Below are 72,089 nucleotides of genomic sequence, written 5' to 3' on the forward strand. Positions count from 1 at the left end.
AATGGTCACAACATAGTCACTTCAGCATTCACTAGTCGCTACTTGCTGGTGCTCTAACTTTGACTTATTATTTTTAAGGGGCATTGCTTTCTAATTTCACCCCTACAAGGTCATCACAGATTCTAATGATGCAAATGACGTGAATGTAAAACCACAATATGCCCACCTATTGGGAATGGTTATCCCAGATTCCTAAGATGAAAATGACTTAGAGATGCAATCTGCAAATCTAATGAGAAAGATCATTCCAAATTATGATGATGCAAATGACATGAATGTAAAACCAGAATATGTGGACATATTGGGAATGGTTATCGTAGATTTTGAAGATGAAAATGACTTAAAGATGCAATCTGCAAATCTAATGAGAAAGGTCATCCCGGATTCTGCTGATGCAAATGACATGATTGTAGATCCACAATATGCTCATTTGTTGAACATGGTCATCCCAGATTCCGAGGATGAAAATGAAATGATAGTTAAGGCTCAGAGTGTCAGACTACAGAGCTACTGTCAAAGGTCAGCTTATATTCTCAAGATGAAAATAAACCAATAGCAAAGGTGCAATCTGTAGAAGTGCTCCCGAAGATCATCTTAGTTTCTGAGTATCAAAATGAAGCAACGGGATTGCTACCAGAGCTACTGTCAATCATCATACTGGATTCTGAGGATGCAAATGATATGATGGTAGAGGTGCAGTTTGCAAGGCTAGTGTCAAAGTTCAACCTGAATTCTGCATGTCAAAATAAAGAGATGGTAGATGCACAATCTAGAGAACTACTGTCATATGTCATCATAGATTCTGAGGTTGAGAATTGAATGGTGCCTGAGGTAGAGCGTGCAGAACTTTTGGCGATGTTCATCCCAGATTCTGATGATGATGATGGAATAAAGTTAAGGCACATCCTAGAAATACATTAACAAAGGTCATCCAAGACTCCGACAATGTCAATGAAAAGATGTCAGAGGTGTAGCTTGCAGAAGAACTGTTAGATGTCATCCCAGATTTTGGATACTATAAAGGCCCATCGTCAGTTACATTGCAGTTTGATACTTCAGATATTTTAAAAGATTTGTTAGATATTTACATTCCAAGTTTCAGGAAGAATGAAATCATGCCACAGGTGTATTTTATCTTTTGCATAATACTAGTTGAAGGATAAAGGGGAGGGCACATTGTTTGGGAGGGTTGAATTCTTTATTAAGACTCATAAACACCCTAATCCTGAGACTACTCAAGTAGTTGTAAGTGCTATTAATCTTTAGTGCATATTTATACTTAATGATGTCTCACATGCTATACATATTGACAACCTTTGTTCTAACTATAGGTTCAAATGGAAGAATGATTAGCTCAGCAAGCTGAAGGTTTCCAAGGTGTTAGGCCCTAATGACATCTACTCACGTCATTGGAAAGGACAAGAATGGGCATGTGCATATGCTTGGATTAGGCCAGACCCCTACTCAATTATGGAGCTCTCAACCAAACCAAAGTGAGGCTTTACAATTGGCTGCTGAAGCTAACCAAAGGGCTGTGAATGCTGAAGAAAAGTATGATGCTTTACAAAAGAGATTCAATGAAATAGAAATAATGATTTGAAGCAACAAGTGCATGTCCTACTGGAAGCACTTAAGGAACAAGAAGGAAGGCCTTCCTCTTAGGTAACATTTTAAGCACATTGTGTTATGTTGTCATCCTACCTATATTTTTAATGAACTATTATTAATTTTTTTGCATGTTATATTTTTAGGTTACGATCATGGTGCAGAATGCAAAGATTGGCCACTAAACAACTATTATGGAAGCTATTTTTGAATATAGTTTGGTGGAAATGATTATTTTGTCACAATAGTCTCGTATTTGCATACATTTGTATAGGACTATTCATTTTGTCCATATGTTTTGTCATAGAAGTCCCATATTTGGATACAACTGTATAGGACTATTTATTTTTTCCATATGTTTTGTTGTAGAAGTCTTATATTTGGATACGCTTGTTTAGGATTATCCATTTTGTCCATGTGTTTTGTCACAACAGTCCCATGTTTGGATAAATTTGTATAGTACTATTCATTTTGTCCATATGTTTTGTAGCTTAATTTTGTTCATATGGTTTGTCACAATAGTCTCTTAAGATACATTTATGTAGAGCTTTTTGTTTGGTGCATATTTCTTATTTTTTGTTATGTTATTTTATTTGTTGTTCTTTATGGTTTTTGTATCATCAGCTTGATGGATTGTTATTTGCCTAGAGAGGTATTTGGTTGGTTATGATGAAGATACTTGCTAGTTGAAGATGGTTGTATGATGCTTGGGGCCTTTTTTTGATGATTTATTTGTTTATGTTTTTTTCATCATGTGGTGATGGAGGTGGTGGTGTCCTGTGTGGTGATGGTGGTAAAGAAGACGGTAACGAATGAGGTGTGATGGCGATGAAGGTGGTGGTGGTGGTGATCATGGTGTTTGGTCAAAATAATTCAGTTCCAAGGTTTTATTACATGCATGCATTTCTTGCCTTATGTTGTTTCTTGTCTGCAGTGCGGTAATGCTCGAAAAATTTGATAGTTGAGCCAAGGCCGTCTAGAATAAGACAGACAATGATGAGCAAGTATTGTCAGTGGTAGCTTTTGAGAGATCTTGTCAAGGTTAGAATCTATTGATTCCTGAACTGCAGTTAACCTACCTTACCTGAAAGTGGTTGCAACAGATGTGCTCTTCAGTGAGGTAATTAAGATGTTTAGAACTGTTATTCTTTGGTTAGGTAACTAATTATTTCTTCTTCCTTTTCTCTACTCACCTCATGCTCAGCATTGTTATTCTAATGGTTGCAAGGATTTCATGAACAGAAAATCAAGATGTTTACTGACACGACCATCATTAATATGTTGGCTGTTAATAATGTAGCTGTGGTTTGAGTCCTAAGAGTGGGCATTTCATGCAAAAGGAAGAATAGGATTGTCGATGACCATGCTTTGCGCCCTAGAATACAACGGCAGCACTAGGTATGGCCCTTGAGTCCTATAGCTATTTTTTTTTTTTTATTATGTTTTTATTTTCAGCTAATATAATTTCATGTTAGTGTTAATGCTAGCACTATGTCAATGCTTTTCTGCTTCATTAGAATCTAAGTAAACATTAGAATCATATGACCTGGCTTAATTGCTTATACAAGCCACAAGCGACTCTGAATTTTCCAGCTCATCTCAAATAGTGGGAATGGCTCCATAACACTGTTGCTCTTAGAGGTGATATGTGCAAGTTGAATCTAACAGAGTGAAAGTTTGTTTTTTATTATGAATATGGAATATAATATGCAATTCTTTTTGGCTGGTCATAGACATTTGCAATTAAAGATTGAGGTTTTAGTGATGAAAATTGGCCTATGTTCTTAACTATTAATTTGCCCCTTCACATGCTTGGTTTTCTACTGATATGATTTGAAGCCAAATGCATGTCATCGTTTTGGTATAATTGTTTGAATGACTTCATTGCAACGCAAAAAACTGAACTTACAGGATAATGTTGATTCTTCTGTGATTGGATCTGAAGATTTTATAGTTATGCCATATGGAATGAAAAAACAAATTTTTACTGGTAGCAACTTTGGATCACATCACTTGCAGATCAGCTCATTTAATCAGTGATGATTTTGAATCATACACTTCTGAAGCTGCTGATACTCCATGTTCTTTAAGGCCCTGGGGTGCTATCTCAACAGGAAGCTAAACCTGAGCATAATCAAAGGTATGGAAGCTGTCCCCTATGTCTTCTTTCCCCTTCTCTCCAAGATGGCCTACTGTTAACGAATCCTTTTACCTTTCTTACATACCATATGTGTGTGCACATGCATATCCTTGATTATGGAGTGGTAATTTCTAGCTGTAGGTAAATTGTCTCAGCTGCACGCATATAAGAATTTCCTTCTTGATAGATCAAATGTATTAAGGGTGATAATAAAAATTAAAAGTGGTAATATCTTTTATTAAGTTTGCTTATTAATACTGACCGTTTATTGCAGGAGCTTCAATGTCTGTTGAATTTGAAGTGGCTAGCTGGAATAGTTATGAGAACACAACTGAACGTCATTCTTCAATGGGCATGCAGTTCCTGGACTGCAAAACTGTGTTTTTTTCTTTCTTTCTCTCTCTCTCTCTCTCTCTCTCTCTATATATATATATATATATATATATATATATATATATATATATATATATATATATATATATATATGCAGGGTGTCATGATACCACATGTAAAAACAATTAAAACAAATACCAAGCTATAGTGGTGTTTTAGAATGCCGCTATTATTATATAGTGGCATTTATCAACTGCCACTCCGTTGGGGCTAACCGTCTGTAATATAGTGGCATTTGACTATTGCCACCCCAAACAGGCAGTGGCAAACAACAAAATCAACTATTGATGCTTAGGGATCAAGTATGGAGGGGGATTTAGTGGCATTAAAAAAATGCCACTAAACACATATAGTGGCAATTACTATTGCCGCTATAGACTTGCAAAAGTGCTGCTATAGATCTATAGAGACACGATCGATAGTTGCTTATAGGGATGCACAACGAATCGAGCTGGCCTGGGATCTGCTCGGAGCTCTTAAGTGCCTTCAAATGAGCTGAGCTTGTACATGTCCCTGAGGCTTGGATGAGCAAACGAGCCGAGCTTGGTCGGCTTACTGAGCTCGATAAGCTCGAGTAGGCTCGATAAGACTCAGTTGTTGAACCCAAGGTTGTAAGTATCGTATCGTTACCTGTATCGCTTGGGCCCAAAATAAGATACGTATCATATCATATCGTATAGTAAAAAATCATAATTTTTATTTTTTTTAAAAATCATTAAAAATTAAAAAAACTAGCAAAAATTTTAAAAAAATCATAACACATGAAACAATGATGAATTGCACAAAATACAACCAGAAAATCACATATGAAACATTTATGTCTCTATGTGCTTATGTAGTCAAAAGCGTTGACTAGACGCCTAGTCCGACTAGTTGAAACAAAAACTAGAAATCGGTATGATACCTAGTTTACTCCATTTTGGGGTACCGATTTGCCGACTAGGAGCCTAGTTGGTGCTTCATGCCCTCGCCTAGGCGTAAGAGCAGTTACATTTTTTTTTCATGTTATGCTAACGAGGGGGGGAGGTTATAACCCCCCTCCTCTCTCGCAGGCTCGCCTGTCGTCCCTCCCGCCCTCGCCCCCTCCCTCCGCCGTCTCCCTTGCCGGTTGCCGTTTCCAGGTATGCCTTCTTCTCTCCCCCTTCCTCCACCACCTCTCTTTCTTCTTATTCTTCTTCTTCTTCTCTTTCTCTATCTCTCTTTCTCTCTGCCTCTTCTTCTCACCCCCTTCCTCTACCTCTTCTTCTTCCTCCTCTCTCTCTTTGCCTCCTCTCTCCGTGACTCTCTCTCTCTCCCTCCCTTCCCCCACCTCTTCTTCTTCTTCTTCTCTCTCTATCTCTCTCCACCTTCCTCAACTTCTTCTTCTTCTTCTCGCCCTTCCTCTGCCTCTTCTTCTTCTCTCTGTCTCTCTGTCTCACTTTCTCACTTCTCCTTCCTTTGCCTCTTCTTCTTCTCTCTCCCTTCCTCCGCCTCTTCTTCTCTTTCCGTGACTCTATCTCTCTCTCCCTCCCTTCCCCCACCTCTTCTTCTTCTCTCTCTGTTTCTCTTTCTCTCTCCACCTTCCTCAACTTCTTCTTCTTCTTCTCTCCCCTTACTCCACATCTTCTTCTTCTCGCCCTTCCTCTGCCTCTTCTTCTTCTCTCTCCCTTCCTCTGCCTCTTCTTCTCTGTCTTTGTCTCTCTTTCTCTCTCCCCCTTCTCCTGCTTCTTCTTCTTCTCTCCCTGTTCCTCTGCCTCTTCTTCTTCTTTTTGAACTGTTAGTCTGTTATTATTTATTAATAGTATCCATGTATATGTTTCTCTGATTTTTTCCCTCTAAATTATTAGTAGTATGTTATTACTATGCCTGACGAAAGAAATTATCTTATGCTTCATGCATTTTTTTTGTTGATTAATTTTATGTTAGATACATGTTTGCTATTAGTTTAACACTTTATTTTAAGAATTTAGATTACTTTGAAATTATTTGGCATTTGTTGATAGTTGTTTGCTTTGCTTATCCAATTGTTTTTAATATTTAGGAAGGTTTTGTATTGTTCAATGTTTTTTTGGTCTATTGCTTATTGTTGATTGATTTTATGTTGCATACATGTTTGTTACTAATTTTAGCAGTTTATTTGCATATTTTTATATATTTTTTAATTTTTTAATTAAGCTATCGACTAGTCCCGCCTAGTCTCCGATTAGTCTTTTTACGAGTCCATCGACTAGCCCCCGCCTAATGCTTTTGACTACATCGCTATGAGCTTTATAAGACATTATCAAACATCAACTAACTCACAAGAACACTAAAAAATATTAAATATCTTGCAATTAAGAACATGCCACATGACTCATACTTTTATATTACATAAACAAAAATATTATGGAAATAGTTGCACTCGATTTTCAATTGGTTTCCACTCATTACTTGAGTGCCCTATTCTCATGCCGGATCTGCTGCATCCTTTGTTGGAGTGTGGAGCCTGGTAATAGAGATTTTTTACCTTAACTCACTTCCCTGAGTGAAAAAATGGTGAAAATGCACTCTTGAGCAAACTGCAAAAGTTCTCTTTCCTGCGCACTGATCGACCTCCAAATCGCTCTCACGACTGCTAGGGTGCATGGATATCCCTCTAATAGCCTCTACACAAATGAGAAAGTTGACCCTTAAGAGGTATTTGAAACTCAAAAAATAAAAAAACAAGTTTCGACCCTTTTTAAAGTGTGCCGAAGGTGTATCGTACGATACGACATGATACATGGTTGTATCGTACGATACATACGATACAAATATGATATATACTCGTTTCGCGATATGAGTATGTATCGTATCACTTTTGCCTATAGTAACGATACTTATCGTACGATATAATACGATACTTACAACATTTGTTTATCCATGGTCATTTCTGACTCGCACCGCTCCGTCCCGCCTCACTCCTTTACTCCTCGAGTAGGATTTAAATAAATTAGGGTTCCTTTTTCGTCGGACCTCCCCCTTGCCTTGCCCTGACGGCTGACACCCCTTCGCCCACCTATCACCACAGTCCTGACATCGTCGCCCTATTGAGGTCCAGTCCCTCCTCCCAGCGCTGTCTCCCAACACCATAGCCCCGGCGCACCAGTCCCGATGGTCTCCCGGCTATCTCCTGAGCCTCCCGTCTGTCCCACCACCACCACCTGTGCCTCTTGGCGGTCACCCACCACCACAGAGCTTATCCTTCTACCTGTGCCTCCCGGTGCACCACAACCCCGGCAGTTGCCCACCACCAGTCTCGGCAGTCTCCCGGCGCACCACAAAGCTTGCAGGGTTAGGTTTTTTTCTTTTTTTTTGGTTTTATGTCCTTTTCTCCATTGACTTTATGTAGTCCCGACTCCCATGGTGATTTCCAAACTATACATGAATGGTTTTTAGATTTGTTTACCTCCTGTGGCCTATGCGAGGCACCTCTGGAATTTATTGTGGAAAATCTTGATGTTTGTGCTGTGGATTGAATGGTTGTGTTCTAGAATGCTGTATAGTAGTAAACTGGAATTCGTATTTAGAGCCTTCATTAGCATGTGGCAGATATAGGCTCATGCACAGACTGACATGCTTGAATCTATGGTTTAAAATGTTCTTTTGTTACAGAAAACTAGCATAGTGATTTTGAAATGATGTGCTTGCAGGCAACAAACATGGCATTGGATTAGTCTGCCTTAGATCCATTTGTTTTTTAAGAAACTCTAGAACAAAATTTATTATATTTAGTTTTAGATTTCCTTTATCTGTTTTTCCTTACTGATATGAAACAAATATTTTCCGAGTTTTTCCCTTTCCATCTAGAATCAAAACCATCTCAATGAATTACTTTTGCAGTTATTATTTTATTCATATTTAGTACAAAAAATCAATAGTAACTCATAATATAATTAAAGAAGTTTATAAGAAACACTAGTCTTTTTATGCATTGCATTATTTTAGATTTTAATTACAAAGTTATTCCTTTGGAATATGGATAGTGGTGTTCGGATGTCTAGTTTTTCAAGCGGAGTGTCCAACATTTCCTTCTGTGTCAACAAGGACACCTGTATCAATGTCCAGGTTGTACATGTTGAAGGTTTTGCATGCTTAAACATATTTGATCACATTTTGTTTTCCGAAAGGTAAATGGGCCTGTAGGCCTTGTATTGTTGAAGAAACGTGCCTCTGTTTTAATGCCCTAGGTGGTCTCCCAGGACCATACATTTAAGTGATGCATGTTGTGCTTTTGTGGGTGACATTGTTTCCTGCCTCTTAGTTTCAAATCAATTTCCAGAAATCTTCTTGTCGTTCTCAATATTTTGTGCTTGAACTTTTTAAGTTCTCATAGTATCATTATTTCTTTATCTCAATTTTTCCCATTCGGTAATTGTTCTGATTGGCATGTTTAATCTGGGATTATTATATGAACAGTTTATACTTAGAAATGTTACAGTATATGTGGATTCTGTATATCATATCAGGTATCTTATTATTTCATGGTGCTTATCAGGCAATTGGGCCAGTTTATTCTTAAAATGTTACAGTATATGTGGATTATGTATATCATATCAGGTATCTTATTATCTGTTCCAGTTTATACTTAAAATGTTACAGTATATGTAGATTCAGTTTATTTTTCTTTTAGAATGATCCACGGGCCAGCATTAGGCGAAATGATTATAAAATAGATCGAGCCCGGGTCAGCTCGGTCCGTTGCGCTCAGAACGAGCTTAACGAACCAAGCCAAGCCTGAACACCAGTGGTTCAGGCTTGGGCCAAGCTCAAACCGAGCGTGTACATGGAATTGGTTGGGTGAGCTGAGCTTGTACATGCCAAGCTCGGCTCGAGCCCGGCTCATGTGCATCCCTAGCGGCTTATGAGAAATCTCCACTCCTGAATTAGTGGCAATTTTCCTGGGCTTTAGCGGCATTTGCGAATGCCTCTAAAGACTGTTTTTCTTGTGTCTAAGTCCCAGTCCAAAATGTAATGATATTGTTGCATGTTACGAAAAAACCTTCTTGGTGCTTAATATCATTGACATGTTAGACACGCAGGGTCTGCTCATGTGTCAGCAGGCAAAGGCGGAAGATGGTCATTCCAAGAACAAACCACGCCGTGTACTCTCGTGCACAACCGGAAGCTACGTGTACCTGCTGCTCAGGGAGAACCTCGAAGGTTTCATCGGTGTTCCCACATGGATTCACAACCAGGTTCTCTTTGCTCAGCTAAAAAAAAGAATTATTAAGAAAAACCACAATCGGAATGCAGCAAACCACAAGATAAAGAGATGGAATAAGATCAGACATGAAATTTTCGAGGTTTGGCACTGAGGCCTACATCCATGGGTAGAGTATAAAATCCACTAATAAGATGTGAGTCAATAATACAATGGCAAGATACAAAGCTTTCAAATCCCATATCCCCAATACACCCAAAAACTCTCGTACTCAACTTCAAAAGAAGGTAGCAACATTATATATATATATATATATATATATATATATATGAAGAAGGGCATAAAACCCTAACTGGTATAAAAGAAAAAATTACAAAACTAAATAGGTCCATACCACAGGGGCTCCACCACCGACCCCTAGAAGTGGTTTGTAGTGGGTCTCCGAGCATAGGCCTATCCGCCCAAGCCATCCGTGACCACCACAAGTTTCATTAAAAAATTATATTGTATGAACTCCCAAGTATTTTTTGACCGGGTCATGGATGGATACAGAATTCAAGACACCCATACAACAAGAATTATTGATATGTTAATATAAAAAGCCATTGAACATCGTGAACAAATTCATCATGCATGGTGGCTGGAGGCGCGTGTAATTATATTTGAATATTCGAAAGATCAACTCAAGACTAAGGTGACGACCAAACAATGACTACATCAAAGCTCATTCGTCTATGATAACTAGTCCGCTGGAACTCATCTAAATCAGTCGAGTTTTGTCCATTTAGTCAGTCTTTAATCATTCACGGAGTCCCAGGTACGTTGTGCCGTAGTTAATCATGGTGCTCCAAAATTAGCCAAGTAACCTGCTTAAGGCTTAATATTAAAACCCCATCAAGTTTGTCTAAAATACTTATGATCTTTGGCGACACAACACTAGATGGGGGTGAATAGTATTTTAGAATAGAAAATGCAGAATTTAAAATGCACAGCATACAAACCATAGTGACAAAAGTTTATCTGCAAAATCTTATTTTTCAAAAACTCGCAAGAAATTGAAACATTTTCATAAATCTTGCAGTTTTTTTGGCAAAATCTCGGCAATAAAAAAATAAATTCAAAAATATACAAATTATTTTTTATAAGAAAATATTAATAAGAATTATTAAAAAAATAAAATATATAATTTTTTCATGATAAATAGACGTTTAAAACGTAAATAATACGTTTAAATCACGGTATTTATGTTTTTTTCATATATCTTATGAGAAATTACCGTTTTAAACTTTCAGGCAATTTCTATTATGACGAGATTTTCATAAGTCTCGCGATATTTGTTACTATGATACAAATCACAAGAGAACTAATTTTATACGGTCTTCCTGACTTACGTCCATTCTCCAATCCCAACTCTGTTTGAGATTCCACAATCTTAAAACCAAGATCAAATCTCATACAAACTCCTATTTGCATCAACCTTGAGAGAACAACCTCTGCCACTCAAAGATCTCTTCTCTCACAGCCTAATAGAGCCTTACAGAAGTTCAGAAAAAAAAAAAACATGTGCAGTAGACTTATAAGCCTCTTGAATCAGATCAGTGAATGAAAGGCCTGTATTGATTCTATAAAAACAGGATTTCTTTGAGTTACAAATTTTTTTTTCACTGCAGTAGTGTACGTTTTTCAAAAAAAAGAAGAAGCAATAGATAAATAACAAGCTTTAGCAAAGGACGTCAAAACAGGTCTTTTGCTAAGATATAAAATTAATTTTTATGTGTTTTTTAGAAACAATGGGTATAAAACGTTTTTCACAAAAAGACGTGTAGGTATCTCTTCAAAACAAGTCAAACACTTTTTTTTGGTGTAGGTTTTCAAAAACTAGATTTTATCTCACTAAAAACTGTTTCAACGTCTCTCTTTCTCAAAATCTTTTTTCTCTCAAAAGTCGTTTCTCTCAAATACCCCTCTTTTAAAAAACTATTTTTCAACGTCTCTCTCACTTTCTCAAAAACAAAATTTTCAACGTCTCTCTAAAAACTCCTCCCTCTAAAAGAAGTCTTTCTTAAAAGTTTCCTGTTTTAAAAATGACTTTCATACAAATTTGTCTTTTTCAAAATGTCTTTCTTAAAAATGTCTTTTTCAAAAAGTCTTGCTTAAAATTAGTTTCTTTTAAAAAATCATATAAACAAAGACTTTCATAAAAAATGACTTTCTTTTAAAAATAATGTGAATAAAGAGTTCTTAAACTGATTTTATAAAACATGTACGGGAATATAATTTTGTAATAAAACAATTTGTCAAAAAAATATTTCATTTATGATTGACGCAGTGTTTTACTATATATATATTCTTTACCTAAACACTAAGTGATGTGCGTGATGTGTCTTGTTCAAGGGCTTTTGAAATTTTGTCTAGGAAAATAAAAATATAATTTTACAAATGTTTAGACAGGACATTACAATTCTTCAAGTCTTCATCTTCTCATCGATTTGGAACATGTGTGCATCTTTTTCATTATCATGAGGATGGTTAACCTTCAACTCTTACATCCAGCAAGACTAGTTAGTCTATCATAATGGTTGTTAGCATCAAAACATTTACAGATATAAAATTCATAGCAAAATCCATGATCCAACAGTTTTTGGCAGTGTTGTGAGAGGCGTTCGCCTCAGTACCTGAAGCGTTCGCCTCAGAGGCGAGGCACACGCTCAAGGTACTGAGGCATGCTGTGATGCACAAATTGCCCCTCATCAACCTCCAGAACCCCCTCCTTCATCCCCAAGTCTTCCTCCTCCGCCCGATTCGTCGGCTGTGCTAACCCCAAGTGCCGGTGGATCCACAGCCACGTGCCGGCCAGCTGCTCCACCGTCGCTCCCTGCCTCCCCTTCCACCGCTTCACTTTCATACCAGTTGTGAGAGGCGTACGCCAGAGGCGAAGCGCAGGCTCAATGCCTCGCTTCGCCTCATCGCATTTAACAACCTTGGTTTTTGGCTTTCATCGACAGCCTAAACGCTAGCTTTCCTCTTCATCAAAGTAATTTCAGATAAAATTCATTGTTTGGGAACAAAGCACAAATATATGCAAACTAAAAATGGTTACATTGTTTTTAGGGGTGTCAACGGGCATGGTTTACCTGGACTCAACCCTAACCAAACCCTATGGGGTTTGGATATGATGATAAATAAAAATACCCGATTAAGACCTGGGTCTGGACTTGAAGGTCCCATAAATACATGGATTTGATTATAGTTTGTGAATTTTTATAACAGACCCGGACCCGAGCTGAGTTTGGATTAAGACCCGCAGTTTTTCAATGTAAAATTGATAAAAAAATATGGTTTTACTGGCTTTGGTTCATTTTGTTCTTATCGGGTCTGGGTATCGTTTCCTCTTCATCAAATTAATTACAGATAAAATTCATTGTTTGGGAACAAAGCACGAATACATGCAAATTAAAAATGGTTACAGTATTTTTAATGGGCTTGGTTTACCCGGACCAGACGCTAACCAAACCCTATAGGGTCTGGGTATGGTGATAAATAAGAACACCCGATTAAGACCTGGGTTTAGACCTGAAGGTCCGATTGATACATGGACTTGGGTATAGCTTGTGAAAATTTATACCCGGACCTGACCCGAGTTCCGATTAAAACCCACAAATTTTCAATGTAAAAATGCTAAAAAATATGGTTTTACTGGGTTTGCTTCATGTAATTCTTATCCTGTCCGGGTATGGTTTCTCTTATAGTGGACTCGATTAGACTTGAGTCTGGACTCGATATCATACTCGAAAATCAGGTCCAAGTCTGGTTCCACCTGGGTCCATTGACACCTTGACTATTTTACCTCACTTATGTTCTTTGCTGGAAATGGAAACTAAATCCTTGTGACATTTAAATTGATGCAATATGATAGGAGGCAGAGATACCTGCCTTTGCCAGGTTTTAAGTAAATAGATCTTGTTTAACACATAAGGTCCATTTACCATATAAAAAATGAACTTTTGTTTGTTATCCACCATCGATGCTGAAGACAGCAAGCACACTAGAGGCACGAGTGCGACCATGGTAAGAAATGGATGTCTATTTCAACACCTGAAAGTTAGTGCAAGTGACAATTTTATCATGTACTAAAATAACAAAGTAATAATTCATAACAAGATTCCATACTTTAAGGTGCCATGGCTACAAGAAGCTGCTGATATTGAATCAACATGTTTCTATCAAGTTACCCAGGTTTTGGTAAGCGTAGGCTTTTCAATGTGTAGATCATGTAAAAGATCTGCCCACAAGGGCTCCGCTTATCCAGTATGGGCAACTGGTGAATGTCACCAAGCTGAAGGGATATCACCAGTTTGAAACCCATGGATGTACATCTCTTACGCAAGGCGTGCGTGAAAAACCTCGTTTTTTTATACCAATGAGCTTATAAGTATGAGGTGATTTTCAATCGTTATTTAAAAAAAAGATCTTAAAACTCCAAAAAATGCTTTTGTTTTGTGGCACCCAAGAGGTGGTGTGTGTTAATGAAGAAGGATCCAGATCTCATCAGGACGTCTCAAGGCAAGGGACTTATAGTCTTAAGAGTTCTCTAAAGCAGTGTTGTGAGAGGCGTACGCCTCAGTACCTGAAGCGTACGCCTCAGAGGCGAGGCGCACGCTCAAGGTACTGAGGCGTGCTGTGATGCGCAAATTGCCCCTCATCAACCTCCAGAACCCCCTCCTTCATCCCCAAGTCTTCCTCCTCCGCCCGATTCGTCGGCTGTGCTAACCCCAAGTGCCCGTGGATCCAACGCCATGTGCCGGTCAACTGCTCCTCCGCCGCTCCCTGCCTCCCCTCCCACCGCTTCACTTCCATACCAGTTGTGAGAGGCGTACGCCTCAGTACCTGAGGCGTACGCCTCAGAGGCGAAGCACAGGCTCAACGCCTCGCTTCGCCTCATCGCATTTAACAACCTTGCTTTTAAAGAATTGGCTGTTAAAGAGTACAGAAGAATTGACTGTTAAGGTGGATAATAGAGTTCTTCATAATGTAAAACTGGACCCTAGGACTCTTGGTGAACATAAGGCATTATATAAGGAAACCTCTATGAAGATGAAAAAACGAGAGAGAGAGAGAGAGAGAGAGAGAGAGAGAGAGAGAGAGAGAGAGAGAGAGAGAGAGAGAGATTACATAAAAGAGAAACTCAACAAAGCGTTGAGTCCCACAAGCACAAACACAACAGCAAAACATGAAAACACCATTTACACAAAAAACAGAAAAAACCCGAACACAAAACAAAAAACTCATCAAGGACCACAGACATCTAGATGAGGATCGGTTGGAGGCAGAGGCAGGTCTTTGAGATATATGCGTAAGATAGCATACACATCAGCCAAGACCCTATGAGTCAAATGGTTAAGGTTGAACGGGACATCCCGAAAAATAGCATCATTTCTGGCCATCCATATGAACCACCACACTGTAAATAACCAAACTCTCCAAATAGTCCTCCACTTCTTTTCGCGTCTAATTATAGCAGGGCCGAAGATAAGATCTAATGCAAAGCAGCCCTCCGGCACAACAACTGATGGAGCCCTCCAAGTTTTAGAAAACCTTTTCCACATTAGGTTCAATGTGAACCAAACCACGAAAACCGAGTGTTATTGTGTGTGGAGTGAATCGTTTTTCTGAGCTGTACATTTCATCAAAGTTGAACCCTGTTTTCTGCTGTGTTGTTGCCGTTTGGTTATCATGCTGGTACGTGGGTGCAACTGCTGCTCGTTCTCCTTCAATTACGACCTCCAATACGTCAGGTGCACTTGTTCTTAATCCTGCTATTCAATTGAGTATTTTTTCTTACGAACAAATGTTGAAAAAGACGCCTAGTTTGGAACATCTCATGGTTTTTGGTTGCATGTGTACCCATTGTTGACACTTTATAACAAAGCATACGTTATTGCAAGTCCAAGCCTTGTCTGCTCATTGGATACATGTCACAACATAAAGGGTTTCTCTATTATGATAACTAATGTTAACAAAGTTTTAATCTCCCAACATGTTGAATACATCGATCCAGAACAAGCTGACTCAGTTAGTCCTATTCAAGATAGTGAATTAATTCAAGTTGTCATCTATGTCGTCAGGAATAAACCTCACTGTTGACATAACCCTTGAACCAGAAGTAACCCAACCTACTAGATCTCATCCTATGATAACTCGGTCACATGATGAGACCTTAAAACCTAAGACTTATCTTAGTACTAAACAGGTCTTTAGTAAAGCCCTTCTTATATAATTGACCAAAGATCAAGAACCTAATACCTATTTTGAAGCCAATAAAAACCAAAATTGATGACAAGCCATGCCAGAGGAGTGCTGTGCTCTTTTGAAAAATCATACTTGGAGACTTTCTTTAGGGGCAGTTGGCAATGTGGTAGGGTATAAATGAATTTGCAAAATCAAGAGAAAAGCGAATGGTATTGTGGTCTGTTATAAGACAAAATTAGTTGCAAAGAGGTACAATCAACAAGAGGGTGATTACTTTGGTTTATCCCAATTGTTAAACCTACTACGATTCGATCATTGTTATCTATAGTTGTTAGTAGAAGGTGGCTCATGCACCAACTAGATGCAAACAATGTATTTTTTCATGGTTACCTGAAAGAAGAAGTTTACATGATGAAACCTCCTGGGTTGGAAGATAAAAAATATCCTAATTATGTATGTAAGCTTGATCGGGCGTTATATGGGCTTAATCAAGCACCCAGAGCTTGGTTTGAGTGCCTTCATATGCACCATGTTGCTATTGGATTTATGGAGTCAAAAGTCGATTCTTCATTGTTCATTAGACTTGTGAATGATAATGTTATATTTGTATTAATTTATGTTATGATATAATCATTACTAGAAATTTTATAACCAAAGTTCAGGGAGTTATTCAAGATTTTTTCAACAAATACCTAGGAACTTTAAACTATTTTCGTGGCAGTGAAGCTATTCCCACTTCTGATGGTTTAATATTGTCACAAAAAAATATGTATATATGATGGGATGGTAAGAGAAAATATGACATGTACCAAGCCTATTCCACCCCAGCTGTAGTATTTTCGGAACAATGTAGTGTCACCTTCACGTGTGTTAATGGTACTTATGTTGTAAATAAAGCCTATCAATTTATGCGAGCCAACACATAACGCTAGACTCATGTGAAAAGGATTATGTTATTTAAAGCAAACTATCACCTTTGGACTAAAAATCAAAAGGCCCAAGTCCCTACAACTTCATGGTTATGCAGATGCATATTGGGCTGGATGCTTAGATGATCGTAGTTCCACAATGGTTATCTAACTTATCTTGGGCCAAATTTACTATCTTGGAATTCTTCTAAACGGAAAACAGTTGCCCAGTCAAGCACAGAGGCATAATACAAGAGCCTTGCAGGTACTAGATCCAAGTTGATTTGGTTAACTCATTTATTGAAGGAGTTGGTTGTTTCTCAAAACATTACACTGGTTTTTTGGTGTGATAATTTGGGTGCAACTTATTTGGCAGCCAAACATGTATTTCATGCATGAACAAAACAGATTGAAATAGATTCTCGCGAGAAGGTGAAGAATCATGAATTAATGGTTAATTTTGTTTTTTTTCTAAGGATCAGCTGACAAATATCCTGACCAAGCCACTTTCAGGATCATAGTTTGTCTATTTGAGGTCCAAGCTAAATCTTACCGATAGTAAGATCAGCTTGAGGGGGGGCGAAGAAACATGAATTACTGGTTAATTTTGTTTTTTTCTAAGGATCAGCTGACAAATATCCTGACCAAGTGATGGTTAATTGTGTTTTTTTCTAAGGATCAGCTGACAAATACTGACCAAGCCACTTTCAGGATCATAGTTTGTCTATTTGAGGTCCAAGCTAAATCTTACCGATAGTAAGATCAGCTTGAGGGGGGGTGTTAATAAATAAGGATCCAGATCTCATCAAGAAATATCAAGCCAAGGGACTTCTAGTCTAAAGAGTTGTCTAGAGGAATCAGTTGCTAAGAGTTCACCAAAAGAATTGGTTGTTAATTAAGGTGGATTATAGGGTTCTACATAATGTAAAACAGGCCTCTAAGAGAGTTCGTCATAATGTAAAACAGGCCTCTAAGAGAGTTCGTCATAATGTAAAACGCTACTCTTAAGATTCCAGGTGAAAGTGAAGCAATGTATCTAAACAAATTGATTTACCTAGCTGAAATATATATAAAGGAACCTCTCTCAACATGAAAAGTGTGTGTGTGAGAAAGAGAGACAGCATCTTGATTCCGTGTACGTAGGTTAAATCTCAACTGAACCACGTAAACCATGTGTATTGTGTGATGTGAATCGTTTTTCTAAGCTTTACATGTCATCAGAGTACATCACTGGGCTGAACCATATTTTTTTGTTGAGCTCTTGCCATTTGGGTTATCAGACTCGGTTGTTTTTCCTGCTGGTACGTGGGTGCAGATGCTGATCGTTCTCTTTCAGTCATGACCTCCAATACATCAAGTGCTCCTGTTCCTAATCATGCTATTCAATGGGCTACCTTTTCCAATTTGGTGTCAGTTAAATTGGATAGAAATAACTATTTGCTTTGGCATTCACAAATGGAGTCAATGATGTTTAGTTAAAACCTTATTAAGTTTGTTGATGGGTCAGCTTTGCTTCCCCCCCAACCCCACAATTTGTTCTAAGTAGAAATGAAAGGGAACCAAATGTGGCGAATCTTGATTTTCATATCTGTAAAAGGTATGATCAGCTCGCATTGAGTTGGATCAAGGCCATACTTAGTCAGATTATTCATATCTCGTCTGCTATGGAGGCTTAGGTTGCTTTGGAGATGTGTTATGCTTCTCACTCATTCCTCAGAATTTTACAGATGAAAAAGACCTACAAGACGTTAAAAAAGAAGATAAAACCATCGTTGAGTATCTTAATCACGTGAAGTTAATTGTCGCTCCTTGAGTGAAATAGGAATGTAACACCCTGATCTAGGACCTCAAGAGTCCGAGTTCGGTTGGTATTACTTCCCAGAGGGAAGAGTGCAAAGCTTACACAGAGAAAACGTGGCTAAAAAAAACCTTTTTATTTTATTTTCATAATCAACTTTTTCTTACAATATTCATCATTCATAACAGAATAAAAGCAATTACCATTTATTCAATGACAAGGAAAAAAAATTATACCAAATACTCTGCTGAAACTGCTCACTCTGATACTACTGCCTGAAACCTACAGTTGTAATTAAACAAGAATGGGGGTGAGTCTACAACCCAGTAAAGAATAATCATAAGTAAATAACAACAATTTACAACTGTAGTGGGCTCTAAGCTCCTAGTCTTATTTTAATTCTCGATACACCATACATGTTTGTATATTTTAATTTCCCCCATTATCATTCTCAAATACTCTCTTTCACACAACTATCGCTAGGCTGGCTATACCGGTAATAACTATCTATGGGCGTAGCAACCCTATAGAACACCCCAATTCTACATGTTGGCCAAACAATGAACCATACACTCCCAGTGGTCCCCAGACCACTAGGCACTGCAGTGTACCACCACGGGGAACCTACCGGTAGCTAGCCGGAAGGTCAAGCTCTCAATCTCGGCATGATTTATGCTACATCTTAAACATGATGATTATCAACCATCCATGATCCTCTAGAGTCCCAAACCAGTGTAAGTGAAATCCTAAGTCATAACTAAGTTCACACATTGAACAATATTCTTAAAGTCAAAGTTCATTCGTTCTCTCACGAGTGGTGTCATGACTAATCACAACAATCTCATTCTTAATCTCATGATGACATTAAGACTCACACCGCTCTTCACTTAGCATGCAATTATGTAGTGTCTCTACATCATTTAAATCACCGGCGGCCCACTCTTCATGGTGACTGCACTCTGGCCGCGAACCAGGTAGCCCTTGCCACAGGTCGCCACTTCAGGGATTTAAGGGGTACTGCATGCTGAACTCTAAATATCCATTCATATAACATGAATGGATAAAATGACACTCTAATCTATACTTAATCTCATCACAATGGATGATATTAATGATCAATTAGACATGCAATCATAAACAAAAATCTCTTTCTATCATGCACGACATATTAAAACTAACATGCTTATCACAATAAACCTGTATTTAAATTAACTCACAATGTCAAGCATGAAATTTATGCATGTCATGGTCTCACTCAAATTTATCATGTCAATCACATAACATCTATAGCACTACGATAACAAATAACGTGAAAAAGGTTTATTCACATCTAAAGTTACTTACAATATCCCTTACCTCAAGTGCGAACAACGTACTCTCTCCGAAATCAAGCCTCACGATACTCTAACAATAGGATATGGTCATTAAAGCAATATACTTGAATCAGTTCACAAACCTCTTACCAAATTACCAAAATACCCTTCCCGAATCTTATTCAAGAAACCACGGTTTCTTTATTTCTAGTTTGAATTAATTTTATAAACTATTAGATTCCCCTCTTTAATACAAATCCAACGCATCAAACCTCACTCGATTCCGAGTTCGGAGTGCAAAGATATGTCCATTTTACTGAAATGGATCTCAAGGATCCAAATGGATCTCTTGGTACATTTCGGATGTCGGGCAATCTGAGACTATCTTATGATCCAAATCTTATCTGGATCCAAACCCTGTCTGTTTGGATTCAGATCCATTTCATAACTGGATCCAAAACTGCTTGACTGGATCCAGAAAGTCTGATTGGGTCCGAACCGGATCCATTCTATTCTGACTGGATTCAGACTAGTCTGACTGGATCCAGGACAAATTGACTGGATCTGGACCTGCTTGACTGGATCCTAGACAGTCTAACTGGGTCCAAACTTGCCTGACTGGGTCCAGATCCAGAACTGATCTAGTCAGATGTGGATCCGGTTAATCTGGATATAAGACATGTCCAGATTGAACTGGGTCTGGAATGAAAACCCAGATCCAGATCCGAATGGTTTGGTTTGGACATTGGTTCAACCGGATCGGTTCAGAACCGATCCGGTCTGAACCGGTTCTACCTGATCCCACAAATAACCGATTCGGTTTGGCTTGAACCGGTTCGACCCGAACCGGTTAGGCTTGAACCAGTTCGATCCGAACCGGTTCACCCACATCACGTGACCCAGTTCGGTCTGGGTGCGACCCGGACCGACCCGGTTTGGTCTGGGTCGCACCCAGGCCGAACCAGACTTTTTTTTTAAAGCACTCAGTCTTGGCGCGACCCAGACCGGTGGGCTCGGTCTGGGTCGCACCCAGACCAACCCGGTTCGGTTCGGGTGCCCGGACCGAACCGGTCCCCCTTAAAAACCCGAAAAAGGCAAGGCCCCTTTCGATTACAGGGAGGGGTGACCACCGACCGACCCTCCCCCCTGAATCCATGGGGCATCGACCGGCGGCCGGTGCCGGTCTCCCCCTGCCGACAGGGAGATCGGCCACCGACGTCGGCCGATCCCCTCTCTTCTCTCTCTCGCTCTCTCTCTTTCCCCCATTCTCTGTTTTTTTTTTCCATTAACTGCAACTTGTCGGCAGCCATGGTTGCCGGCCCTCTGAGCTCCTAACAGGAAAGAAGAACGAAAAGAAGACGGAGGGGTGGCTTACCTCTCTGCCGTCGCCGGTAAGTCTTCCTCTCTCTCTCGCTCCCCTTCACTCTCTGTCTCTCCCTCTGCCGCTCGATGCAATGCGGTGGAGGGAGGCTGCGTGAGGGTTTTTATAACCCTCACGTAGGGTGAGGATAACCCTCACCCCCGCGGATTTTGGGGGGTGAGGCTTATCCTCACCCCCTCCCGTTACGCGGTTTCCCCTTTGGGGAAACCGCAGTTTCTTTTTTTTTTTTTAATTTTAATGCTTATCCCCTCTGGCGACTCTGCCGGAGGGTTTTTTTACAATTCTACCCCCCTTAAAAGAAGATTCGTCCCGAATCTTACCTGAAAACAAATATGGAAATTGCTCGCGGATATCAGATTCACGCTCCCAAGTAGCCTCCTTATTGCTGTGATAGCTCCATCTAACCAATACGAGAGAAAACTCCTTGTTTCTCAGCTTTTGCACTTTCGTGTCCAGGATTTTGATGGGCTTTTCTCTCATACTCAAATCATCTTGCAAATCTAATACAGTCTCAATTGTATCCAATATATGGGAGGGATCTGGCACGTACTTCCGCAACATGGAAACATGGAACACGTTGTGAATTCGAGATAAGGAATGTGGTAGAGCTAACCGGTATGCTGCCTGACCAACCCTCGCAAGTATCTCAAATGGTCCAATATATCTGGGGTTCAACTTTCCTCTTCGACCAAAATGCATTACTCCCTTAAAAGAAGATATCTTTAAACACACGTGATCACCTTGCTCAAATTCCAACTCACGATGTCTTTTATCCACATAATTCTTCTGTCGACTTTGAGCTGTGAGAAGACGCTTTCGAATGAATCTCACTTGGTCTGTCATTCGCTGAACCATCTCTGGTCCTAACAAACTCCTTTCTCCAACTTCATCCCAACACAAGGGAGTTCGACATCGTCGACCATACAATGCCTCAAATGGAGCCATGCCTATACTTGCTTGAAAGCTGTTATTGTAGGCAAACTCCATTAATGGCAAAATATCATTCCACGAGTCGCTATACTCCAAACTACATGCACGGAGCATGTCCTCTAGGGTTTGAATGGTTCGCTCTGACTGACCATCTGACTGAGGGTGAAAAGTTGTACTCATTTTTAATTGTATCCCCATTGCTTCTTGAAAACTTTGCCAAAATCGTGATGTGAACTTTGAGTCTCTATCTGAAACAATTGAATCTGGTACTCCATGAAGTCTCACAATTTCTCTAATAAACAATTGAGCCAATTGGTCACATGAGTGAGTTGTCTTACAAACTAAAAAGTAGGCTGACTTAGTTAGCCTGTCGACAATCACCCATACTGAATTCATCTCATTCTTCATCTTAGGAAACCCCGAAACGAAGTCCATTGATATATCCGCCCACTTCCACTCGGGTATGGAAAGTGGTTGCAAAAGGCCACCTGATCTTTGGTGCTCAATCTTCACCTGCTGACATACTAGACATTTGCTAACAAACTCAGCAATGTCCCTCTTCATGCCACTCTACCAAAACGTATCTTTCAGATCTCTTTACATTTTGGTGGTACCAGGATGGATGGCATATCTAGAATGATGTGCCTCTTCCATCAACAGATTTCTAAGTTGATCATCCTTGGGAATGCACACTCTCTGACGAAATCTAATAAGTCCTTGATCATCAATTTTGAATTCTGTTTCTACACTTTCTGAAATCTTCTTTCTTACTTGCATAAATTCTGGGTCTAAGGGTTGCTTTTCCTTAATTTGATCCCACAATTCTGACTTCAATGTGGTTTGAACGAATAATAATCGACCTGGTAAGCATTGAGCTTCTGCCTTCTGATGAGCCACCGAGGAAAATAACTCCCAGTCTGCAAGTCTAGCTAGAGCTCCTGTCTTTCTGCTAAGTGCATCAACGACTACATTCGCCTTACCCGGATGATATTTTAGCTCGAAATCATAATCTTTCAGAAATTCCAACCATCTCATTTGCCTCAAGTTTAAATCTTTCTGAGAAAATAAATACATAAGGCTTTGATGGTCGGTAAAGACCTCAAATTGCTCGCCATAGAGGTAGTGCCTCCATATCTTAAGGGCAAAAACCACCGCTGCTAGCTTCAGATCATGTGTTGGATAGTTGACTTCATGAGTTTTGAGCTGACGAGATGCATAAGCTATCAGTTTTCCGTGTTGCATCAGAACACAACCCAATCCTTTGTGAGAGGCATCACTATAAATAGTGAAAACTCCAGATCCAAAAGGTAAGACCAACACTGGAGCCGTGGTCAAACACTTCTTTATCTCCTAAAAACTTTGCTCACATTTATCGTTCCACTCGAACTTTACATCTTTCTTTGTGAGCCTTGTCATAGGAGCCGCCAACAACGAAAATCCTTCAACGAATCTCTGATAGTACCCAACTAATCCCAAAAAGCTGCGAATCTCTTTAGGATTCTTGGGTCTTGACCAATTGGTGACTGCTTCAATCTTTGCAGGGTCTACCATAATCCCATCTTTAGAAACAACGTGTCCAAGAAAAGACACTTGTTGTAACCAAAAAGCATACTTAGAGAATTTGGCATAGAGCTCATGTTCTCTAAGTGTCTGTAGAACTATCCTCAGATGCTCTTCATGTTGCTCCTTCGAGGTAGAGTATATGAGGATGTCATCGACAAATACCACGATGAACTTGTACAAATAGGGTCTAAAGACTCTATTCATCATATCCATGAAGGCAATTGGTGCGTTAGTCAGACCAAAAGGCATGACCATAAATTCATAATGGCCATATCTTGATCTGAAAGTTGTCTTGGCCATATATTTCTTCTTAATTCTCAGCTGATGATATCCTGATCTCAAATCAAACTTTGAGAAGCATGCCGCTCCTTGCAGTTGATCGAATAAATCATCAATTCTAGGCAATGGGGATTTATTCTTTATGGTTACTGCATTCAATTGACGATAGTCAATACACATACGCAGTGATCCGTCATTCTTCTTCACGAACAAAATTAGAGCACCCCAAGGAGATACTGAAGGTCGAATAAATCCTTTCTCCAATAACTCCTGTATTTTCTCCTTGAGTTCCTTGAGTTCCGCAGGTCCCATTTGATAGGGAGCCTTTGAAATGGGTGTTGTCCTCGGAACTACATCAATTTGAAATTCAGTCTCCCGCTCAGGAGGGAGACCTGGTAGATCTTGTAGAAAAACATCCTCATATTCACAGACTATGTCTACATCTGATAGGGTGAGGTCTACTTTCTCTTTGGTTTTCATGTACGCCAGGAATCCCATGCATCCCTTTTCAATATATATATTGGCATTTAGGCACGATATGATAGTTGACTTATGTAACTTTCTAACACCCTGCTATGTGAAAGTTGGAGTATGGGGTATTTGAATGCTGACACACTTTCTTCTACAATCGATAGTGGCATGATGGTCTGACAACCAGTCCATGCCTAGAACAACATATAGATCTTTGAAGTCAAGTTGCAACAAGTTCACAAGCAACTCGCGATCTTCAATTTTTACAATACAATTAGGATACACAGTATCCATAATGGTGGTTGCTCCTATAGGTGTCTCTATTAAGTAAGAAACACTCAATCGAGAAGGTACCACTGGCAACCGCTTTCCAAAAGTTGAAGAAGAGAAACTATGTGTGGCTTCTGAGTCGAATAACACACGAGCAAGAACACCAGAAATAAGAAGTGTACCTTTAACCACATCAGGGTTGGCAAGAGCTTCTTGAAGAGTAGTCGCATAGGTGCGACTTGGTATTGCAGGCTTCGGCTTTGGCGGAGCGTTGTTTCTTCGATCAGGTTATGGGCAATCATTGGCATAATGACCTATCGGCTGGCAGTTGAAGCATTTCACGTTCCTCAATTCGCATTTACCCTCGTGCCTCTGAAGACCACAAGTCTTACAAGCATTATCCGACTGAGACAGCTTCTGGAACCTTTGTCGCTTGGCTTGTTGATTGCCTGCATACTTGACTTGCTTACCCTGGTTCTGACCAGAGTTTTGCCCTCCAAAATGCCTCTTGTTGCCTCGCTGAAATCGTTCTTTAAAATGAAACTTCTTTCGAGAGGATTCTGCCATATTGCCACCACTATGCTGGGTCTTCTCTTCCGTCTTGACTTTTTCCTTCGCTTGTTGTTTCCCAGCTGTCCGCATCTCCCAAAACTCGTACCTGGAGGCATAGTCCACAAGTCGGCTGTATTTCTTTATTTGTTGTGGCCCGACCAACCTTAAAATATCGGGCCTCAAACCCCGCTCGAACCTTCTGCACTTCTCTTTCTCGTTTTCCACCAAGAACTTGGCAAAATGGAAGAGAGAGTTAAAACGTGCGGTATATTGGGCGACTGTCATGTCACCCTGCTTCAACTTCCTGAACTCTTCTTCTTTTTCCACCCTTTGACACATTGTAAAGAACTGCTTGTAAAATCTTCTCACGAAAGTGGATCAAGGCAAGTAAGTGTTCGGCTCCAAGGTGTCCCTGATGGATCTCCACCAGTGCTCCGTGTCGCTGGTCAGATTGGATACAACTATCCAAACTCTCTGATCATTTGGACATTGGATGACATCCAATGCCTTCTTGACTTGTATAAGCCAATTCTATGTCGCAACACCATCAGGAGTGCCATCGAAGAGTGGATGCTGCATATTCTTGAACCTCTCCGCCCATGAGGTGATACCAGAAATCACCGTCTGTGGCTGACTTTGTTGTGCTCAAGTCGTTTGCAGTAGCTTATACAATATGCGGTTGGTGGTATACTCTGGTGGTATCCTCGTACTCTGACTAATTGGGGATCCATGGGAGATCTCCATACTTTTTTCTCTACCTTCACGCTGGGTATATCTCTCCGGCGTGTGGGTTGCCACATGGCTCCCCTGAACTCTTGCCCCTTCCGTAGTAGGAGATGAAGAAGGTGCCCTTCGCGATGGTCCACCAAGGATTTCCCTTTCTCGTATAGCTGCTACCGTGTCCTTGGAAAGATAAGAAGTTTCTCTGCGAGTGGCCATTTGTACTGCAGTAAAATTTATCACTTAATATCACATGTTTCATTGGTTACTCACAAGACTTTTTCACATCTCATGCAAAATAATTCATTTTATTTCATTGAAAAAGATCTCATACACGTACTAGAATCATATTTAGCAAATAAAAGAAAGAACAATGCAATTAAAAGAATGCTACTCTACTAAGCAAACTAGCTAATCTTAATCATTCTTCGATCCATCCGAAGCAGGGCCTGTTCCTTGTACTCCCTTGAGTCTGAGTCTCGAAAGGATCGTTCAAGTCGTACTGAGGCGAAGCAGGAGTGTACGATGGTGAGGAAGATGTATGAGTAGGTGTGGCAGAAGTGTAAGTAGGTGAGGCAGGATCATCACTCGGATCTTCATCCTCGCCTCCCTCTTCTGAATTTCCTGAAATTTCTCGCCCCTGCCTAATCCCTGGGTCACCTTGGTTGGCTCCCGCTGCCTGCCGAGCTGCTTCGGCTGCTTGAATTGCAGCTCTCCGAGCTTCTTCAGCCAGAAGCTCGTGGAATGGAAGTGGAACCCTCTGGTTTCCCCCAATTATGGCCGCCACATAACTAGCTTGGGAAATGTGTCGTCCCCGTGCTCTGGCCATACAAGACCCTCCCCGAGGCACAAAGTTTATGTTCAGAGCTGCTCTTCTCCCGATTCCTCCTTGAGCCGCCATCCGATTTCCCCCCATCCTCCCACGTGTCGACCTTGCTCAATAACAGTTGCATTGACGATTCCTCCTTCCGTAAGGTAGAAGATGTGGCCCCTGGGTAGTATAGGGGTAGTTCTGATGATAAACGTCTCGGTCTCCGAGAATGATGTAGATCGAAGGAGGCTGTGGCGTTAACTCTCTAACCACTTGAGTCATGCTCATAATGACTCCAGTAACCATCGCCATTGCGGCGAAGAATTCCTCTCTTCCTACCACGGGAGGCTCAGCTGGGTCTTGAGCTCGTCGGATTTCGTGGTTTCCTTGTTCGTTAGTCATTTATAATTACGCAATAATTTAATCACTAACATGTATTAATCATGCATACACTTACATCTTGTCATTGAGTCTTATAATGAATGATGAACATCTTTTCTGTGTAAACTTGACTCTGATACCACTTTGTAACACCCCGATCTGGGACCTCAGGAGTCCGAGTTCGGTTGGTATTACTTCCCAAAGGGAAGAGTGCAAAGCTAACACAGAGAAAACGTGGCTAAAAAAAACTTTTTATTTTATTTCCATAATCAACTTTTTCTTACAATGTTCATCATTCATAACAGAATAAAAGCAATTACCATTTATTCAATGACAATGAAAATAAATTATACCAAATACTCTGCTGAAACTGCTCACTCTGCTACTACTGCCTGAAACCGACAGTTGTAATTAAACAAGAATGGGGGTGAGTCTACAACCCAGTAAAGAATAATCATAAGTAAATAACAACAATTTACAACTGTAGTGGGCTCTAAGTTCCTAGTCTTATTTTAATTCTCGATACACCACACATGTTTGTATATTTTAATTTCCTCCATTATCATTCTCAAATACTCTCTTTCACATAACTAACTCTAGGCTGGCTATACCGGTAATAGCCATTTATGGGGGTAGCAACCCTGTAGAACACCCCAATTCTACATGTTGGCCAAACAATGAACCATACACTCCCAGTGGTCCCCAGACCACTAGGCACTGCAGTGTACCACCACAGGGACCCCGCCGGTAGCTAGCCGGAAGGTCAAGCTCTCAATCTCGGCATGGTTCATGTTACATCCTAAACATGATGGTTATCAACCATCGATGGTCCTCTAGAGTCCCAAACCAGTGTAAGTGAAATCCTAAGTCATAACTAAGTTCACACATTGAACAATATTCTTAAAGTCAAAGTTCACTCATTCTCTCACAAGTGGTGTCTTGACTAATCACAACAATCTTATTCTTAATCTCATGATGACATTAGGACTCACACTGCTCTTCACTTAGCATGCAATGATGTAGTGTCTCTACATCATTTAAATCACCGGTGGCCCACGCTCCATGGTGGCTGCACTCTGGCAGCGAACCAGGTAGCCCTTGCCATAGGTCGCCACTTCCGGGATTTAAGGGGTATTGCATGCTGAACTCTAAATATCTATTCGTACAACATGAATGGATAAAATGAGACTCTAATCTATACTTAATCTCATCACAATGCATGATATTAATGATCAATTAGACATGCAATCATAAACAAGAATCTCTTTCTATCATGCACGACATATTAAAACTAACATGCTTATCACAATAAACATGTATTTAAATTAACTCACAATGTCAAGCATGAAAATTATGCATGTCATGGTCTCACTCAAATTTATCATGTTAATCACATAACATCTATAGCACTACGATAACAAATAACGTGAAAAAGGTTTATTCACATCTAAAGTTACTTACAATATCCCTTACCTCAAGTGCGAACAACGTACTCTCTCCGAAATCGAGCCTCACGAAACTCTAACAATAGGATCTGGTCATTAAAGCAATATACTTGAATCAGTTCACAAACCTCTTACCAAATTACCAAAATACCCTTCCCGAATCTTATTCAAGAAACCACGGTTTTTGTATTTCTAGTTTGACTGAATTTCATAAACTATTGGATACCCCTCTTCAATACAAATCCAACGCATCAAACCTCACTCGATTCCGAGTTTGGAGTGCGAAGATATGTCCATTTTACTGAAATGGATCTCAAGGATCCAAATGGATCTCAAGGATCCAAATGGATCTCTTGGTACATTTCGGATGTCGGGCAATCCGAGACTATCTTATGATCCAAATCTTATCTAGATCCAAACCCTGTCTGTTTGGATTCAGATCTGTTTCATAACTGGATCCAAAACTGCTTGACTGGATCCAGAAAGTCTGATTGGGTCCGAACCAGATCCATTCTATTCTGACTGGATTCAGACTAGTCTGATTGGATCCAGGACAGATTGACTGGATCTGGACCTGCTTGACTGGATCCTGGACAGTCTAATTGGGTCCAGACTTGCCTGACTGGGTCTAGATCCGGAACTGATCTAGTCAGATCTGGACCCGGTTAATCTGGATATAAGACAGGTCCAGATTGAACTGGGTCTGGACTGAAAACCCAGATCCAGACCCGAATGGTTCGGTTTGGACATTGGTTCAACCGGATCGGTTCAGACCCGATCCTGTCTGAACCGGTTCTACCAGAACCCACAAATAACCGATTCGGTTTGGCTTGAACCGGATCGACCCGAACTGGTTCGACCCGAACCGGTTCGACCCGAACCGCTTTGGCTTGAACCGGTTCGACCCGAACCGGTTTGGCTTGAACCGGTTCGACCCGAACCGGTTTGGCTTGAACCGGTTAGGCTTGAACCGGTTCGATCCGAACCGGTTCACCCACATCACGTGACCCGGTTCGGTCTGGGTGCGACCCGGATCGACCCAGTTCGGTCTGGGTCGCACCCAGGTCAAACCAATTTTTTTTTTTAAAGCACTCAGTCTGGGCGCGACCGAGACCGGTGGGCTCAGTCTGGGTCGCACCCAGACCGACCCGGTTCGGTCCGGGTGCCCGGACCAAACCGGTCCCCCTTAAAAACCCGAAAGGGGCAAGGCCCCTTTCGATTACAGAGAGGGGTGGCCACCGGCCGACCCTCCCCCCTGAATCCATGGGGCATCGGCCGGCGGCCGATGCCGGTCTCCCCCTGTCGACAGGGAGATCGGCCATCGGCGTCGGCCGATCCCCTCTCTTCTCTCTCTCTCTCTCTCTCTCTCTTTCCCCCATTCTCTGTTTTTTTTTCCATTAACTGCAACTCGCCGGCAACCATGGCTACCGGCCCTCTGAGCTCCTATCAGGAAAGAAGAACGAAGAAGAAGAAAGAGGGGTGGCTTACCTCTCTGCCGTCGCCGCCGCCGCCGCCGTCGCCGTCGCCGGTAAGTCTTCCTCTCTCTCTCTCTCGCTCCCCTTCACTCTCTGTCTCTCCCTCTGTCGCTCGATGCAATGCGGTGGAGGGAGGCTGCGTGAGGGTTTTTATAACCCTCACCCCTGCGGATTTTGGGGGGTGAGGCTTATCCTCACCCCCTCCCGTTACGCAGTTTCCCTTTTGGGGAAACCGTTGTTTTAAAAAAAAAAAATTAATGCTTATCCCCTCCGGCGACTCTACTCGAGGGTTTTTTTACAATTCTACCCCCCTTAAAAAAAGATTCGTCCCAAATCTTACCTGAAAACAAATGTGGAAATTGCTCGCGGATATCAGATTCACGCTCCCAAGTAGCCTCCTTATTACTGTGATGTCTCCATCTAACCAATACGAGAGATAACTCCTTGTTTCTCTGCTTTTGCACTTTCGTGTCCAGGATTTTGATGGACTTTTTTCTCATACTCAAATCATCTAGCAAATCTAATACAATCTCAACTGTATCCAATATATGGGAGGGATCTGGCACATACTTCCGCAACATGGAAACATGGAACACGTTGTGAATTCGAGATAAGGAAGGTGGTAGAGCTAACCGGTATGCTGCCTGACCAACCCTCGCAAGTATCTCAAATGGTCCAATATATCTGGGGTTCAACTTTCCTCTTCGACCAAAATGCATTACTCCCTTAAAAGAAGATATCTTTAAAAACACGTGATCACCTTGCTCAAATTCCAACTCACGACGTCTTTTATCCACATAATTCTTCTGTCGACTTTGAGCTGTGAGAAGACGCTTTCGAATGAATCTCACTTGGTCTGTCATTCGCTGAACCATCTCTGGTCCTAACAAACTCCTTTCTCCAACTTCATCCCAACACAAAGGAGTTCAACATCGTCGACCATACAATGCCTCAAATGGAGCCATGCCTATACTTGCTTGAAAGCTGTTGTTGTAGGCAAACTCCATTAATGGCAAAATATCATTCCACGAGTCGCTATACTCCAAACTACATGCACGGAGCATGTCCTCTAGGGTCTGAATGGTTCGCTCTGACTGACCATCTGACTGAGGGTAAAAAGCTGTACTCATTTTTAATTGTATCCCCATTGCTTCTTGAAAACTTTGCCAAAATCGTGATGTGAACTTCGAGTCTCTATCTGAAACAATTGAATCTGGTACTCCATGAAGTCTCACAATTTCTCTAATAAACAATTGAGCCAATTGGTCACACGAGTGAGTTGTCTTAAAAACTAAAAAGTGGGCTGACTTAGTTAGCCTGTCGACAATCACCCATACTGAATCCATCCCATTCTTCGTCTTAGAAAACCCCGAAACGAAGTCCATTGATATATCCGCCCACTTCCACTCGGGTATGGAAAGTGGTTGCAAAAGGCCACCTGGTCTTTGGTGCTCAATCTTCACCTGCTGACATACTAGACATTTGCTAACAAACTCAGCAATGTCCATCTTCATGCCACTCTACCAAAAGGTATCTTTCAGATCTCTTTACATTTTGGTGGTACCAGGATGGATGGCATATCTAGAATGATGTGCCTCTTCCATCAACAGATTTCTAAGTTGATCATCCTTGGGAATGCACACTCTCTGACGAAATCTAATAAGTCCTTGATCATCAATTTTGAATTCTGTTTCTACACTTTCTGAAATCTTCTTTCTTACTTGCATAAATTCTGGGTCTAAGGGTTGCTTTTCCTTAATTTGATCCCACAATTCTGACTTCAATGTGGTTTGAACGAATAATAATCGACCTGGTAAGCATTGAGCTTCTGCCTTCTGATGAGCCACCGAGGAAAATAACTCCCAGTCTGCAAGTCTAGCTAGAGCTCCTGTCTTTCTGCTAAGTGCATCAACGACTACATTCGCCTTACCCGGATGATATTTTAGCTCGAAATCATAATCTTTCAGAAATTCCAACCATCTCATTTGCCTCAAGTTTAAATCTTTCTGAGAAAATAAATACATAAGGCTTTGATGGTCGGTAAAGACCTCAAATTGCTCGCCATAGAGGTAGTGCCTCCATATCTTAAGGGCAAAAACCACCGCTGCTAGCTTCAGATCATGCGTTGGATAGTTGACTTCATGAGTTTTGAGCTGACGAGATGCATAAGCTATCAGTTTTCCGTGTTGCATCAGAACACAACCCAATCCTTTGTGAGAGGCATCACTATAAATAGTGAAACCTCCAGATCCAAAAGGTAAGACCAACACTGGAGCCGTGGTCAAACACTTCTTTATCTCCTAAAAACTTTGCTCACATTTATCGTTCCACTCGAACTTTACATCTTTCTTTGTGAGCCTTGTCATAGGAGCCGCCAACAACGAAAATCCTTCAACGAATCTCTGATAGTACCCAGCTAATCCCAAAAAGCTGCGAATCTCTTTAGGATTCTTGGGTCTTGACCAATTGGTGACTGCTTCAATCTTTGCAGGGTCTACCATAATCCCATCTTTAGAAACAACGTGTCCAAGAAAAGACACTTGTTCTAACAAAAAAGCATACTTAGAGAATTTGGAATAGAGCTCATGTTCTCTAAGTGTCTGTAGAACTATCCTCAGATGCTCTTCATGTTGCTCCTTCGAGGTAGAGTATATGAGGATGTCATCGACAAATACCACGATGAACTTGTCCAAATAGGGTCTAAAGACTCTATTCATCATATCCATGAAGGCAGTTGGTGCGTTAGTCAGACCAAAAGGCATGACCATAAATTCATAATGGCCATATCTTGATCTGAAAGCTGTCTTGGCCATATCTTTCTTCTTAATTCTCAGCTGATGATATCCTGATCTCAAATCAAACTTTGAGAAGCATGCCGCTCCTTGCAGTTGATCGAATAAATCATCAATTCTAGGCAATGGGGATTTATTCTTTATGGTTACTGCATTCAATTGACGATAGTCAATACACATACGCAGTGATCCGTCATTCTTCTTCACGAACAAAATTAGAGCACCCCAAGGAGATACTGAAGGTCGAATAAATCCTTTCTCCAATAACTCCTGTATTTTCTCCTTGAGTTCCGCAGATCCCATTTGATAGGGAGCCTTTGAAATGGGTGTTGTCCTCGGAACTACATCGATTTGAAATTCAGTCTCCCGCTCAGGAGGGAGACCTAGTAGATCTTCTAGAAAAACATCCTCATATTCACGGACTATGTCTACATCTGATAGGGTGAGGTCTACTTTCTCTTTGGTTTTCATGTACGCCAGGAATCCCATGCATCCCTTTTCAATATATATATTGGCATTTAGGCACGATATGATAGTTGACTTATGTAACTTTCTAACACCCTGCTATGTGAAAGTTGGAGTATGGGGTATTTGAATGCTGACACACTTTCTTCTACAATCGATAGTGGCATGATGGTCTGACAACCAGTCCATGCCTAGAACAACATATAGATCTTTGAAGTCAAGTTGCAACAAGTTCACAAGCAACTCGCGATCTTCAATTTTTACAATACAATTAGGATACACAGTATCCATAATGGTGGTTGCTCCTATAGGTGTCTCTATTAAGTAAGAAACACTCAATCGAGAAGGTACCACTGGCAACCACTTTCCAAAAGTTGAAGAAGAGAAACTATGTGTGGCTTCTGAGTCAAATAACACACGAGCAAGAACACCAGAAATAAGTGTACCTTTAACCACATCAGGGTTGGCAAGAGCTTCTTGAAGAGCAGTCGCATAGGCGCGACTTGGTATTGCAGGCTTTGGCTTTGGCGGAGCGTTGTTTCTTCGATCAGGTTATGGGCAATCATTGGCATAATGACCTATCTGCTGACAGTTGAAGCATTTCACGTTCCTCAATTCGCATTTACCCTCGTGCCTCTGAAGACCACAAGTCTTACAAGCATTATCCGACTGAGCCGGCTTCTGGAACCTTTGTCGCTTGGCTTGTTGATTGCCTGCATACTTGACTTGCTTACCCTGGTTCTGACCAGGGTTTTGCCCTCCAAAATGCCTCTTGTTGCCTCGCTGAAATCGTTCTTTAAAATGAAACTTCTTTCGAGAGGATTCTACCATATTGCCACCACTATGCTGGGTCTTCTCTTCCGTCTTGACTTTTTCCTTCGCTTGCTATTTCTCAGCTGTCCGCATCTCCCAAAACTTGTACCTAGAGGCATAGTCCACAAGTCGACTGTATTTCTTTATTTGTTGTGGCCCGACCAACCTCAAAATATCGAGCCTCAAACCCCTCTCGAACCTTTTGCACTTCTCTTTCACGTTTGCCACCAAGGACTTGGCAAAACGGGAGAGAGAGTTAAAACGTGCGGTATATTGGGTGACTGTCATGTCACCCTGCTTCAACTTCTTGAATTCTTCTTCTTTTTCCACCCTTTGACACTTTGGAAAGAACGGCTTATAAAATCTTCTCACGAAAGTGGATCAAGGCAAGTACGTGTCCGGCTCCAAGGTGTCCCTGATGGATCTCCACCAGTGCTCTGCATCGCTGGTCAGATTAGATATAGCTATCCATACTCTCTGATCATCTGGACATTGGATGGCATCCAATGCCTTCTCGACTTATATCAGCCAATTCTCTGCCGCGACACCATTAGAAGTGCCATCGAAGAGTGAAGGCTGCATATTCTTGAACCTCTCCGCCCATGAGGTGATACCAGAAATCACCGTTTGTGGCTGACTTTGTTGTGCTCGAGTCGTTTGTAGCAGCTTATACAATATGCGGTTGGTGGTATACTCTGGTGGTATCCTCGTACTCTGACTAATTAGGGATCCAGGGGAGATCTCCATACTTTCTTCTCTACCTTCACGCTGGGTATATCTCTCCGGTGTGTGGGTTGCCACGTGGCTCCCCTGAACTCTTGCCCCTTCCGTAGTAGGAGATGAAGAGGGTGCCCTTCGCGACGGTCCACCAAGGATTTCCCTTTCTCGTATAGCTGCTACCGTGTCCTTGGAAAGATAAAAAGTTTCTTTGCGAGTGGCCATTTGTACTGCAGTAAAATTTATCACTTAATATCACATGTTTCATTGGTTACTCACAAGACTTTTTCACATCTCATGCAAAACAATTTATTTTATTTCATTGAAAAAGATCTCATACACGTACTAGAACCATAATTAGCAAATAAAAGAAAAAACAATGCAATTAAAAGAATGCTACTCTACTAAGCAAACTAGCTAATCTTATTCATTCTTCGATCCATCCGAAGCAGGGCTTGTTCCTTGTAGTCCCTTGAGTCTGAGTCTCGAAAGGAGCGTTCAAGTCGTACTGAGGCAAAGCAGGAGTGTACGATCGTGAGGAAGATGTATGAGTAGGTGTGGCAGAAGTGTAAGTAGGTGAGGCAGGATCATCACTTGGGTCTTCATCCTCGCCTCCCTCTTCTGAATTTCCTGAAATTTCTCGCCTCTGCCTAATCCCTGGGTCACCTTGGTTGGCTCCCGCTGCCTGCCGAGCTGCTTCGGCTGCTTGAATTGCAGTTCTCCGAGCTTCTTCAGCCAGAAGCTCGTGGAATGGAAGTGGAACCCTCTGGTTTCCCCCAATTATGGCCGCCACATAACTAGCTCGGGACATGTGTCGTCCCCGTGCTCTGGCCATACGAGACCCTCCCTGAGGCACAAAGTTTATGTTCAGAGCTGCTCTTCTCCCGATTCCTCCTTGAGCCGCCATCCGATTTCCCCCCATCCTCCCACGTGTCGACCTTGCTCAATAACAGTTGCATTGATGATTCCTCCTTTCGTAAGGTAGAAGATGTGGCCCCTGGGTAGTATAGGGGTAGTTCTGATGATAAACATCTCGGTCTCCGAGAATGATGTAGGTCGGAGGAGGCTGTGGCGTTAACTCTCTAACCACTTGAGTCATGCTCGTAATGACTCCAGTAACCATCGCCATTGCGGCGAAGAATTCCTCTCTTCCTACCACGGGAGGCTCAGCTGGGTCTTGAGCTCATGGGATTTCATGGTTTCCTTGTTCGTTAGCCATTCCTAATTACGCAATAATTTAATCACTAACATGTATTAATCATGCAGAGACTTACATCTTGTCATTGAGTCTTATTATGAATGATAAACATCTTTTCTGTGTAAACTTGGCTCTGATACCACTTTGTAACACCCCAATCTGGGACCTCAGGAGTCCGAGTTCGGTTGGTATTACTTCCCAAAGGGAAGAGTGCAAAGCTTACACAGAGAAAACGTGGCTAAAAAAAACTTTTTATTTTATTTCCATAATCAACTTTTTCTTACAATGTTCATCATTCATAATAGAATAAAAGCAATTACCATTTATTCAATGACAAGGAAAAAAAATTATACCAAATACTCTGCTGAAACTGCTCACTGTGATACTACTGCCTGAAACCTACAGTTGTAAGTAAACAAGAATGGGGGTGAGTCTACAACCCAGTAAAGAATAATCATAAGTAAATAACAACAATTTACAACTGTAGTGGGCTCTAAGTACCTAGTCTTATTTTCATTCTCGATACACCACACATGTTTGTATATTTTAATTTCCTCCATTATCATTCTCAAATACTCTCTTTCACACAACTAGCGCTAGGCTGTCTATACCGGTAATAGCCATCTATGGGCGTAACAACCCTGTAGAACACCCCAATTCTACATGTTGGCCAAACAATGAACCATACACTCACAGTGGTCCCCAGACCACTAGGCACTGCAGTGTACCACCACGGGGACCCCACCGGTAGCTAGCCGGGAGGTCAAGCTCTCAATCTTGGCATGGTTCATGCTACATCCTAAACATGATGGTTATCAACCATCCATGATCTTCTAGAGTCCCAAACCAGTGTAAGTGAAATCCTAAGTAATAACTAAGTTCACACATTGAATAATATTGTTAAAGTCAAAGTTCACTCGTTCTCTCACGAGTGGTGTCATGACTAATCACCACAATCTCATTCTTAATCTCATGATGACATTAGGACTAACACCGCTCTTCACTTAGCATGCAATGATGTAGTGTCTCTACCTCATTTAAATCACCGGCGGCCCACTCTCCATGGTGGCTGCACTCTGGCCGCGAAACAGGTAGCCCTTGCCACAGGTCGCCACTTTCGGAATTTAAGGGGTACTGCATGCTGAACTCTAAATATCCATTCATACAACATGAATGAATAAAATGAGACTCTAATCTATACTTAATCTCATCACAATGCATGATATTAATGATCAATTAGACATGCAATCATAAACAAAAATCTCTTCTTCACGAAGCTCTAACAATAGGATCTGGTCATTAAAGCAATATACTTGAATCAGTTCACAAACCTCTTACCAAATTATCAAAATACCCTTCCCGAATCTTATTCAAGAAACCACGGTTTCTGTATTTCTAGTTTGACTGAATTTCATAGACTATTGGATTTGCCTCTTCAATACGAATCCAACACATCAAACCTCACTCGATTTCGAGTTCAGAGTGCGAAGATATGTCCATTTTACTGAAATGGATCTCAAGGATCCAAATGGATCTCTTGGTACATTTGAAATGTCGGGCAATCCGAGACTATCTTATGATCCAATTCTTATCTGGATCCAAACCCTGTCTGTTTGGATTCAGATCCATTTCATAACTGGATCCAAAACTGCTTGACTGGATCGAGAAAGTCTGATTGGGTCCATACCGGATCCATTCTATTCTGACTGGATCCAGACTACTCTGACTGGATCCAGGACAGATTGACTGGATCTGGACCTGCTTGACTGGATCCTGGACAGTCTAACTGGGTCCAGACTTGCCTGACTGGGTCCAGATCCGGAATTGATCTAGTCAGATGTGGACCCGGTTAATTTGGATATAAGACATGTCCAGATTGAACTGGGTCTGGACTGAAAACCCAGATCCAGACCCGAATGGTTCGGTTTGGACATTGGTTCAACCGTATCGGTTCAGACCCGATCCGGTTCTACCTAAACCCACAAATAACCGATTCGGTTTGGCTTGAACCGGTTCGACCCGAACCGGTTTGGCTTGAACCGGTTCGATCCGAACCGGTTCACCCACATCACGTGACCCGGTTCGGTCTGGGTGCAACCCGGACCGACCCGGTTTGGTCTGGGTCGCACCCAGGCCGAACCAGACTTTTTTTTAAAGTACTCAGTCTGGGCGCGACCCAGACTGGTGGGCTCGGTCTGGGTCGCACGCAGACCGACCCGGTTCGGTCCGGGTGCTCGGACCGAACCGGTCCCCCTTAAAAACTCGAAAGGGGCAAGGCCCCTTTCGATTACAGGGAGGGGTGGCCACCGGCCGACCCTCCTCCCTGAATCCATGGGGCATCGGCCGGCGGCCGGTGCCGGTCTCCCCCTGCCGATAGGGAGATCGGCCACCGGCGTCGGCCGATCCCCTCTCTTCTCTCTCTCGCTCTCTCTCTTTCCCCCATTCTCTGTTTTTTTTTTCCATTAACTGCAACTCGCCGGCAGCCATGGCTGCCGACCCTCTGAGCTCCTAACAGGAAAGAAGAACGAAGAAGAAGACGAAGGGGTGGCTTACCTCTCTACCGTCGCCGCCGTCGCCGTCGTTGCCGGTAAGTCTTCCTCTCTCTCGCTTCCCTTCACTCTCTGTCTCTCCCTCTGCCACTCGATGCAATGCGGTGGAGGGAGGCTGCGTGAGGGTTTTTATAACCCTCACGCAGGGTGAGGATAACCCTCACCCCCACAGATTTTGGGGGGTGAGGCTTATCCTCACCCCATCCCGTTACGCGGTTTCCCCTTTGAGGAAACCACAATTTCTTTTTTTTTTTTTTAAATTTAATGCTTATCCCCTCCGACGACTCTGCCGGAGGGGGTTTTTACAAGGAAAGTCTGTTGAAGAGAGAGATCAGAAATCATATAGAAAGGTAGTGCTATGATATCCATATGAATTCTCCATCTACAGGAGACAGTTGGTACCCCGATATTGGAGCGACACATCATATGACCACTAATGACAGAGCTTTAGTCAATGTGACTGAATATCATGGTTCTGATTCAGTCATGGTAGGAAACGATTTGAACTTCCCGATCACAAGCATGAGTAATATTATTCTTCCTCAAAAAATTTATTTGATTTAAAGCAAAGTGCTTCTTGTTCTAGAAATTAAAAAGAAATTATTGTTTGTTGCCAAGTTCACAAAAGATAATAGTTGTGTTTTTGAATTTAATGGTGATGGTATTTGTATTAAGGATTGGAAGAACGAGTGTCCACACAAAGAAGTTTGAAGGTGGTCTCTACTCATGGAGTAGTCAAGGTGGCCAAGATCAAGTCTCATGCTAATATTGCCCAAGTCATCTCTAAGGAAAATTTGCATTGTCGTTTGGGTCAACCCAATCATAAAAGCTTAAGAATAAACTTCTTGCTTTTAATTGTGATAAAAGTTCAGTAGATTTTGATTAAAGTTGTGTTATTGGTAAGATGCATAGGTTGCCTTTTGAGTCCTAAATTTTCAGCTACTATGCCATTGGAATTGATACATGTGGATCTATGGGGATCATCCCCTATTAACTCTAGAGAAGACTATCGTTATTATATGCTAATTATTGATGATTATTCTTGCTTTTTATGACTATTCCCTTTAGTAAAGAAATCAGATGCTTTCAAATGCTTTGAGGTCTTCAAAACTATAGTTGGAGTTGGGTTTGAAAATAAAAAAATTCAGTGATTGTGGTGGTGAGTTTGTGAATTCATGTTTTACCAATTTTCTGCACTCAGAGGGTATTATCAGGTGGTTGTCATATATGCATACTCCTTAAAAAAATTGAATTGTTGAGAGGAAACACAAACATGTCATTGAAGTTGGTATGAGACTTTTATGCTCAGGTTCTGGGTTGATGCCTTTAGAATGGTTGTCTATATTATTAAGGGTTTATTGTCACTGTTCATCCCCGCATTTTTTTCATAATAAATGGTTTGAATCATTAGGTTAAGTTATAATAAATCTCCAAAAGGTAAGGGTTTATTGTCACTCCCCGCATCTTTTTTCATAATAAATGGTTTGAATCATTAGGTTAAGTTATAATAGATCTCCAAAAGGTAAGGGTTTTGTAAAACCCATAATTTTTAAGGATTATTAATAAATAAAGAACTCATTTTTTTATCTCTAAATTAGAAATGTGTTTCTAGCTTTTGAATTTTATTTATTGATATATTACATGTTCATTTGTTTATTCAAGCTAATCAGGGCATAATTTGTATTTATAAAACTATTTTGGACTATAAATCACTATATACATTATATTTAAATATATTTTTGATAGAGTTTATAAATTATTAGAGTATATTTGTGTGTTATGTGGCTCTTGGTAATGGTTTATAGGGTAATTTGCTATTTTTGGCTAATCTTGTTATAATTAGCATTTTTTTAAAGTTTTTAGCATTTATGATCGCACACGAAGGGTTCGTTGTATTGCTTGGGTAACAGTCTTTGCGGACTTCAAAACCCCTCGGTCTTTTGGGTATCAATTAACACCACAACAAAGCAGTGGATTAGCGACGATCACATTCCGTCGCTAATCCATCGCTAACAGGCTTAGCGACGACTAGGCGACGGTATGCTTACGTCGCGAATTTTTCGACGCTAACTGGCGATGGAATAACTTCGTCGCCAGGTCCGTCGCTAATTGCGACGGAATAACGAGCGATATATTCCGTCGCCAATCCGTTGGTACTAAACGGCGACCTCAGTTTGGCGACGGATTTACGTCCGTCGCTAGATTTATATGCATACCGACGGATGTTTTCATCGCTAATTCGTCGCAAACACGAAAAAAAAAAATAAAAAAATTTATTTGAAAATTAAATACCGAGAACGCTACAATTTATATTTCCTGTACAATTTATATTTCCTGTAAATAAAAAACAAACTACACAAAAAATTCCATATAAAAGGAATCTACAACAATTAATCGTTCCACCTTAAAATTAACAAGTTTAATTATTTAAAATTCAACAATTACAATTAGGAAACAAAAAAAAATAGAACTTCTTCAACACAGTTCTCTAATTATCGCCAAGATTTTGTGCGTCTTCTTGTTCATTGCTTTTATCTGTCCCTTCAGCTCCGCTACGTTGATTATCGCTAGCAGCCTACACAAGAAAAGAACAGTCAGTATTGATAAACAAAATATAATCAAATAAATTACACACTATATGTGATTCTATCATGTGCTCATATGTGTTCTAAGGCAATAAAAAACTTTATATGTGATTCTATCATGCTCATATGTGCTCTAAGGCAGACAAAAAACTCTATATGTCATGAATTATATGTGTTTTAAGGCATTAAATGTTTTTTATATGCGATTATATCATGCTCAGATGAGTTCTAAGGCAGCTAGAAAAACTCTGTATGTGATTCTACCATGCTCATATGTGCTTTAAGGCAAGAAAAAAGCTATATATGTGATTTGATCATGCTCGTATGTGTGCTAAGGCAGTCAAAAAATTGAATATGTGATTATAGCATGCTCATATGTGTTCTAAGGCAGACAAAAAAACTCTATATGTGATTCTATCATGCTCATATGTACTTTACGGCAGGCAAAGCAAAAAACTTTATATGTGATTCTATCATGAATGATATATGTTCTAAGGCAATAAAAAAACTCTATATGTGATTTTGGCATGCTCATATGTGTTTTAAGGTAGTCAAAAAACTGAATATGTGATTATAACATGCTCATATGTGTTCTCAGGCAGTCAAAAAACTGAATATGTGATTATAGCATGCTCATATGTGTTCTAAGGCAGTCAAAAAAACTTTATATGTGATTCTATCATGCTCATATGTGCTCTAAGGCAGGCAAAAAACTTTATATGTGATTATAGCATGCTCATATGTGCTCTAAGGTAGGCAACAAACTGTATATGTGATTCTATCATGCTCATATGTGCTCTAAGGCAGGCAAAAAATTATATATGTGATTCGATTATGCTCATATGTGTTCTAAGGCAGACAAAAAATTGAATATGTGATTATACATGAGAGAGACCTGCAATCAAAGATCCCCTGTTCAGCACAAGATTGTTGATCTTATCTCAGAGAAAGGGGACGATAGTGTTATGGAAGTAGTCATTCATTGTGTCCTTAATGATCTGGCGTACATCATCACCGGAAAGAATAGGCTGCTGCTTGAAGCTTATGTCGGCGAAAGAAGTTTGTGAGCCGCAACTGGAAGAAGCAATAACTGGTGAAGTGTTCATATTACTCCCAAACCCGAACACGCAACCTTTTTTGGGTTCACCTGCTGCAGTCACCCATGCTGTAGGATCAAATGATGGATGCTGAGTAGAGTCATTGCCATATCGCTCTACCATCTGTTGCTCATATGCCTCCTACAAAATAATGTTTAAAGTATGCATTAATAATTAATGATAACATTATGATAACTTGCATATTGCAATGATTATTAATAGAATAAATACATACCGTTGTCGTTCTAGCCTTCTCTGATACGAAGACTCTTGTGGTCTTCCGTTTATGTGTTTCAACAAACACATCCTTATATGGTACAATGCCTCCTTTTTCTGCTTCCTACGAAGTTAAAGGACAAAAGATTTAGTACACAAGTTTGCAACAATACTTATAAAATTAATATTATATATTAATGAGTTACCATTTTCTTCAGGTGGCTCCCAAATGCCCTAGATCCACCTGTGTGTAGATGGGCTTCGGGTATCTTCGATCGATTTTGTGCAGCCTTCGCAGAGCGATTTCGAAATGCATCTCCCGCCCACTTATCGCACATTTCATCCCAGTAATCTCTCCTGATAGTAATAGGACCATGGCCCTTCCACAGTAATGGATCATCTACTACGCCAGATTCTTTTTTTGCTGCAGTCTTCATAGTGTGCAGCATGTCTGCAAATCGATTGGCAGCCACCTTCTGCCACACCTTCCTTGCATCATTTTCTTCCACCGTAGTTGCGAAGCGATTCGAAGCCTACAAATATTTTCAGAAAGTTAGTAGACATTGCTTAAATAAATTAAATATGAAACACATTAACTATGAGGAACAACTGTATACCATGAATGAGGACCACAATCTGTCTAACACCTCCTTTGGGTACTCTTTCCATTGAGCAACTGATCCTGGTAGATGTTGAAGAAGTGAATTCCTAATCTCCCGTACTACTTCTTGTGGCTCAAACCTCGTGCTGCACATGAATTGCTACACAGTAAATATCAATATAAAATATTTATAAGATATGCAATAATTGAAAACGAAATACTTACGGTCGATTATCGATATACATTATTCGAATGAGTCTTCTTGTGCCAAACTGAGAAGACCCTGCTTCCTGTGTTGGCTCATGACTTGTGTGATCAACTGGTGTAGGTGGGTCGTGTACAGGCGAAACATCATTTATAAAAAAATACGTTAGAAATTCTCAAAATGCGCATTTGAACTAATCAAGCATCCAATTAGTTAAATGATATACCTATCACAGGAGCCCATGAAGATGAAGGTTGGGCCTGGCTACTACTGGATGAGCGACCACTGTAACCTCCATGAACCATATTCTAACAAATAACATGTCATACAATATATTCAAATAATTCACATCAAGTATTACAATACATTCAAGTCATTCGCATCAAGTATTACAATAATTCAAATCATTCACATCAAGTATTGCAATACATTCAAATGATTCACAACAAGTATTACAATACATTCAAATTATTCATATCAGGTACTGCAATGCATTCAAGTCATTCACATCAAGCATTGCAATGCATTCAAATCATTCGCATCAAGTATTACAATGCATTCAAATAATTAAAATCATTTGAAAGTGCACTAGGATCGAGGCAACGAGCACTAGAGGGGGGGTGAATAGTGCTTTTAAAATTTTCTGCGGAATATAGAATGATTTTGTAAATCTCAAAGCAAACACACAAAGAACACAAGATTTTATCCTGGTTCGGTCTAACCCGACCTACATCCAGTCCCCAAGTAAAACCCGCTTGAGATTATCCACTATCAACCTTGTAAACTACAAGATCACACAGACCATAACTGGTCCCACTTTCAGTAACAACCCTATTGAAAGCAAACAACTCCTTTAAACCAAGGAGTCCTTCTTTTTACAGAAAAGAAATAACAACTTACAATACAACCTATGAGCCTTCCTTTTGAATGCAAATGAGATGCAATTGGCTTTTGAGGTTGTTGAAACACTCTACTCACGAATTCACTATCTCTCAAAGTGATTTGAGTGAAAAACTGAAGTGAAAATATCACGTGAGTGAGAAAACAAATACTTGAATGAATAGGAGTGAAAAGCAATAAGTAAATGATTCAAATCGATTGAATTCTTGTTGTTTTTGAGTGTACAATGCACTCATATTTATAGTTAAAGTTTTCCATACATTGAGGGTATGAAAGGGTGTCAAAACTGTCCATTTCGAACGATCAAAACGTTTGAAAAATGAAAAGACACGCCTTTTTGAAGTTTCAGGAAAACGGCAAAATTAGTCGACTGAAACATCAGTTAGTCGACTAATAGTTAGTTATTAGTAGACTGACCGTTATCGTCGGTCGACTGATCTGTTAATCGAGTCGTTTGAAAATCTGAACTTTTGAAACTTAGTCGACTTGAGAAAAGTTAGTCGACTGATAATATCATCAGTAGACTGAAAAATCTTTTAGTCGACTGCTGCTAAAATCTTCTGAAAAACAAACATTCTGTTCGGTCGACTGATAAAAAGCATTAGTCGATTGCTGCTAAATTTTTTTCAGAAAACACATGTTCTGTTCAGTCGACTAAAAAAACCATTAGTCGACTGCTGCTAATTTTCCAGAAAACATACATTCTGTCCAGTGGACTGATAAAACCTTCGGTCGACTAATTTGACAAAAATGACTTTTTAGAAAATATGACGCGAAAGGATTAGTCGACTGGTAAGTCTATTGGTCGACTAATAAACATGAAAATTTAAGAAAAGAGTTTTCTAAAAAGATTTTCATGAGGGTTCTTTTTAGAAAAGTTTTTCTAAAGACTTTTAAGGTGAAATGCAACCTAAATATGCACTCTAAGTAAGGCTCTTACAAGAATCTAAGACTTTTAATGAATTAAACATTTTCACACTAGTCTTCAAAGATTCTTCACTGAATTCTTCAATTTCTTCATAGCCTTAGCTGAAATGCAGTTGATCCACTTGCTCATCATCAAAACCTTGTACTTGAAGTATCATGTATGGCTTCATTGTCGTAACAGTCTCCCCCTTTTTGATGATGACAAACTTAATCAAAGATGAAGCATTTAGATGCATAGATGGAGATTTTACTCCCCCTATCAATATGCTGCAAAACATTAAAAGTTAGCACATTTAAAGCACATATATCACATATTGATTGGTTTGCATTTCCATTCATCATTTCTTCATGCATTTAGAAATACATTCATTCAAAGCTTTCTTTTTCTCTTAATTTTGCATTTCTCATGCAAGATCTCCTGTAATGTAATTGCTATCATCTTTTTCTCCCCCTTTGTCAGAATAAAAAAGAGTAAGGGCAGAAATAGCATAAGCAAAATAGAGATACAAGTTTAAAATATTACAACCCATAAAGCATGGTTAAAAAAAATAGAGTTACCAAAAACAATGACGACTTCCAAATGATTTCTGGCAGAAGTAGAACGTTGTCCGACGATGTGAAACAGAACCAGAGGAGGATACAATGGCTGACGGTGAGTGAGAAGTCGGCCACAAGGGGATTCCGGCAATGCACTGTCACACAAGAGGGTTCTGGCGTGTTTTGAGGATGCGCCAGTTACTGCAGGAGGATTCTGGCGTTTCAAGATCACGGCCAGAAGATTCCGGCGTCTCCTTGTCACGACAAGAAAATCCCGGTGAAGATGGAATCGAACGACACTCCGAGGGTTTTTCGGAAGAGAGAGAGGCAAAAGAGAAAGAGGGGTTTTCGGTTTAAGGGTTTCATTTTTTTTTTTTAAGAAAAAAAAACAAAAAGGTACGAAGTGAAACGATACCTAAAAACGGTTTTTAAAACAAATCCAAGGGGTGTCGGGTCCCTTCATTTAAATTTAAAAAAAAAAAAAAAATTTAGTCGACTAAAACTTTATCGGTCGACTAAAAAGTGTGACTTATCGGTCGACTAATATAGTGCGATTTTGAGATTTTGTTCAAAAATCAGCATTTTTTATAAATCCAAAAATGAGCAAATACCTAGTTCTCTCTTAATTCTCATAAAATCTTCATTTTTAAGAGGTTTAGTGAAGATATCGACATGTTGTTCTTTAGTGGAAATAAAATTTAACGAAATATCTCCTTTTAACACATGATCTCTTAAAAAATGATGTCTAACTTCAATATGCTTAGTTCTTGAGTGCTGAATAGGATTTTTCGAAAGATTAATAGCACTAGTGTTATCACAATAAATAGTTGTTGTGTAGTAATTCAAACCAAAATCTTTTAAGGTCTGTTTCATCCAAAGTACTTGTGAACATGCTAAACTAGCCGCTATATATTCTGCTTCAGTTGTTGAGAGTGATACTGAATTTTGCTTTTTACTAAACCAAGAGACTAAGGAATTTCCTAAGAAATGACAAGTTCCACTAGTACTCTTGCGATCAGATTTACTTCCTGCAAAATCTGCATCACTATATGAAACTAAATCAAAGGAAGATGATTTTGGGTAAAACAAACCGAAATCTGAAGTATCTTTCAAATAACGAAGAATTTGTTTTACTGCAGTTAAATGAGATTCCTTTGGATTAGCTTGAAATCTTGCACACATACAAACACTAAACATAATATCAGGTCGACTAGCAGTTAAGTATAATAGAGATCCGATCATACCTCTGTAGAGCTTAGTATCTACACTTTTACCATTTTCATCTTTATCAAGAGAAGTAGTTGTACTCATAGGATTCCTTCTTGATTTCGATGAGTCCATCCCAAATCTCTTGAGAAGTTATTTTGTATACTTAGCCTGATTGATGAAGATTCCTTCTTCAGTTTTCTTTATTTGAAGTCCAAGGAAGTAGTTTAATTCACCCATCAAGCTCATTTCAAACTCTTCCTGCATAGCTTTAGCAAATTCTTTACAGAGAGAATCATTAGTAGAACCAAATATTATGTCATCAACATAAATTTGCACAATAAGAATATCTGAATTAAGATTTTTAATAAATAAAGTGGAGTCTACCCGACCAATGGAAAAACCAGATTGTTCTAGAAAATTTCGCAGTCTTTCATACCACGCTCTTGGTGCTTGTTTGAGTCCATACAAAGCTCTTTTCAATTTGTAGACTTTTTCTGGATATTTCTCATTTTCAAAGCCTGGAGGTTGCTCTACATAAGCTTCTTCATTGATGTGTCCATTTAAGAATGCACTCTTAACATCTATTTGATATAACTTGAAGTTCATGTAACTAGCAAATGCAAGCATCATTCGAATTGACTCTAATCGAGCCACTGGTGCATAGGTTTCATCAAAATCTATGCCTTCTTCTTGATTATAGCCTTGTGCCACTAGCCTTGCTTTGTTACGAATGACTTCACCATTTTCATCCAGCTTATTTCGGAAGACCCATCTTGTTCCAATTACCGGATGATCTTTTGGTCTATCAACTAGATCCCAAACATCATTCCTAGTAAATTGGTTAAGTTCTTCAGACATGGCCAAAAGCCAAAATTCATCAACACAAGCCTCATTGATATTCTTTGGTTCTAATTTAGATATGAAAGCAACATTTGCAATATATTTTTCTAATTGCCTTCTAGTTTGGACACCACTCTTTATTTCACCAATAACTTGTTCATGTGGATGATTAGGAACTTCTTTCCAAACCGGTTGAAGAGGAATATTTTCTTGAAAAGTATTCTCTATCAAGGGTTCTTCTTGAAGTATTACTTCCTCTTCTTCGCTTAGAGGTATAACCTGCTCACAATTCTCATCAAATGCAACATGTAAAGATTCTTCAATACAAGATGTTCTTTTATTGAAAATACGATATGCTTTACTTCTAGAAGAATATCCAAGAAATATTGATTCATCTGATTTTGAATCAAACTTATAAAGATTATCTTTGGTATTTAACAAGAAACATTTACTACCAAAATTTTTGAAATACGAGATCTTTGGTATATGATCATAATACAATTCAAAACATGTTTTATGTAAAATTGGTCGAATAAGAACACGGTTTAGAACATAACATGCTGTATTAATTGCTTCAGCCCAAAAGTATTTTGGTAAATTTTTATCTTGAAGCATGGTTCTAGCACATTCTTGCAAAGTTCTATTCTTTCTTTCAACAACTCCATTTTGTGGAGCCGCTCTAGGAAAAGCAAAGTTGTGAGATATGCCATGTAAATCACAAAACTTTAGAAAAGATTCATTTTCAAATTCACCACCATGATCACTACGAATTTTAATAATAGATGTAGATTTTTCATTTGTAATTCTTCTACAAAGTTTAGAAAATTCTGAAAAAGCATCATTTTTGCTTTTTAGAAAAATCACCCATGTAAACCGAGAATAACCATCTACTATAACAAAAGCATACTTGCTACCATTCAAACTTTGAATTCTAGATGGTCCAAATAGATCTAAATGCAAAAGTTCAAGAGGACGTTTTGTTGAAACTATATCTTTAGCTTTAAAAGAACTCTTGATTTGTTTACCTCTTTGACAAGCATCACATAAGTGATCCTTTTTATATGGTATTCTAGGTAGGCCTCTTACAAGATCATTCTTGGATAATTTTGAAATAATTTTAAAGTTAACATGTCCAAGTCTCTTGTGCCATAACCATTGAATTTCATTTGAAACAATAAGACATTTTTCATTAAAAGAGGGTAATTCATCTAGATATAGTTCATACACATTGTTTCTTCTTTTACCTTTAAAAATGATCTTTTTAGATTGAAAATCAGAAATTAAGCATAAATCATTTTTAAAAGAAACATGAAAACCTTTATCACATAATTGACTGATAGATATTAAATTATGCATTAAACCATCTACTAAAAGAACATTTTCTATCAAGGGAAATTTTGGATTACCAATACCTATCACTTTTCCCTTGTTATTGTCACCAAAGGTGACGGTTCCTCCATCCTTATTTTGGAGGGTGGAAAATAACTCCGGCCTTCTAGTCATATGTTTGGAACAGCCGCTGTCCAATATCCATTTGCTCTTTATGTTGTGTACCTACAACAAAATCAGAAAACAGAGCATTTGACCCCTTTCTATTTTCGGGTCCTTGAGAGTTAGTCTTAGGAATCCATATCCATTTGGATTTTGGTTTCCTTTGATAATAAATATTCTTTCTATAAAAGGATTTAGAATAAACATGTCTAGAATAATCATATCTAGATGCATTTCTAGAAAGTTTAGTTTTATGAACAAAAGGTTGAGAATAATGTCTTTGATTTTTCATTACATAGATTGGTCTATTTTGAGTATCAAAGAAGCTATATCCCAATCCGGTTTTATTAACCGAGCATCTTTGAGAACCAAGAAGTTTTTCTAGATTCTTTTGACCATTTGTGAATTTGGTCACTATAGAAAGAAGATCATTTGACTTTTCTTTAAGACTAGATATTTCTTTTTGTAAGAGATTGGTTCTAACTCCAATTTCTTTTATCTCAAGTGCTTGGCAAGAATTTTCCTTCTTGAGATCTTCTATTTCTTGAAGTAACACTTTATTTTGAGAGTCAAGAGTTAAATTTTCAGTTTTTAACTCTTTATTTTTAGAACTAAGACTCTGAAATTTAGCATATAAATCATTAAATGCTTCAAATAACTCATCATAGTCAAATTGACTTACCGAATCTTCTTGTGCTACAAAACACATGTTGGCGACTTCTTCATTAGATTCTTCTACCTTTGACGTACCTTCGTGTGTCACGAGAAGAGTATGCCAGATTTCATTTGCTGTAGAGCATTGAGAGATGCGATTGAACTCTACCTTATCAACGCCACAGTACAATGCATTCATGGCTTTGGCATTCAATGAAGCAGTCTTTTTTTCATCATCGGTCCATCGGCTAAAATCAGTTGATGGAGTTTGGTACTTTTCTGAAACAACTCTCCAGATATCGAGATCCATGGATTGCAAGAATATTGTCAGTCTTACTTTCCAGTATCCATAGTTTGTTCCGTCGAAGAGAGGAGGACGAACAGAGGAGCTTCCTTCTTTGTGCTGAGATGTTGTAGTTGCCATGCTAGATGATGGTCAAATCAAAGTAATAGCAAACCTGTGCTCTGATACCAAATGAAAGTGCACTAGGATCGAGGCAACGAGCACTAGAGGGGGGGTGAATAGTGCTTTTAAAATTTTCTGCGGAATATAGAATGATTTTGTAAATCTCAAAGCAAACACACAAAGAACACAAGATTTTATCCTGGTTCGGTCTAACCCGACCTACATCCAGTCCCCAAGTAAAACCCGCTTGAGATTATCCACTATCAACCTTGTAAACTACAAGATCACACAGACCATAACTGGTCCCACTTTCAGTAACAACCCTACTGAAAGCAAACAACTCCTTTAAACCAAGGAGTCCTTCTTTTTACAGAAAAGAAATAACAACTTACAATACAACCTATGAGCCTTCCTTTTGAATGCAAATGAGATGCAATTGGCTTTTGAGGTTGTTGAAACACTCTACTCACGAATTCACTATCTCTCAAAGTGATTTGAGTGAAAAACTGAAGTGAAAATATCACGTGAGTGAGAAAACAAATACTTGAATGAATAGGAGTGAAAAGCAATAAGTAAATGATTCAAATCGATTGAATTCTTGTTGTTTTTGAGTGTACAATGCACTCATATTTATAGTTAAAGTTTCCATACGTTGAGGGTATGAAAGGGTGTCAAAACTGTCCATTTCGAACGATCAAAACGTTTGAAAAATGAAAAGACACGCCTTTTTAAAGTTTCAGGAAAATGGCAAAATTAGTCGACTGAAACATCAGTTAGTCGACTAATAGTTAGTTATTAGTAGACTGACCGTTATCGTCGGTCGACTGATCTGTTAATCGAGTCGTTTGAAAATCTGAACTTTTGAAACTTAGTCGACTTGAGAAAAGTTAGTTGACTGATAATATCATAAGTAGACTGAAAAATCTTTTAGTCGACTGCGGCTAAAATCTTCTGAAAAACAAACATTCTGTTCGGTCGACTGATAAAAAGCATTAGTCGTCTGCTGTTAAATTTTTTCAGAAAACACATGTTCTGTTCAGTCGACAGAAAAAACCATTAGTCGACTGCTGCTAATTTTTCAGAAAACATACATTCTGTCCAGTCGACTGATAAAACCTTCAGTCGACTAATTTGAAATATATGACTTTTTAGAAAATATGACGCGAAAGGATTAGTCGACTGATAAGTCTATTGGTCGACTAATAAACATGAAAATTTAAGAAAAGAGTTTTCTAAAAAGATTTTCATGAGGGTTCTTTTTAGAAAAGTTTTTCTAAAGACTTTTAAGGTGAAATGCAACCTAAATATGCACTCTAAGTAAGGCTCTTACAAGAATCTTAGACTTTTAATGAATTAAACATTTTCACACTAGTCTTCAAAGATTCTTCACTGAATTCTTTAATTTCTTCATAGCCTTAGCTGAAATGCAGTTGATTCCACTTGCTCATCATCAAAACCTTGTACTTGAAGTATCATGTATGGCTTCATTGTCGTAACATCATTCACATCAAGTATTACAATAATTCAAATCATTCGTTGCATAAATTACAATACATTCAAATAATTCAAATCATTCACATCAAGTATTGCAATGCATTTGAATCATTCGTATCAAGTATTACAATACATTCAAATAATTCAAATCATTCACATCAAGTATTACAATGCATTCAAATAATTCAAATCATTCACATCAAGTATTACAATGCATTCAAATAATTCGTATCAAGTATTACAATACATTCAAATAAAATTTTTAATCATTCACATCAAGTATTGCAATATAACTCATTCATTCACATCAAGTATTACAATACATTCAAATAATTCAAATTATTCACATCAAGTATTGCAATGCATTTAAATAGAGGTTTGTATTACAAGATTTTGCTCACTAGCTTGAGAATTCTCCCTCATCACTTGTTTGACTTTCTTCTGAAATTCCACTAGAGGGGGGGTGAATAGTGAAATATGATAATGATAGATAAAATAAAATAATTAAGCAATAAGGCACAACACATAAAACACAGAAGTTATACTGGTTCGGTCAATATCCAGACCTACATCCAGCCCCCAAGCAAACCACTTGAGATTCCACTATAACATCCGAGTTACCGGATAAATAGTACAACACCCTCTTCCCAAGAGGTCTTCTTCTCTCAACAGAGAAGGGCAACACCCTCTTCCCAAGAGGTCTTCTTCTCTCAACAGAGAAGGGCAACACCCTCTTTCACAGAGGTCTACTTCTTTAAACAAAGAAGGAGTACAGTGAATAAACAGAGTTACAATACTTCCTATAGAACCTTCAGAATGATATGAATGCATGAATGAAGGATTCTAAGAATGTTCTGTTTGTCACTCAGAGGATACTCTTTGTCAAAGAGCTGGACTTGACTTTTTCTCTTTTCTTTCTTTTTCTTTTTCTCTTTCTTTTTCAAGGCTCTCTTTTCAAATCACGAATAGAATATTTTTCTCTTTGTAAGCTCACACGTCTATTTCATTCCTCTTGTTTGAATAGTTTATGTGTGTGTGTTTATATAGCTTATAAAAAGTAGTCGTTACATTTTGGAATTGTAACTTTTTGAAATATGAAATGTTATGTCTTTTCAAAAATATCTTTTAGAGAAGATCGAGAATGCCTTTTTCCAGAAGAGTAAGATAGAGGGTACACTAGTCGTTGTAGTGTTTTAGGTAATACATATTTTATGTAAAAAGTCTACTTCTTACAATAGTACATTTGAACGTTGGGTTGTAGTTTTGTCTTTATTCTAATTAATGATTTGAGGTACATTAGTACTTCTTTACTTTAAATGAGTGTAAGTACTATGAGTGCTTTGAGATATTTATTTGTACATGGTCATGTCAAGTGTATTCTTTATGTAGTGTATTTCAAAGTCTCCGGAGAGAATGAGGACCAAAAAGAAGGTCGACATTCTTTGGGAAGGATATTTAGAAAGGATTTGTTTCAGAAGGTATTTAATGCTTTGTAGAGAGAATGATGACTTCAAGTGAGTCGACATTCTATGGTTATGAGAAAAAGTAACTATAGTTCTTTTAAAACCATATTTTATTTGTTTTTCTTATGTGTAGCCGATTTATGTTTTTGTCTTCTTTTTGTATTTAAGAAACATTTCATTAGAGAAGATAACTAAGGTCTTTTCAAAAACATATTTTATTTGTTTTTCTTATGTAGTCGATATTATGTTTTTGTCTTCTTCTTATATTAAAAAAAATATTTTATTAAAGAAGATAACTAAAGTCTTTTCAAAAACATATTTTATTTGTTTTCTCCATGTAGTCGATGTTATGTTTTTGTCTTTTTCCTACATTCCTTTTTTTTTTTTTCATGTTGTCTTGTATATAGTGTAAGGTACAATGATTATATGACAAAAAGTCTTTTTCATAAAAGGTTGTAAGAAGGTACAATTATTATATGACAAAATATCTTTTTCATAAAAGGTTGTAAGAAGGTACAATTATTATATGACAAAATATCTTTTTCATAAAAGGTTGTAAGAAGGTACACTTATTGGTTTTCAAACAAAAGAAGCTTTTTGAAACTATCGTATACTTTTATGATATAGTATGTATGAATGAGTATGTAATATGCAAAATGCAAGTTCCTGAAGGTTCTGTTACATATGACTCTAAAGAAGAAAAAAATCTTCAACTTGAGGTAGCCGATTTCTTCATTTGAACTTTAGGAAAGCATGGCTCATCAAGCTTTTTCTTCAAGGAGTATGATTGCACCATAGTTGTACTTGAACAGGAAGTCTCCATCCTTATTGGGTGAGATATCCTTGCATCAAATACTTGTTAGATTTAAGGCAAAACATATTTAGTCATAATATAACATTATTTCAAGAGAACATATTATCATATCATACAAAAATAAATAAGACAGTGTATCATATTATGTGACATCAAAACCGAGTTTCTCAACATTCTCCCCCTTTTTGATGATGACAAAATATGCTCCCTCTGCCAAAAAGACTTTATGCATAGAAATAATAATATGATAAAAGGTGAAATAATGTTTAAAGATACAGGTTTTCTCCCCCTTTGGCATGGACAAAAAGGAGGGATCAGAGTAATTACAGACCGAAAGTATTTAATAAGTTATTACAGACCAAATATAATAATAAAAAATGAGTCTATCTCGAAGGTGGAGAAGGTGAAGTTGTCCGGTTGGCACGATTCCGCTTGCGAGTCTGCTGCAACAGGGCTTGATTACGAAGGATTCGATCTTGAGTTTGCTCGATATCCATCATAGCAGAAAAGTAATTGAAGGAGGACAGTGGATCTGCTTCATCAGAGCCGGGCATGTGCAGGGTCCTTAGATTGAAGGTGGTAGCATCGAGGAGGTGAGAGGGTCGGAGGATGACTTCGTTGTGAAGTGGTACTTGGAAGTATTTGAGAATGGGAGTTATAAAACACCCAAAAAGAAGAGGCTCAAATTTCTGATAACGAATAAAAAGGTCGAAAATAATGGATGACCAATTTATCGAAAGAGAAGAAAGGATTGCGTAGATAAGAAGAGAGATTTTTCGAGGAACTAATCCCTGGCGGGGATGCTTGGGATAGAGGTTGTGGAGAAGAATCTGGGCAAGTAGCTGAGCTTGAGGTTGGAGATTCCTCATGTGCCACGGAAGTTGGTAGCAGTTGGTGCAAAGAAGTATTTTTCGAAGTACCGATCGGTCGATTGGTACTATGGCGTTAAGGTCGGTACCGGTGGAAGGTAGATTTAGAATTCTACCTAGGTCGGAAGCATTGAAAAACATCAGCTGTCCTCGGACTTTGCTGGTGATTGAGGTTTGTTCATGATCAGAAGAGAAGTTGGTATAAAACAGTCGAACTAGTTCAGGATAATAGGCGGCTGGGGATGAAGATCCTATGAGAGGTTTGAGTTCGGGGAGATAGGTGTCTAAGTCGAAGAACATGAAGTCGTCAAAGTTGATCAATTTTCCTTCATGAATGGGGCGAGAGCAGAGTGAGGTGTAGGTGTGAAACAAATCAGGATACCTTAGATCGGCGGAGGTGATCACATTGGTAGAAGAGGAAGCCATTTTCGAGTGTCTTGAAAATAAAGCACTAGGAGAGAAAGGAGCTAGAACCGAGAGAAAATTTGTATAAGGATAGAAAAGATCGAATGGAATGGTAGGAGATGAACCAATTGATTAAATAGAAGGAAGAAAATAATTGTTGATATGAAATGAGGAAATGCATGAGTTGTAAAATAAGAGACGTGTGAATGACAAATCAAATCAATTTTGGAAGAAAGTGTATTATATTAGCATAGATATTAAGAAGGACATAGTTTCGAAATAATTTTTCTATATATGTAACAAATTTACTATGGGAAATCTTGTTGGATAGTGAGAATAGTCATGAATTGAGTATGGAGTGTCATATTAAACGTAAGAGAAAGAATGATTCAAGAGTTTTTAAAGTTTTTCGTGAAGATCATGAAGAATAGAGAGTGAATAATGGCCTAATAAGAACAAACAACTTTTTTCAAGAATTTACTTTATGTGAAAGCATTCCAAAATCGTGAAGAGGGAGTTTGGAATAGGACAAACATGAGAGTATGAGGAAATGCAATAATTTCTTATTTAAGAAGTGTATATTTTGATATACGTGAAAGGAGTGTGAATAGATATAAAGGAGGGTGATACGGATATGTAAAAGAAATGAGAGTGGTCATAAAGGACACCAATCACTTGAAGTTGGATAGAAATTGTATGACATAAAGTAGAGTGAAGGACAAGGTTTTAATGAATCTCGATTGGAGAGAGATATAAAATATATGAGAGAGTCATGGTCACGGATGAAAAGGAGCTTCGTATAATGTAGAGAGAGAGATAAAATGGTGATACAAAACGTACTAATGAGTGGGGTACATGTTTTTGAAAAGAGAATTTTACAGTACTTTTTCGTAAAAGATGTAAACCATGAAGAGATGATAATAGATTGTTCTTAGGCTATGATATAATAGATGATATAGTAAAAATTTATGTGAAATATAATAACTTAAAAGGTGGTACGAGAGGATAATCATTTGAATTTTTCATGAAGGGCATTAATGTCTTAGTGAAGTGTCAATAGGAGGAAAGGAAGATATGATAAAAATAGAGTGTACATACTATATGATATAACAAATGATATAGTAAAATTTATACGTAAAAACATAGCAACTAGATCTTTAGAAGAAGAAGGTAAAAAGAACAAAAAAAAACATCATTCGATTTTGACTAAAATTTGAAAAGTAAGATTTCTCATAAAATAATATGTTATCATGTTGAAGGTGAATCAACTTATCGTAAGAGAAGTTTTCACAAAAGGACAATAAATAATAAAGGAGATATGAGATGAGTGATGTGAACAATGTCATGATAGCTTTTAATATAATTAGTTCTTATGGATATGAGTGAAAGGAGATAGGACAAGGAGTCATTATGGATGTGTACTTGAAAGATGACAAGTTGAAAGACATAAAGAATGTGTCTTATAAGAGTTTAGAGTATACGTGAATATGGAAACCTAGTTTGACTAACAAAAATCGATAAGAAGAAAAAGACTTTTAAAATAAGATTTTAACAAAACTTATAAGAAGTATTATATTAAGTGTGATTAATTTATAAGTCACTTAGTTTACATATTCCTAGTTCTCTTCTAATTCGTGTGAAGTCTTCATGTCTTAATGGTTTAGTGAATATGTCTGCTAACTGTTGATTAGTGGGTATGAATTCTAGTTTAATTATGTTGTTTAAGACTTGTTCTCTTAAGAAGTGGTGTCTTATTTGAATGTGCTTAGTTCGTGAGTGTAAAATAGGATTCTTAGATAGGTTTATAGCACTTGTATTATCACAAAAAATAGTTGTATTTTCAAAATTTAAACCAAAATCTTTTAATGTTTGTTTCATCCAGATAACTTGAGTACAAGCTAGGTTAGCAGCAATGTATTCGGTTTCAGTAGTTGATAATGATACACAATTCTGTTTCTTACTGAACCATGATACCAGTGAGTGCCCTAGCATGTGATATGTTCCACTTTTTTCTGTCAGATTTACTTCCAGCAAAGTCAGCATCACTGTATGAGATTAGATCAAATGTAGAGGATTTTGAATAGAATAATCCAAAATCAACTGTCTTTTAAATATCTCATTATTCTTTTTACAACTTTAAGATGTGATTCTTTTGGGTTTGACTGGAATCTAGCACACAAGCAAACACTAAACATTATATCTGGACGGCTAGCAGTTAAATAAAGAAGTGATCCTATCATACCTCGGTATACCTTTGTATCAACAGTCTTACCATCTTCATCTTTGTCCAACACAGTAGTAGTGCTCATAGGAGTGGATTTTGAAGCAGTTGAGTTCATGTTGAACCTCTTCAGAAGTTCATGAGCATACTTAGATTGGTTGATGAAAACTCCATCCTTGGTTTGCTTAATATGCAGTCCAAGAAAGTAGGTTAGTTCTCCCATCATACTCATTTCGAATTCCTTCTGCATGGACTTAGAAAAATCTTCACAGAGAGTACTGTTAGAAGATCCAAAGATGATGTCGTCGACATAGATTTGAACAATTAGGGTATGATTATCCACTACTTTGACAAATAGTGTAGAATCTGCTTTGCCAACAGAAAAACCAGTTTTTAATAAAAAGGTTTTAAGTCTTTCGTACCAAGCACGAGGTGCTTGTTTTAAACCATACAAAGCACGTTTGAGTTTAAAAACATGATCTGGGTACTGTTCATTTTCAAATCCTGGAGGTTGTTTTACATAGACTTCTTCATTTATAAAACCATTTAAGAAAGCACTTTTAACATCCATTTGAAATAATTTGAAATCCATATAGCTTGCATATGCTAAGAGCATTCTAATAGATTCAAGTCTAGCAACAGGAGCAAATGTTTCATCAAAGTCAATACCTTCCTCCTGGTTGTATCCTTGAGCTACTAGTCTGGCCTTGTTTCTTATAACATTACCTGTTTCGTCTAGCTTGTTTCTGAAGATCCATCTTGTCCCAATGATTGGATGATCCTTTGGTCTTGGCACAAGATCCCAAACGTCATTTCTTTGAAATTGATTCAGTTCTTCAGTCATGGCTAGCATCCAGAACTCATCAATGATGGCTTCATCAATCTTCTTTGGTTCAAGTTGAGAAATGAATGCCATGTTTGCAATCCGTTCTAGCTGAGCTCTAGTTTGAACCCCCTTTGTTAGTTCTCCCAAAATTTGCTTTTGAGGATGATCTTTGATATCGACAAAGGTTCTTTGGTGATCATCTTCATTAGACTTAGCTGTGTTATCTAAAAATAAATCTGTACTTTCAACATCATCATTAGTTTGTATATGAACAGATTGATCAATAGATTCACAAAAACTAACATGCATAGATTCTTCAATAGTATTATGACACTTATTGAAAACTCTGTATGCTTTACTATGACTTGAATATCCTAAGAATATGCCTTCAACAGATTTAGCATCAAACTTATCTAGGCTATCTTTTGTGTTTAGGATAAAGCATTTACATCCAAAGACTTTGAAGTAGTCTATTCTTGGAGTTCTGTCATAGAATAGTTCATAGGGAGTTTTATTTAATAAGGGTCTAATGAGAACTCTATTTGTTATGTAGCATGCAGTATTAACAGCTTCTGCCCAAAAAGATTTTACAAGATTATTGTGTTGGAGCATAGTCCTGGCAGATTCCTGAAGGGTTCTATTCTTTCTTTCTACTACACCATTTTGAGGTGCAGCTCTAGGGAAGGCAAAGTTATGAGAAATACCATGCAAGTTACAAAAATTTTCAAAGAGTTCATTTTCAAATTCTCCTCCATGGTCACTACGGATTTTAACAATAGAACATGATTTTTCGTTTTGTAATTTTTTACATAAGATTTCAAACTGACAAAACGTGTCACTTTTGTTTTTCAAAAATATTACCCAAGTAAATCTTGAGTAATCATCTACAATGACAAAAACATATCTATTATGATTAAGGCTAGCTACCCTAGAAGGACCAAAAAGGTCCAGGTGGAGAAGCTCTAAAGGTCTTTTACTTGAGATGACATTTTTTGATTTGAAAGGAGATTTTGACAATTTTCCTAATTGACATGCATCACAAAAATAATCCTTTTTAAAAGATATGTTGGGTAACCCACGTACTAATTTATTTTTAGCTAGTTTGGACATGTATTTTGAATTGACATGGCCCATTCTCATGTGCCATAGATGTTGAGTGTCATTATTAGCTATAAGACAATATTCTGTGATGTTTTCTAGGTATAGTTCGTATATATTATTCTTTCTTATACCTTTTAAGATGATGTTTTCATTTGTGTCAGCTATGAGGCATGCATCATGATTAAAGCTAACATTATAACCTGTGTCACACATTTGACTGATACTTAGTAGGTTATGTTTTAATCCTTTAACAAGGAGAACGTCTTTGATAAGAGGTTTGTCTATGTTACCAATATTTCCAATACCAATTATCAAACCTTTGTTGTTATCTCCAAAGGTGACGGTTCCTCCTTCTTTATGATGAAGAACAGCAAAAAGGTCTGGATGTCCTGTCATGTGCTTTGAACATCCATTATCTAGTATCCATCTGTTCTTCTTTGGAGCCTGCAAAACATTAAGTAAATCTTCTTTTTGGTACCCAATCGGGTCCTTTTTTGTTAGACTTTGGAACCCATATCCATTTGGATTTGGGTTTGTCTATCTCTTTAGAGGAGTTAAAAAGATTATTAATATAATACTTCTTATTTGGTTCAGATGAACTTTTCACAAATGTGGTCTTTTGATTTATACAAGAAGGTTTTTTGAAATGAGAATAGCCAATCCCATTCTTGTAAAAGGAGACCTTCTGAGAGGATAAGAGTTTATCCAAGTTCTTTTTACCTTTAGTAAACTTGAAAACCGTTTTCATAAGGTTCTCAGTTTTACTTTTTAGCTCTGAAATTTCTACTTGCATATCTTTAGTTTTGGAGCTAGTAGAAGAAATTTCAGATATAAGCAAAAGATTTTTCTTTTTCAACTCAGAATTTTCACTGCTGAGTTTTTCATTATCTTGAGAAAGCTCTAAATTTTCAGATTTTAAAGCTTTATTTTTGAAACTCAATTTTCTAGATTCTTCAAATAGTTCTTGAAAAGCATCTAGAAGTTCTTCAAAGGAAAAATCAGAGATTTCACTTACCGAACTTTCGTTTGCCATGAAGCACATATTTGCAGTTTCGGCTTCATCATCACTTGACTCTTCACTAGTGGATGGTTCTGAATCATCCCATTGAGCATGCAGAGCCTTTTTCTTGAAGAACCTCTTCTTTGGTTCCTCAGTCTTGGACTTTCTTTTGAGAAGGGGACAGTCACGTTTTAAGTGCCCTGGCTTATTACACTGAAAGCACATGGGATCTTCTTTAAGATCTTTTCTTTCCTTGTGCCTGTTTGGAAGCCGGTTCCTTCTCATGAAGCGCTGGAATTTTCTGGTAAGTAGCGCAATTTCTGATTCTTTATCTGAGTCTTCATTCTCAGATAGGGCTGAGAAAGCTAGAGTTTTCTTTACTGGTTGCTCTTCTTCCCTTCTTTCTTTCATGTGGACTTCATAGGCCATAAGATTTCCTATTAAGTCGTCCAATGTAAGCTTAGATAAATCTTGAGCTTCTTCAATAGCAGTGGTCTTTCTCTCCCAATCAGTTGTGAGAGATCTCAAGATTTTCTTCACCTTTTCAGTCTGGGAATATGTTACACCCAGAGATTTCAGATCGTTGGTGATGTTGGTGAATCTGGTAAACATCTCTGTGATGGGTTCATCTTTGTTCATTTTGAACAACTCATATTTTCTAACAAGAGATGATATTTTGGCTTCTTTAACTTTGTTGGTTCCTTCATGAATCACCTCCAAAGAATGCCAAATGTCATATGCAGATTCACATATAGATATTCTGTTGAATTCATTTTGATCAATGGCACAATATAAGGCATTCATAGCCTTTGCATTTAAGTTTGCCATTTTCTTTTCTTCATCAGACCATAAGTTATAGTCTGCGGATGGAGATGTGTATGGATGCTCAACAATTTTCCATACAGCAAAGTCTATGGATTTGAGAAAGATAGCCATTCTGCACTTCCAATATCCATAGTTGGAGCCATTGAAGAAGGGGGGACGAGATGCGTGTTGACCTTCAATATCACGAGCATAAGAGGTAGATGCCATTTGTGCTGGAAGACTTGTTACGTCGAAACCAGCAAACCTGCTCTGATACCAAATGAAATTCCACTAGAGGGGGGGTGAATAGTGAAATATGATAATGATAGATAAAATAAAATAATTAAGCAATAAGGTACAACACATAAAACACAGAAGTTATACTGGTTCGGTCAATATCCAGACCTACATCCAGCCCCCAAGCAAACCACTTGAGATTCCACTATAACATCCGAGTTACCGGATAAATAGTACAACACCCTCTTCCCAAGAGGTCTTCTTCTCTCAACAGAGAAGGGCAACACCCTCTTCCCAAGAGGTCTTCTTCTCTCAACAGAGAAGGGCAACACCCTCTTTCACAGAGGTCTACTTCTTTAAACAAAGAAGGAGTACAGTGAATAAACAGAGTTACAATACTTCCTATAGAACCTTCAGAATGATATGAATGCACGAATGAAGGATTCTAAGAATGTTCTGTTTGTCACTCAGAGGATACTCTTTGTCAAAGAGCTGGACTTGACTTTTTCTCTTTTCTTTCTTTTTCTTTTTCTCTTTCTTTTTCAAGGCTCTCTTTTCAAATCACGAATAGAATATTTTTCTCTTTGTAAGCTCACACGTCTATTTCATTCCTCTTGTTTGAATAGTTTATGTGTGTGTGTTTATATAGCTTATAAAAAGTAGTCGTTATATTTTGGAATTGTAACTTTTTGAAATATGAAATGTTATGTCTTTTCAAAAATATCTTTTAGAGAAGATCGAGAATGCCTTTTTCCAGAAGAGTAAGATAGAGGGTACACTAGTCGTTGTAGTGTTTTAGGTAATACATATTTTATGTAAAAAGTCTACTTCTTACAATAGTACATTTGAACGTTGGGTTGTAGTTTTGTCTTTATTCTAATTAATGATTTGAGGTACATTAGTACTTCTTTACTTTAAATGAGTGTAAGTACTATGAGTGCTTTGAGATATTTATTTGTACATGGTCATGTCAAGTGTATTCTTTATGTAGTGTATTTCAAAGTCTTCAGAGAGAATGAGGACCAAAAAGAAGGTCGACATTCTTTGGGAAGGATATTTAGAAAGGATTTGTTTCAGAAGGTATTTAATGCTTTGTAGAGAGAATGATGACTTCAAGTGAGTCGACATTCTATGGTTATGAGAAAAAGTAACTATAGTTCTTTTAAAACCATATTTTATTTGTTTTTCTTATGTGTAGCCGATTTATGTTTTTGTCTTCTTTTTGTATTTAAGAAACATTTCATTAGAGAAGATAACTAAGGTCTTTTCAAAAACATATTTTATTTGTTTTTCTTATGTAGTCGATATTATGTTTTTGTCTTCTTCTTATATTAAAAAAAATATTTCATTAAAGAAGATAACTAAAGTCTTTTCAAAAACATATTTTATTTGTTTTCTCCATGTAGTCGATGTTATGTTTTTGTCTTTTTCCTACATTCCTTTTTTTTTTTTTCATGTTGTCTTGTATATAGTGTAAGGTACAATGATTATATGACAAAAAGTCTTTTTCATAAAAGGTTGTAAGAAGGTACAATTATTATATGACAAAATATCTTTTTCATAAAAGGTTGTAAGAAGGTACAATTATTATATGACAAAATATCTTTTTCATAAAAGGTTGTAAGAAGGTACACTTATTGGTTTTCAAACAAAAGAAGCTTTTTGAAACTATCGTATACTTTTATGATATAGTATGTATGAATGAGTATGTAATATGCAAAATGCAAGTTCCTGAAGGTTCTGTTACATATGACTCTAAAGAAGAAAAAAATCTTCAACTTGAGGTAGCCGATTTCTTTATTTGAACTTTAGGAAAGCATGGCTCATCAAGCTTTTTCTTCAAGGAGTATGATTGCACCATAGTTGTACTTGAACAGGAAGTCTCCATCCTTATTGGGTGATCCTTGCATCAAATACTCGTTAGATTTAAGGCAAAACATATTTAGTCATAATATAACATTATTTCAAGAGAACATATTATCATATCATACAAAAATAAATAAGACAGTGTATCATATTATGTGACATCAAAACCGAGTTTCTCAACATCTTCTTCTTCTTCTTCTTCTTCATTGTTTACCCGTCCACTTGGTACATCATTTGGATCACATTCCTCTATAAATGTTTCATCGGCCAATGGAGATATGACATGCATATCATGCGCAACATCGTGACCATAAGCGAAGTCATAGACATCATCTGATTGATAGTAATCGCTGTCTTCAGCTAACTCATCTTCTTGTAACTGATCATATTCAAGGTATAGTTTGGACTTCACCTTGCAAACTGCCCACCATTCATTTCTATCTGACTTTTTTATACTCGAATATGAAGTATAATAAACTTGTTGAGCTTGCGAGGCTAATATGAATGGTTCATATGTTCCAAACCTGGATTTATGATTCATCTCCACAATGCTTGAAGCTTTGTTGAGTCTTGTTGCAGTTGGATCAAACCAATGACACTTGAATAAAGTTACCCTGTTATTTATGCCTAAGTAAGTCAACTCCATTATTTCCTCTATAACACCGTAGTAATCATGTTCATTTTTACCGTAGTTGCCACCCTTGACACACACGCCACTATTCATCATTGATTTGTTTATACTGTAATCTTTTGTATGGAATCGATAACCATTTACGATGTACCCGTTGTAGCATTGCACAACTTTGGTCGAACCATTTTCTAAATCACATATTCCTTGATCTTTAACATCACCATGGCAGACCTACACACATACATAAACAATGATTGTGATCACGATCAATTAAGTAACTTAGTGTTGTTTATAAGTACAAAATTTATGTTAGCTTCTTTACCAACTGTTTCAACCACTCCACAAACTTAGTTTCACGTTCTTTTTGTACTTCTGCATCAGTGAGATGTGAAACTTCTCTTTGCAACTCCAGATCAAATCGTCTGCAAACCACAAATACTTATATTACCGAGCCATGTATCTACATATAGAACATAAAAGGATTTATAATTATGTTGCATCTACATATACTTACTCAATGTATGGGTCGATCTCTAAGCAATCAAAAAAAATATATATGTGTGTTGCGTCTTGCTCTCGATCTGTCAAAAGCCTTGATCGACAACTACCAAATGCATGCCCAAGTGGTTGAAATATCGGCAGCTTGTCAGCTACAATTACTTGTTCTCCATCATCGTTATGGGGTGGGCATGTGTAACGTGTTGAAATATGAGGTTCGAAGTACATAGATGAGAAATTTGAAATCTCTTCTAAAGTGTATGCCTCACAAATAGAGCCTTCTACTCTTGCTTTATTACGAACCTTTTTTTTTGAGGTCGAACATGCATCTCGCAAAAATATACATTTCAAATTTTAAATATCTATAATTAAAGAGACAAATATAAAAAAACATATACCTTTCAAATGGGTACATCCACCGATATTGCACAGGGCCACCAACCCTTAATTCATATGGCAAATGTATGATCAAATGTTCCATAACATCGAAAAATGCTGGCGGAAATATCTTTTCTAGCAGACAAACAGTGGTGATGACAGAGTCCTCGAGATTCTTTACATCTGATACTACAACCTCCGATGCGCACAATGTTCTGAAAAATCCGCTCAACTCAGTCAATACCCCCCATATAGGTTTGTCTAACATATCATGGAATGCTAGGGGTATCAATTGTTGCATAAAGATATGTCAATCATGGCTCTTCAACCCATATAACTGTACATCGTCAATCTTCACAGCCCGAGCAATGTTAGAGACATATTCATCTGGAAATCTCAATTGTCTCAACCATTGACATACATGTTTTATTTGATCAGGTCCGAGCATGTACTTTGCCTTTGGTTTCAGTACTTTTCCATTATACTCTTTGAGTTCCAATTCTGGTCTTTTACATATTAATTTTAAATCCATACGGGCCTTCGGATTATCCTTCGTTTTTCCTTTAACATTCATTACTGTATTAAACACATTATCAAACACATTTTTCTCTACATGCATCACATTCAAGTTATGTCGTATCAATAGGGTCGACCAATATGGTAGTTCCCAAAAAATAGATTTCTTCGTCCAATTGTGATCCTTCCAAAATCCACGGAAGGGTGTAGGACTACGGGCATCTATTAATACATCTGGAAAGTATTGCAATCTTCATAGAATTTCTATGCCAGACAATCTTGAGGATGGACCTTCTGTTTCAGTTGTGCCTGCTTTAAACACATTCTTTTGTCGTCGGAACGGATGATCGCTGGGTAGAAATCGATGATGGCACTCAAACCAGCAAGGCTTCTTTCCATGCCTCAATCTAAAAGCTTTGGAATCCTCCATGCAGTACGGACATGCCAACCTCCCATGTGTGCTCCAACCAGATAGCATACCATATGCAGGGAAGTCACTGATTGTCCATAGAACAACGACCTTCATGTTGAAATTTTATTTTTTTGTGGGCATCATACGTGGTAACACCGTCATCTCACAATACTTTTAGTTCATCAATCAATGGTCTTAAATATACATCAAGATTTTGGCCAGGTGAGGTCGGACCAGGGATCAACAGAGACAAGAAAAGATTTGGACGTTTCATACACAAGCTTGGTGGAAGGTTGTATGGAGTTACAAATACTGGCCAGCATGAGTATGGAGTTGATCTACCCCCAAATGGATTAAATCCATCTGTACATAGACCAAGTCTAACATTTTGCACTTCTATTGCGAAGTTCTGATGAGTACGATCAAAGTGCTTCCAAGCTTCAGCGTCAACAGGATGCGTGATCTTGTTTTCATCGTGTCGAACTTTATTTGCATGCCATCTTATGTGTTTAGCTGTCCTTGAAGACATATACAATCGCTGCAATCTAGGAGTGATAGGAAAGTAGCAGAGCGACTTGTATAAAACTTCCTTTAATCTCATGCTACTATTGCCTCTTGTCTTTGGCTTGAACCGAGGATGCCCACATGACGGGCATGATATGTTGTTTCCTGCTCCTTGAAATACAACATGCAGTGATTTGGACAAGCATCAATCTTTTTGAAACCCATACCTAAAGCGTTGACCATAACTTTCGCACGATAGAAATTTTGTGGCAATTTCTCATCTTTGGGCAACATACTCTTCACAATCATGCACAAATGGTCAAAACATGATTGACTCAAATTATACTCGGACTTCAAATTCATTAGTTGAAGAACTGCAGTCAAGATAGTGTGACTCTCGCAACCGTTCCAAAGTGGCTCATCAGCATATCTAAATAAATCATAAAATCTACTAGCTGCATCATTTGGTGATTCTTCATCTATGACAGTTCTTATATCACTAGAACTCATAGCAGAACCCAGTTCTGTTCCTGCGACATCAAATATCAAATCCGTATATGGATTATCGTGCACCACATTCACCCGTGCATCAAAATCGTTTTTAAATTCTTCTCCATGAAACGTCTAGTTCTGATAATCACTCACAAAACCCTTCCTGTATAGGTGATGTCTAACGCTATAAGGTTCTACAAATCAATTATTCTTACAAATCTTGCAGAGACACCTAATCTGACCCGTGGGATCCAATGTACTGACACTTGCCTTTGCAAATTCAATAAAACTTTCAACACCATCTATATATTCATGCGATAACTCATTGTCCACTATCCTACGGTACATCCATTCATGGTTTGTAGTCATTTTCTTATGATGTTACGAATAATAGCCTAACGAATTAAAAGAAAACAATCAAAATGCTACGATAAATAAAATATCAAAGTTATCATGCAATATATGATGTCATACAATAACAAGAATTTTGATGCATACATTGATAACTTAATATTTTCATGTGCAAACTATTAATGACACGATACAATCATCTGAAGCATTCTTTCATTATACAATTTCACATGAAAGTCATAATCAAATTGAAAGTAACTACATGCAAGCATGGATACAATTACATCAAACATTGCAATACATCGTAATCATTCATATCAAACAAATGGCAAACATGTACCTGCAACAAACACACTTCAATATCTCACTAACTACTACTATGCCTAGCATGGATTCCGTACTCCAAAAATAAGAACACTTCCATATTCATACATTAAAATCATGCTCAGCATGATCTCCGAACTCTAACAAAGCAACCCTAAATATCAACAACTAAGTGAGTGTGTGAACAATAAAGTGTTACATGTAATAAATTAAATAACATGTGATACGCTTTCATCACTTACTCACCACGGGTATTTACCCGATTTGCATTGTTTTTGTCATTTACTTACCACAGATGGCTGAGCACGAGCTGGTTCCGTTGAAAAATCTGCACAAAAAAATGCTATTTTAAAATGAAGTCACAAAAAAAAAGTTGTTCCGGCAAGGGGTCGACTCCCCTGCTGTTTCGGCAGGGGGTAGACCCCCTTACGGAACATAGGGGGTTAACTGACCCCCTGTTCGGGCAGGGGGTCGACCCCCAACCTTTTTGCCAGTGAGTCGACCCCTTGCCGGAAAGGCAGGGTCAACCCCCTGCCGGGGTCGACCCCCTGCAGGGGTTAACCCCCTGCCGGGGTAGACCCCCTGTCGGGGTCAACCCCCTGCCGGAAAGGCAGGGGGTCGACCCCCTGCCGGAAAGGCAGGGGGTTAACCCCCTGCCGGAAAGGGGGTCGACCCCCTGTCGGAAATGCAGAGGGTTACCCCTGCCTTTCCGGCAATAGCGACGGACTGTAGTCCGTCACTATTGCCGTAAGTTTCGTTCATTATAGCGACGAATGTTTTTCGCTCGTTAATCCGTCGCTAAGTAGCGACAGAAATAGTCCGTTGCTAACAACATATTTTCTTGTAGTGTAATTGTTCTTCATATTATTAAGGTAAAATACCTTAACTGAACTTATAGAGAGCATGCTTAAGCACTAATTGTGTAAGCATGATGTTGTTGTACTGAATATCTAAATGAATTGCAAATATAAGTTATGCTCACACACTTCACTTAGTTGTGGATATCTAGGACTCATGTGATTGTAGTTCGGAGATCATGCTTATAGTTCAGAGATCAAGCTTGTCATGATTGTAGTTAGTGAGATATGGAGTGTGTTTGCGGTAGGTACACATGTGTATGAGTTTGAATGCCCATACACTTATGAATGTATAATATGTACGCAATGCGTGCCATTATACTTTGGTTTGTGCATACTATGTTGCTTTGTGTGTTTGTATGAATTTGATATATGGTGCACATATAACTACTATGAAGGTGTGTAAGTCGTATTTGATGCATATTGCGAATGTTATAAAATATTTTAAACTTGTATGTCTTGTTTGCTTGAGAAATATATGCGTATGATGTACGATGAGAATGAGATTTTGACCTACCCTTATACAATTATATCTAAGGTGATATATCGATTCATGCGGTGAAAAATGCATATGACTTTTATCGTGTGTGCAAATCTCAAACTATGTAAGAGTTATGTATGTTGAAGTTTAGTTGCTTCGTATTATAAAATATGCATGTTCACGTATGCATGCACAAAACTCATGTCTTATTTATGCATGCTTCGAGGTTCAATTTACAAAATGCAATGTTTCTTGTGGCGATGATATGGTGCGTAGGATAATATGCTTATGTATGATATGATTTAAATGCCATGTGATATAAAATCATGAAGGCATGCGATAAATGTTTAAGTTCAATAGTGAACTATGGTTCATGAAACCTTATTGGTTAAATGCATGATTGTATGATTTAAGTGTCATATAAAGTGATGTATGATGTGCTGCATATTAATTGTATACATGCTTGTGCTGCGTTGGTGGCTATCGACCCTGAGAGTGGTCAATTGTATTGATGCATGTATCACAATAGTTTTTATTGGATATGGTACCCATTGAGGAACTATTCCCAAAGGATTCTCTATGAGGGTGTGCATGATCAAATCAGGTAATCCAGCTAGAGCGGTAAGTATCTGTGAGGAAATGCGTTATTTAAGAGTGGGTAGCCCGCAAAGTCGGTATATTTTTGTGAGAAAGTGCATTGTCCAAGACCAGGCAGACCATCCATCTAGAGCAGTAACTCCTTGTGATGTTGTACATTTCCTAGACCAGGTGATCCAACGTAGATATTGTAAATCTTTATTATGATTAAGCACAATATTATGATGAATTGTGGTGATCTTCTGAGTTGATTGAGATTGCCAGTTATGAATCTATAGATTTGGCTTTTCTGTTATAACATTATTATATGTTGAACTCAGATGTGAGAATCAGATCCTTATTGATTTTAGATCTTGATATGAGGTTATGATTGTGATGCTTATGTTAGTGTATAGGTGACACACCTATAAATGACTAGTTTTGACTTATAGGTGAATGATACATCATGCCTACATAGTTTCATTGCAAATGATTGCATTATGATTGTCTAAGTGAATATATCATACATATGTATCATGATTGATGTGTATCATGAATATCTAACTAAATTACTTAGAATGTATGTGCGTATGTTTCATACTGGAATGGTCAAATGTGATTTGACTTATTGTTTATAAGAATTATGAATGCATATGAAAATGATGCAATGATCTGAATGTCTTATATATATATATGCGATGACTTGTATGATGTGAATGCATATAAATTATGCTTTATTGTGTGAGTTAATGTTCAATAGAATATTAAGTGATAAAATGCTTTATGTTTGAATGCTTGAAATGAATGACTCATATGATGTTATTCCTTTGTCTGTCACCTGACGATTGGTGAATAATATATCATGTCTTTACCTTTAAATGCTTGATATATTTTCTATAAGTTTGAGTTTGGGTTGCTTTACCAGACTTTAGCGAGTTTGACCCCGTTTTATAGGGGATAGGTAATGCAGGTAAAGTATAATGAGTAGTTGGAGTAAAGGGTTGGTCGAGCTGCATCCTCGAGGGTCTACTCTTACCTTGCAATCTTAGTATTCATAATCTTTTCATTTTAAGTACTTGATAATGTAGAGAGTGAAGTGTTTTTATACTCTGATTTGAAATGAAATTAAAACTCTTCATATTTCAGTCTTATATTGTATGTGGTTTGAAATATGTATATCCCGTACGTTTTGATTTGATTGTTATCTTTAGTGTAACCTCGCCCAAAGTCTTAACTATTTTTTAAAACCATTTTTGCATTATAAGATCTGATTTACTTATATTTATCAAAAAAAAAAATCTGGCCTCAAAATTTCAATATTTGAACAATAATTAAGGTTAAAATTTTGGGGGCGTTACAAGTTTATTGTCACTGTGTCGATGTTGATGATTGACAAATTTTACTGCTATTACGAATCAACAACTTTAATGATATTGAAGTGATTAAACAAAAATATGGGTTGGTCGAGGAAGATCTGAGGTTTCACTTTAGCTTTTGAAGAGAGGATTTTGATGATAATATAAGATTGACATACATTGAAGATGATGATGACATGACTTTCATGTTGCGTAGTATAGATGTTTATCTTGAGATTTCATGTGATGGAGATGACAAGTTAAAGAAGCGCAAAAATGTCGACCAGTGAGCTTCCGCACTTCAAAAAAACTTTTGCTCACTAAGGCATCATCAAAGCACATAAGCTTTGAATCAAAAGATGACATTGCTAATAAAGACTCATCCTCAATGGAAACTGCAGCACATGATGAAGACATGTCAGCAATGTTGGATATAGTGAGGAAACACAAGATAACATAATGGTTGTGACCATGCTCAAAGCAAGAAAAGTTGTGCATAAGGGCATAATGAAGTACATAAGTTTTGAGTTAAGTGATGATGGTTATGATGATGAAGACCCATTCTATGTAAAAATTGATGCACATAAGGAGAATAGTGCACATGTGGTGAATAACGTACATGTGGATGATATGCAGTTGCATGTAGTTGCACACCCTGAAGAGATGCATGAGGTGGGTCGCTTAATTGTAGATGACACCACATGTAAAACACAACTACATAATGAGTCAGAGATTCTAGATGCAACACTTGATGAAGCTGGGAACATGGATAATGTGACAAATCAAACATATGTGCACATGGACAATATGGCAGATCAAATAATGGATACGATGCTAGTCAACTAATGAGTGTTGTCAATGGCTTAGCAAGTATAAGGTACGCCGTCTATAATTGGATTGAATATCCATCATCTTGATGCATGATAAGTTCTCGGATGCATAAGAGATCTATCCTCTTAAAGTTTTGATGATGTGCTACACGATGATATGCCAAATGCATGTGAAGATGAAGAAGTTCATGATGACAAAGATGATGAAAATATGCAAAATTCAAACAAGGAGCCAAATGCATGTGGTATAACTATACGATATGTATAAACATCTTGTGTTGTAATACAAAATCACAAAAATTCTCAACTTGATTAATGTTTTGCAAGAATATGATATATGGATTTCACAATGAAGTGGAATATAAAGCATTTTGATTGCAAGTCCACCAACTGGTCAGGAAAATAGATGAATGTGATAAGGAATGTGAAGAAACCCATGTTTTTTCATCTGCAATCGGGTCATCAACAATCCATGCACCATGTGTTGATCAACAATTTGATGATGTGAAGAGTTGTCGAGAGTGGTTGAAAAATTATGTGATAGCATAAAATTATAAGGTCAAATTTAAGAGGAGTTGCAAAGCTAAAGTGGCAGTCATATGTGTACGAGAAAGAAACTACCCATGAAAGATCCATTGTTTGAAGATATGTTGTACCAATTACTTTCTAGTTAGATCCTATGTTGTACCATATCTATGGTGGTTCATATGGTAATGTGCAAACAGTACATGCAGTAC

This window comes from Nuphar pumila, chromosome 11, assembly GCF_984573655.1.
Source record: "Nuphar pumila chromosome 11, dmNupPumi1.hap1.1, whole genome shotgun sequence".
Lineage (NCBI taxonomy): Eukaryota > Viridiplantae > Streptophyta > Magnoliopsida > Nymphaeales > Nymphaeaceae > Nuphar > Nuphar pumila.